The sequence below is a fragment of the Oryza brachyantha genome, chromosome 7 (genome assembly GCF_000231095.2).
Source record: "Oryza brachyantha chromosome 7, ObraRS2, whole genome shotgun sequence".
Lineage (NCBI taxonomy): Eukaryota > Viridiplantae > Streptophyta > Magnoliopsida > Poales > Poaceae > Oryza > Oryza brachyantha.
This window is the reverse complement of record NC_023169.2, coordinates 3199354-3251490: the sequence shown is the minus strand read 5'-3', so window position 1 is coordinate 3251490 and position 52137 is coordinate 3199354. Positions and strand designations below refer to the sequence as shown.

Genomic DNA, 52137 nt, shown 5'->3' with positions numbered 1-52137 from the left:
CTTTCAAATCATTTCTTTCTTCCCTCTGAATTTCTAATGGTCTTCATTCTTCAGAGGAACTGGAGAATCAGGAAGATCACCAGGCCGAGTGTAGGCGGCGGCACGTACCCCGATGGATGGAAACTTCTGAAGAGCTTCTGTGGATTAGATCGTTGTGTTGCAAGAAAGGGAGGGAAAAACAGGAGCTGCATTTGTGGTTGCAGGATGCTGGTGTAACTAGAGGAAGGTGGCCTATGCTGTTCTAAGAACTGGTATTTAAGACAATTTTAGGCATATAAACTTTAGCTTTTTTCAAAACAAAAGCTCTCCCTAGTGATTGGGTTTTTAAAGACAGCAATGCCAAGCTTCCCCCTCACAAAATTCAGGCATCAAAGGTTCTTGGCAAAGGGATATGGGCAAGAGCTCCTTTTCTTTCAGTAGTGACTTTGCACATGTTTGTAGTGTTGATTTTTTTTCCCTTTAAGTGTCCTATTTGTTGTATTGGTTAGAAAAGCACGTTGCAAGTTTTCTATAGAGGAACAGGTAAAGATAAGATGACCAATAATTTTTGGCTTTGTTTCTTATCTTTTGATGAGATGTGAAATCCATTGTAGTTTGTGCCCTAGCACCAAGGCAAAGTAGACCCACTTACTAAGGATTCTTTTGATTGGCCAATTAGCATGCTCCACCTGCACATAACATTATCACTTGATAGCAACTGGACAATTTTCTGCACGAGACATCAGAAAACTATAAAAAATTGGTATGTTTCAATTGCACATTATATTATTTCTGGTTAATTTCCTTAAAAGTTTTATTTTGAAGGCCTATCTCCTTTTCAATTTTCATATTCATCTTCTGTAATTTCCCTTTTCCTACACCAAGCACTACCCCCCAAAAGAATTTACTGCAGTAAAGCAGGAAGAAGCCTTGGTAGAAGCCAAGATGCCAAGCTAAAGAAGAAAAAAGAACATCCAAGCTGCCAAAGCAACCATGGATTCTCTCCAATGCATATGCTTTCTTTCCCTTCCTCTGCTATCTCTCTTCTTTTCTTGTAAGAGTGTTAGCTTTGAACAGCCAAAGGTGCACCCTGAATGTGGCCTAAAAGCAAAGCTGTGTGACAGTGTGAGGAAGACTGATAAGAAACTCTGTCCTCAGTTAAAAGATGAACCTTCTTCTTCTTCTTGGGGCTAATCTATTCTTTTCTTGACCAGTCTTCTTGTGTACTGGACTGAGGGAATAAGATGTGTGTACCAAGTGCTTTTCTCTGTAACAGATGCAGACTAAAGTGGGGACAAAAGTGTGTGCAGTTTGTACTGCAGTTTACAGCCAGCTTAGGGAAATTTTATTTTCACTCTTAGTACTATACTACTAAATTATTAGAGAGCTTATGCATATGTTGTACTTTGTTTACATTGGATCCAAGAAATAGATGGGATTTTCATAATTTTGCGATCTTTTTTTCATAAGAAATGTGTTTACCGTTCATGGGCAATGTTTGTGCGTATTGTTTCCATGCGCTGATGCGCATGTTTGATGACAAGAGTTGCCACTACCAATGACCTAATTACCCCAAAAATTGGCATTACTAAATTCATGAATGTTCAACTTTAAGTCCATCCTTGTTGGAGATAGATTTTGATCGCTCGGTTGGATATTTACTCTTTTCTTACATGTCACCTAAATAATTAAAATTTGAAAAAAAATAACAGGATGAATTAATATGAGATATATTACTTCACAAACATACAAATTCAAATTCGACTTCTACAGGTTGTAACAAAAAAATAAACTGAAAGTCTAAAACTAGTATGCACATATTTAAACTTAATTTTGTTAGTTTTGTTACAACTTGTAGTAATCAAATTTGAACATGTATGTTTATAGAGTGATATATCTCACATTAATCTATCTTATAAAAAAAATTAATATTTTTAATGACTATTTAGATGACTTGCACAAAAAGAGTGGATATCCGACCAAGTGATAAAACATTTTCCCATCATTGCGTGCTTGAAAGAGTGAGACCTACCCAAAGTTGATGAAACCTTACCAAAAATCTCTTTTTTTAAAAAAAAAAAAGAAGCAAGACTCAAAGTTATCGTTCTATTTTCAAACTTTATTCTTCTAATGGCGGGGTAATTATCTCAATGGTATGCTATGGTAGGTGAGATAGTACTCAATATTGTAACAAAAGACTGCCTTTTATCCTGTAAATTCGTTATTTTCTAGTTTCTCAGTTATATTTCAGTATGTTTGATCTACATCCCCCGTATATCAAAACCATATACACACATTGTTTAACCATTTTCGTAACCTTTCTTTTCTTTGGAAACAGAAACAAAAACTAAAATGAAATCCAAATCAGAAATAAAAAAAACGAAACTATTCAGATAGAAACATGCCATATCGATAAAAAACCGGCAATTCATATCGAAAATTCTGAACTATAAAATCGCATATGTAACGTAGCATGACTATCTAATATGATCACATTAGTTCATAGTTACACCATGCAAATTATGACGGCCTCCCTTTTAACCACTTATTCAAAACAGAGGTGTTTAGTGGGAATAACTTTTAATGTACCGGTAGTATATACTGCTAGTATTAATGATTAAAACAGTGCACATTGATTTACTATCCACTTAAACATATTTGGTATAAAATTCAAAGTGGTAAATTAATCTTTCTATGCATTGTGTATGGGGCAATTCAGTAAATTAATCTATTTATTTTATTGGCCACTTGGGCCGGAGGTGGGACAATATGCTATAAATGCATGAGTATGGTAGGATTGTGCTCATGACATGTCTGTCGCCATATATTGCTACTGTGGTTCGATTTCATAATTGGCTTGGAAATTACTAAGCTACCCCTTTAATATTGTGGAAAATTTTAACATACTATTATTGATATTAGCAATATATACTGTGAGTATATTATACCATAAAGTTCTCTTAGTGGGTGGTATTTTAACACACTCTTATTGCTTTTTTTGGTATAACAAACAAAAAAAAACACTAGTCACCGTTTCTTTTTTCACTATTTTAATTTCCTTTTTTTCCCCTGAGACCATCATTTTGCACTGCTACATTATCACGGTCTATATTTACATATTTGTCACTCCACGTAACATGTAGATCTGATTAAATATCAAATGTAACAGTGACCAACATTTTAAATATCCCAGACACGTATGTTTTTATTCTTGTTGCCGGTACAGAGACAGCAAGAGTATTAAAGCTTAGTTGACAAAACACCATTTATTGCTCCCAAAAAAAAAGAGAGAGAGAGAAAAACATCAGTTATTGCCAACACAGACCCTACCTGTCAGTTTAAAATATCACAAGAATCCCCTTCATTTTGCAGTACTCAAAGAGTGGCTTTACACTGCTACTCCGCTACTGTGCCGTCGCGTGAAGGCCAGAAAAAAAGGGTCCAGCCCGTGAGCGAACCTGTACTGTGCCTTTTGAACTGGACACCAACCATGGCAGGTGACAACTAATTTCAGTTATTTTGCTTTACATGGTTAGAAACTATAGGTTTTTAAAGAAAATATGTTACACGGCAAACATGCCACACCCACCCATGAATACACCATATAACACAATTTAAAGAGAATGCATTTGTAATTAATGCCTATTTCTCTAAATCTTTGTTGAGAGACTACTTATTTGTGTAATATATGTGAATGGTACGATTTGAACCCATAATATATCATATCTCCACGGTCACACCAATGCTTTCTCCAAATTGCAGTTCTTTTGGGTATTTATGTTTGCAATAGGAATTGTTCAACTTGGCAGCAGGTACAGCCTCGTCCTTAGGCCAAAAGCTTACAAGCATAAGCCAAAAATAAATAAATTTTAAAAACTTAATTTTGTAGTTGATTTTGAAATTTTTCATCGGAATTTATTTTACAACATTTGCTTTAATATTACTAAAAACACGTATAAGAAAATTTTACTTGAATTATTTTCTAATTACTAATAAATCATTTCAGTTATTATAATAAGAATAAGTGAAATGATGAGTCTGTTACCGATGGTACATTGGTAATAACTAAATTTACTCTTTTCTATATAGTGAATTCATTCTCAACTAATGGAAAATTGATATTAACTATATTTGAAACATTCTAGCATTTTGTGGGGCCGCTTGATCAAATCATGGCCAGATGCACAACACATCTCAAAACACTATTCCAGATACTATTGAAATTAATCGACTCAAATTTCCTTTGAAAAAACTATTGCAGCATGTACCACTCAAACATATGTATATATTCGTACAGCTGTGACACCCAAACCAATTTCTGAAATTTTGTTCCATTTTTTTCTAAAAGGATTTTGGGTTTACCAACTGGTCCCGATAGGAAACTCCTCCAGGCAAATATTTCGAAACAATTATCTGGATTAGGACATATAACGTTCAAATTTAGATATGAATTTCAACTCCGAATTTCTGCACTGCGAAATCAAAACCCTGATTCAAGCAAGGTAAATTGAAGGCAGAAGTGATGATCGACATATTTACAAATAAAAATAATTTACATAAATAAAACTCCTATATATGTGTTTTTAGCGATCTAAAAGTCAAAACTAAAAAATAAATTAAAAAACCCTTAAAATATACTCTAAATTTAAGGTTAAAAATTTAAATTTTGACTTATGAGCATAAGTATGAGCGAAAAGATAGAGATGAAAAAAAAAAATTGGTAACCGCTACAGTGTGTTCTTCCTGCAGCACTGCAGCAGTAGATGCTCGTGTAATAACTTCTCCATCCATGGATCGATCTACCTCTTCCTCTCCGATTAATTGCAACGCCATGGCCATGGCATGGCAGCCGCCAGCAACCACTTGCTGTCTGATCCCGCCATTAATCGCTCACTCGCCTCTCCACCTGCCCGTCTCCTTCTCCTCTCCCCTTTAAACCCCCCCGCGCGCGGCCGCGCCACCACCGCCTCTCGATCGCCGGAGCTGAGAGAGACATTGACGGAGACATTGAGAGAGAGAGAGAGAGGGGTACGTAGCTTGGCAATGGCTAAGTGGTGGCGCCTGGCCGCCGTCCTCCTGGTGCTGTGCCTCGCCGCTGTGGCGGCGGCCGCGGCGAGGAGCATGCCTGCTGACGTCGACTGCGACACCGTCGCAGCGAACCGCGGGGCGGCTGCGGCTGCTTCTGCCGGCGCCGCCGGCGTGGAGGATGCCAAGACCGCGTTCGGCGGGAGCGACGGCCACGGGGGGCTCTTCGGCGGGTACACCGGCCCGCTCGGCGGTGGCGCCGCCGGGTTCGGCCCTTTCGGCGGGTTCGGGGCCGGCGGCGGGCCCTTCGGCGGGTTCGGCGGCGGCGTTGGCCTCGGCGGCGGCGGTGGTGGCGGCGGCGGCTTCCCGTGAGGCGGTCGCCGTGTACGTGTACGTATGTTGACGCGATGACACGTAGGACGTGTGTGCATGCATGCGTATGCATACTAGCGAAATGAAGTGTGACTCCACGTGTACTAGCCTTGTGTTTAACTGTGCCACGTCAGACGTACGTACGTATATGTGTACGGCTAGATGTATCGCACGCGGAAATTTGTACGGCCATCGTTAATCAGGGATCGATCTGTGGCTCTTTCTGTAAGTGTGTGTGCTTATAATTAAATTAATTAAGCAGTGGGCATGGTTGATGTGTGTTCATGGAGTTGCTTTGTGTTTCTATGGCATATTTGGTGCAGAGGGAAAATCGGTTTTGAGGAAAATCGAAGAATTTGAATTTCTATATAAAAATGATTCCAAAACACTCTGAATTGATATATCATCATGGAATTAATTAGCATTCTTGTACAAGTTCATTTCATAGTGCTGCATGCATTTAATATTTTTTTCCCTCTCATAGATGCTAACCTTTTCCTTTCACTAAAAACAAAAGGAAAAGAGGGACAACATAATATTTCCTCAAATTATTTCTTGTTTGGAGGAGACTATTAATTACCACTGCCTTGGTCAGTTAACTGATCTCAGCTTAGAGCTTAACTCTGAGCATATATTCAGGTACTGAAGCTGTGGGCCAGAAAGTCTCCTGAGATCCATCAGGTAATTGCCTTCTCCTGCTGACTTGTACAGCTACAAGAAAACAAAAGGATATGTTTTCACTGTGTGCAGATACCATGAGCATGAATATTGAAGATGCATTGGTAATAAGAAAGTTTTGAGCTTTTGTCCTATTCTTTAAGAGGAGAGAGGTAACAAATGTAAATCAGTCGAAATGATCAGAACAGAAGTGTAGTGAATCCATGCCACAAAATCCGAACACTTTGATCTTGAGGATGCTAGATCCATCCACTTCAATCTCAAGGATTCTAGATCCGATATCAGGGAGGTGATAAGATGGCAAAACGGTAACAGGGATGGAGGGGCAGGAAGAGTAGTTCCCTTTTATATATATAAAAAAAGCATTTTTCTCATCTTTACCATAGTTTTTTATGTAAAATTTGGTATCTTCTAGTATCTAAGTTATTTTACATAAAAAACAGTGGTATCTCCTGGTACCTTCTCAATGATGGTAAAATTACTCGTAAAATAGTTACAAATGCCCCTCCCCTAACCATTGAATAGAGCAATCTTACCATCCTTAATAAAAACAATTTTATGTATCAAAATTTTGAGCTAAATTTTAATGCTTTAAGGTATAAAAGTAACTAAAGTTATCAAAATTTATACTAGAAAATATGATGCTTTCCGATACTTTTTTAAGGATGACAAAATTATTCATTTGAACACATGGACCATGGTAGTGTATGAATGAATGATGAAGTTGAGCTAATGATCAGAGGAGAGAAGAGAGAAACCTGAATTTCAAAGAACACGGCCGCGGACAAGCTCTCCAGAACGTCGCTGTTGATCTCGACAGCGTCATCGACGGGAGCTCCACCGCCATGGCCAGCCTGACCTCTGCTGCCGCTGCTGCTGCCACCGCCGGTGGCAGCACCAGAGGAAGAAGAAGAGGCCGTGTCAGTGGCGGTGAGGAAGCTACGGATGACGCGGCGGACGTTGGTGCTGGAGATGCTGCCGGTGAAGCGTGCGCACAGCAGCTTGCCGTAGCGGCCATGGTCGTCGTCGTGGGCGTAGACGACGCCCATCTCGCGCAGCGCCGCCGCGATGGTGCGCATGGCCGCACGGGGGCACTCCTGGAACTCCACACCGCCGAGGGCCCATCCGCTGCGTTCGTCTCCTCCGGCGACGGCGACGGCGGCAGGCTGCTCTCCGGCGGTGCTGCCTGTTGCTCCTGCTGCTCCCTGTCCAATACAAAATTGATGCTGGTGATACTGAAGGCGATGGTGAGCATGATTCGGTATGAATATTAAAAAAAAACATCGGAAATTTTACTGTTCTTGATATTAATGTAAATTTTGATATCTCGGCTATTTAAATATACTAAAGTTTTACACTAGAAAATATGATACCTAATTCATTCTCGTCGTTTGTCTTTTTCAGTAAAAATTCGAACAGTATATTTATAAACAAAAAATAATTTGTGAATAAAACTTTTATACAAGTATTCTTACCGAGCTAAAAGCAAAAGCTAAAAAATAAACTACAATAAAGAAAACCCAAAAATCAACTCTAAATTTAAGGTTAAAAATTTTAATTTTAATTTATAAGTATAAGCAAAAGCAAAAAGATGGGGTTGTTAAAAATGCTCCAAAAAAATTTCCTTTTGTTCACAAATATATGTCGTATGAGAAAAACAGATAAATTTCTTGATGATTGTTGTGCAAAATAAAATACTTTCGATCTCTAAACATTAATGAAGAATTAAAAAAAACTATTCTACAACAATTCTAGATTGGTCCAATTGATGACGTTAGTATGAATAACTCTTGTAGGGTGCAATAGTTATGAACCCATCCCCTATAGGGCTATAGGTTCGAATCTCACCTTCTTCAGCTTTCGTTGGAGGGAACGATTCTCCCTCCCGCACCGATAATTTTTTATTTTAATTTTTTTAAATAAATAATTTTATTACTGAACATAAAAAAAATATTTTCACCATATAAACTTTTTAGCCACGTCAGTATTGGTGGTGTGGTAAGACAACACTGACACACAAGCTAATTGGCGTAGCAAGCTTATCACGTCGCCAGACACTGGCTTGATAGCGTTGTCTTGCCATGTCATTATTGGTGGCGTGGCCAAAGGGTTCATATATTAAAAATATTTTTCTTCGAAGTTTAATAATAAAATTATTTATTAAAAAGGTTTAAAAAAATCCTCCCACACCGAAGCAGTTCATATCAATACTAATGCAAATTCTCAATGTCGTGAATATACTTTTATGTGTTCAAATAAGAACTTTTTGGAAAAAAAAAGTTTTAATGTCATACTCAAATGAAAACAATCTTTAAGAGTTATGTGTTGAAGCCCATGTCCAAATTGCCCATTATGCAAGATGAAAATTTTCTACAAAACTAGTTTAGTTTATATACATACCGTGGTGGTACTTTGTCCAGCTTCTTGACAGACATCAATTGTCCAGAGATAACGGGTTGGGGCATCAAACTGCTTACTAAGGATCAGATTGTAGGTGACCGTTGCCTACAAACACATCCATACATTCATGTTTTGAAGTATAAGTGAATTGCATCAATCGATCGATTAAGAACCTGTCATGAGTGACATTTCCGTTTTCAATGCACAAATTTGAGCTATGTATGATCATTTTCGCTTGGTTGGTACACTAAATACCTCGTTTTCGACTCCGTTTTCGAGTGATTCAACCAAGTGCCTCTTGTCAATGCCATGGCTGGTCACCTTCTCGACAGTCTCATCATCAATCTAGCACAAGATATATATATATACACACAATTAATTAAGAAAAAATATTTGTTCCAGTCCAACAAAAAGTATCTCGAGGTATCAGTACCTCGAGGTACCAAATCGTTTTCCATCATTGAATCTAGCTGAGTAGGATGTGCACTGTAGATGCAACGATCGGAAATGATTTGGTACCACGAGGTACCGGTACCTCTAGGTATTTTTTGTTACTTTTTATTGGACTGAATCAAATCTCTAAAAAAACATGCATATCTGTTCAAGCGTAATGGCTTGCCTTGGTGATCTGTGTTCGTGCGTTCAGAGGAGGCATTGCAAGGTAGCGAGGGATGATGGAGCGCTGGACCCAACGGTGCGTCCTGACCTCGTTCATGGTGAGGCGCTTGTCAGGTCTCACGATCAGCATGCTGGAGATGAGGTCCCTCGCGTCGTCAGGGACGTATGCTGGGATACTGAACTCTGCTCTCTGCAACATTACCGCCTAGTTATATGACATAATGAAACCATTTTTTGTTAATATTATTACAGTATACTAAGATATTGCCGGTCCATGTTTTTTATTTCTGATTTTTAATTCTGGATTCTACCCTAGAATAAAAGGTAAAAACAAACAGCTTGATTTTGGAAGCAGATTCTCGTAACCTATATATATATATATATATATATATATATGTTTTTCTACTAACATCCAAACTTTGATATGGAACAGTTGTTGTGGATTTTGAGTGACAATGTTCTAAAACTATTATGACGAGTTTTACACAAATTCTACATTTATGTTTATACCAAAAAACCAAAGCCACATAGGCTTCTTGAATCTTCTAAAAGTCGCATCTATACTCCAATCAAAAAAGACAACAGTGCTGATAGCGAATATGTTACCTCACCACCTATGTTATTTCTTTACCAACAGATCATGTCCTTTAGTATTAAAAGATTGTCCTTTTATAGGCATCTACATAATGTTAATACCTTATTTCATTTTTAGAATATAAGCTTGCCATACAAAGCCATCTACAACAATGAAGGTATTTAAAAATTTCCTCAATTAATTGACTTGTTCCAAACAATATTAGCATATGTACAATATAATTTTTTATTAGTAGCAAAACACAGACAGTTAGCCAATCAAAATAAAAAGAAATAGGGCCTTACTAGGGACTATGAACTATGGTAGTAGAACCGAAGAGTAAACTCTTACCTTGATAATTCTATTCAGCTCTGAGACGTCGGAGCTGTCAAAGGGCAAACGTCCACAGAAGAGGATGTAGAGAATGACCCCACAGCTCCAGACATCAACCGGGGGACCAACATATCTTCTACCCGCGAGTAGCTACAATACAATGAACAAAACAAACATCCCACATGATTTTCATTGCATTACCCAATTTACTGTATGATCGACGACATATAAGACCTTATTCGGAACACAGATGTTTATTATCAGTCACGTCTATTCGTTTTTGTTTATACTTATATAGCAAATTTTGAATTTTTAACCTTAAATTTAGAGTAGATTTTGGGGGTTTTTTTCATTCGTATGTTATTTCTTAGTCTTAGCTTTTAGATAGTTAAGAACATGTATGTAAATCTTGTTTATAAATTATTTTTTATTTACAAATACATTATTTGACTTTTTCACAGAATAAGCCAAACAATCACGCTATATGGTTCTTAAGAATATGAGTAAATTTTAGGAAGCCAAATGATTTATAATTAAAATTGCATAAAACTCTATGTACTAGTACCGATAGCACATAACCCTGGCTATTATAATTCAAAGTTTTACAAACCCTACTCCTATATATGTGAATATGTGTTCACTTAAATTTATAATATAGGTCCTTCTCCGGTGCATTCTAGTAGAATTTAATCGACACCGTTAATCTATTTTATCGGATGACTATAATTAAATTATATTACCAACCATATTAGGTGTAGTAGAAATTTAAAGGGGTAATATTAACATTTTATCGTGATCCTAAATAACCTAAGATATTTCAGTGGACGCGCCCACAGACGAATCGAACACCGCTGCGGGATGCTGAAGCGAACACCACCGTGGCCAATGATGTAGAATGATCTACGCTGCCAGGCATCGAATCTCCCGTACGTAATACATTTTTTATTGACAAAATATATCTAAGTTGCAAAATACTACTAATCAATTAATTAATTAAATACTAAATTATCCTTTTTAATGAATGACTCAGATTAATTCTACTGGTAGTATAATACTACGAGTAGAATGCACCGGAGAGGGACCTGTAATGTAGATTGTGCATGGAACTTTTAATTATTGATTTGTTGATTAAGGATGTTGGTTTAACTCTTCACCATTTGAGTAACATTGTTAGAGGTATCCTAAAATTAATCAACATTTAATAAGAGTGGAGTAGTTTTCTGGAACACTTGGACCATGAACCCAATGATTAGTGGGACAAGTCATACTACATGCGTTTTTATGCAACTTTAACCAGGAAATGTTTAGGTTTTCTGAAATCTGCTCGAACTGTTTTATGTGAAAAAAATGCAAATACGTGGAAACTGGCTGACCTCGGGAGCGGCGTACTCGCGGCTTCCGCATGGCTGGCTGAGCACCTTGCCGTGCCTGAAGAACTTGCTGAAACCAAAGTCGACGATCTTGACGTTCATCTCTGAATCCATCAGGATGTTCTCCAGCTTCAGGTCCCGGTGCACGACCATGTTGTGGTGGCAGTATTCGGCGCCTGATACGATCTGCCTCCACAGAATTATAATTCACCAGTTAATCAAATGCTTGCATGATTAAAGTGATCAGCATCTCATCATACTTCTTCAAAAAAATCAAGCTAAACGGCAAACCGTTGAATGACTGAACTGTTCTTGCTTTTCAGAATATTTTTCTCCCAAATGTCTGAAATTTAGAAACTAAATCTCACTGACTGCAGCAGCGCCGTTGCTTAAAATTACTATATCAATGTCGAAATCTCAGTCCAAAATGGCGACTGGCGAGAGATAACAACAACAAAAAAGTGCAGATTATGTCGAATTCTCTGAACAACTCTGCAGCAGAAGAAAAAAGAGGGGGAGGGAGTGACAGTGACAGAGCGATGGTGGAGGGGGACCTGGTGGAAGATCCTGCGGGCCTCGTCCTCGCGGAGGCGGCCGAGCTGGGTGACGTAGTCGTACAGCTGCCCCTGCGCCGCCAGCTCCATGACGACGTAGACGTGCTCGCCGTCGCCGCCGGAGATGGCCTCGTAGAACCGCACGATGTGCGGGTGGCTCAGCAGCCTCATCACCGCGATCTCTCTCTCCACTGCACGCCGCCGGCGACCAACCGAGGGGGAGGAACGGAATTCGATCAATCAAGATGAGACGGGGATGGTGAACCGGAGGGGGGGGGACTGATCGGAGCACGGCTATGCTTGCCTTTGCGGACGGGGATGCCGGCGGCGAGGCGGAGGATCTTGACGGCGACGCTCTGGCCGGTCCGCCGGTGCCGAGCCTCCCACACGTCGGCGAACGTCCCCCGCCCCCGCGCCCGCACCAGCTCGTACCGCTCGAGCAGCTCCCGGTGCTGCGGCTGCGTCGCCGCCGCCGCCCCCGCCGCGCCGCCGCCCTGCATCCTCCTCGTGGCGACTGGCGATCGCCGCCGCCTCACTGAAGTGTGCGTCTACTAACCACTCGAGCTAGCGTATTAGTACTAGTGGTAATTAGGTGAAGCTGCGGCTGCAGCTTAAGCGTGGTGATGGTATGGATTAGTAGGGTAATTAGGAGTACTAATTGTGGTAATTACAAAAGTTTAAAAATAAAAAAAATTGACCACCTCCATTGGAGTACCCGGATGAAGAACATATTCGAGACGGTGAAAACTAAGGCAGGTAAATTAAACTTTCCACGTATGAAAACGACAGAGGAGGGTTTGTCTTTTTCACGGAAAAAACCAAAACGATATATTTGTAAATAACAAACAAATATGAAAAAAAATTATATATGTGTTCTTAGCTATCTAGAAGCAAACATTAAAAAATAAACTACAATAAAGAATCTTAAAATTAACTCTGAATTTAAACGTGAAATTTAAATTTTAATCTATAAACTTAAGCAGAAACGAAAAGATGGAGCCACGAGTGTTAGGCCCTGTTTTTTTAGCTTAAGTTTATTATAATCTAGATTATTGAGTCAGATTATTATAAGCTAGATTGTTATAATCTGTAGTAGAATAAATTGTGAGTTGTTTTTTCCTAGATTATTAGAGCCTAGATTATTGGGTTTACAAATCTAAATCTAAAGAGGGAGTTGGTGGCATGGTGGATAATTTTTCACCCAATAAGATAGAAAAAACTCACCTAAATGAGTTTATCAGATTATAATAAGCTGGACTTCACATTATAATAAGCTACTTCAATAATTTTTTTTAACTTACTCCCAATAATCTAGATTATAATATAGCTTACTCTCAATAAACTAGATTTTAATAATTCTAAACAAAGAAACATGGCCTTAGTCTGTGAGCCATGAGCGGGAGTCTGTCAGTGAAAACAACACCCCTGCTCAGTGCTCGCTAGGCTGGAGGCAGGGGTTACGTATGGCCAATGGCAAAGATCTTTCAATGGTATGGAATCATAATTCTTTTTAAGAATTTCTTTTGAATGGTATGAAATTCATGAGAAACTTTACGATCACCTGGAGTACCAAATTTTTAGCGTAGGATTTTGGTAGTATATGATGGTATAAAGTTTTTATACTCAAAGTTATGGTATATTTAGCTACTCTTTAAAGGTTAGTAAAAAAAGGCTCAAAATTTAAACGGATTTGAGAAGAACTAAATCATAATTCCTATAAAATACATATGTTCTAATAGAACTCTAAATATACCGACAACGATGTGAAAATTTGTCTTTACACATGTGTCGATGTATATAACATGTCACATGCGTTGGCCTGAAATAACTCGGTAATTTGATGTAAGCCAGCCAATCTTAATTCTTAGTATTAATATTATGCACAGCAATTTGGCTGTGTTTCCTTGGTTTCTTGTGGGTGATGCTTGCTAGCAATCTAGCTAGCTTGATAGCTCCATTTTTCTTGTTTTTTCATGGCTGACGTCAGCCAGTTTGTCTAGCTTGATAGCTACATATAACTGCAAGTACATGAAACTTTCAGACTATTCAGATCACTTCTGCTTAGTTATTTTGGGAATAATTAACTTTCTGTCACCGTTAGAAATGGTGTTAACATATTTGTCACTGGACCCATATGTCATAGACACATGAGGACCCATATATCATAAACAGTGGGCGGCAAATATATTAGGTGTTATTTTTAAAAGTGGTAAAAAGTTAAATGCCCCGTTATTTTGCACCACATGTATATACTTTGAATCTGCATCACCACAGATATATTCACATAGATACATAGTATATAAGAACTATATATGCACCAGATGCAAAGCATATGTAGCTCGGATATCATCGATTGATGAAACCGATGTTTTAATTTTTGTTATACGATAAGCTTATTTTAAATACGACTCGTCAGCAAAAAAAAAATCTACATAGTTTAACCTTTTGCAACCAAAATTTGTTTATAAAGATCAAACGAGTGAGTGTCCTTATAAATCATTACTAGGATACTGTCAGCCAAAACAGCTTTTACTTCTCCCATTCCTAAAATAACGTATGTCTATCGGTCAGCCTCCCCGTTTTTTCGCTTCTGATTATAATTATATGTCAAAATTTAAATTATCAATCTTAAATTTTATTTTTTTAACGAAGTACAAACTATAGAGTAAAAAAGTATGTACGCCTTATGTTAAAAATGGATCAAAATGTACTTCTGAAAAGTACCATTAATACTAATACCTTCGCGGCCAAGACAGCATCTACGGTCACAATCCCATGGCTTTTAACCATTTCCAGAACGTACAGTCAGCATCTGAATAATTAGACAGCTGGTAAGCACCGTCTTTTGCAGCTTGCAAGGAATAGAATATGGGTTACCCCAACTTATCGCCGTCGTTTTGTATACGCACACTAAACGGGATTTTTTAAAAAAAAAAACTTTATGTAGAAAAGTTGATTTAAAAATTACACCAATTTATTTTTTAAGTTTTCTATAGCTAATAATTAGTTAATATATGCTAATTGTTGCTATGTTTTTCGCGCTTGTTAAATAACCCATTCAACAATGTGGCCTATGTATCCTTGCCACTGCAGCATCGTGGCAAAAACGCATCGTCACAAAAGAGCAAAATCCGAGTCACGAGGAGGGTTTTAGATGCTAATTATAGCGTCGCTCTAGTGGTAAAAGGGTTTGGTGTCTCTCTAAACTTGGACGGGTGCTAAGAGGCAACCCTGCAGGAGGGAACGAGAAACTGAGAACGACGTGAAGACAAGTGCTGCAACGTCAGTGTGATTGTCTGTCTGTTCATGGCTCCCTTCATTTTGCACACGGAAGAAAAAGCGAAACCGTGAAAAATAACTTATGAGTAAAACTGTTGTATATGTTTTTATAGCAATTAAAAAGTAAATGTCGTAAAATAAACTATGTTAAAACAAATAGTAAAATCAACTTTAAAATTAAGTTTTAAAATTTAAATTGTTTTGCGAAATGATGGGGACCGGCCAGTGAGATGAAAGCCCTATCGTCCAGAATTTTCGATACCGACAGAAACCATGTTTAATACCATAGCACAGTAACAAAAAGGCCACTAACCACAACAAATTTTAAAAGACAATTTAAATGTTACTGATACATCTGTTTCATATTTTAAGTCTTTTTAGCCTTGTCTAAATTCATCTATTGATAAATGTATATAATTTATATACGTGTCAAGATTCATTAGCATCTATATAAATCTAGACAATACTAGAAAGACTTACATTACGAAACGGAGGGAATTAGCATCTATATAAATCTAGACAATACTAGAAAAACTTACATTACGAAACGGAGGGAGTACAATTTATTCTGTTTTTCGCTGTTTACCATGGTTTAGGCTCCGTTTAGTTCCCAAAAATTTTCACCCAACAACATCACATCAAATGTTTGAACACCTAAATAAAGTATTAAACATAGATAAATTGAAAAACTAATTACACAGCTATGTGAGAAATCGTGAGACAAATCTTTTGAGCCTAATTAGTACATGATTAGCCATAAGTGCTACAGTAACCTACATGCGCTAATGACAGATTAATTAGACTCAAAAGATTCGTCTCACGGTTTCCATGCCGACCGTAAAATTCGTTTTATCATTTTTGTCCAAAAACTCCTTCCGACGTCCAATCAAACGTTTGATGTGACACGCGTAAAATTTTATTTCACCCGCTAAACACCCCCTTGCAATAACAGTGGCCCCCGGCCGTATGCAACCTTACTAATGTCCCCGACAATGATCAGTCATCTCTACCGCTGTCCTCTAATGTAAATCAGGTGAAAAAAAGGCTGGAGCAGATCATAAATCAGGGACGAATTCCAGATGCAAAACAACCGTCAACTGGCCTCAAAACAAGTTAGACAAATGAACAAAATGCCCCCATCTTCAGGAGCAATTGCCTTCATGGATTGCAATAGCCAACCACCACCATCAAGGGATCTTTAAGGCCATCAAATAATCAATCCCTCGACAATCAAAAGTAATTTATGTTTTCAGTTGAAGATCACAGATTCAGGCTCGAAATGCAAGTTATTCCTAATTGAGATTTAGCATTGGGCTAGGAGATGAAACCATGTGGGGGCAAACGTAGTAACAGCTACTACTCATATAGCAGAGTGGAGGGTAGCATACAGGCTATACATGAATAGCGTCCAAAAATACACGGAACTCCAACCCATAAACCCAGTCACTATCCGACACCAATCAAGCACGACATCAGGAACACTCGACCACCCGAGAATCAGGGCAGGACTCATGACTAACAGAACAAAAAACATATGGTCTTTTTTTTCGCCCAAAATAGGCGGTATTATGGGGGGGCAAGGTGAATGTGGACGACTGAAGTCCATCCTCACTTGCACTTGAAGCCATGGCACACGGACAGGATGATGATGAGAATGAGCGCGATGATGATCCCCAGGACGATCAGCTTGATCTTCATGTTTTGCAACCACATCTTTCGCCGCACCTTTGTACCCTGCTGTCTGAAGTCTTGTGCCTGCAACCCATGAATTTGGATTTAAGGTCAAAGGAAGGTAATGTGTTTCACCAAAATGCCAAGACAGAATAAAGTACATAATAGGTGCCACCATGTATTGCTTTTCTTTAACAATGTCATCTAATGTATCTATACTGTGTCTTATGTTGTTTAATACAGTTTTCAACAGCTCTTACTTCCTATCGTTCATAGGAGCTAAATACATCTCAGCATCAAATACATCTCCAACCACTACAAACATCTCATTATGAATCAAATTATTCAGCTTGAACAGGGTAGCAACAGATGGTACGGAGGAATACTAAACGTCAGTTGTAGCACAGTAATAATGTGCTGTACCATGTCAAAATTTTCTGTGAGTTCATGAGTTAAATATTTCATGATTTCCTGTGGCCTAGTTGGGGACACATCATAACAGCATATGGTGGGGAGGAATACTACATGTCAGTTGCAGCACAGTAATAATCAGCTATACCATATCAAAAGTAAGTCAGATCACCTATGAAACTGTAATGCAGTACTCCCTACATACGTGCACCAGTATTGATATGGAATAGTCCTCAGAGGCTCAAACAGAAAAAAGACATAGGCTAAAACAGACCATAACTCCATAAGATATGTTGTTCCTTAAGGCAGTCTTGTATCTTGGCATATATGTTCCAAAAATTATGAAAATTAATTCAAGATGATAGCATTTCAACTACCATGGAAGTCCAGTACTATTGTTGTTTCAACTAATGAAACCATCCCTATCCTACTAATAATGATGCTTCAACCAACAAAGTCGTCTAAATTCTAGTAATGGTGCTTTGGATGCATTGAGTAGAAGAGGCTAGATTTGTAGAACTTGCATATTATTCAGAACCTTGTTGATTATAATTTATGCACTGAATTAAAGAATATGCCATTACCATGCTCCATACTCTCATGTGGTGTCTATGCTAACATGTATCAGTAATTTCTCACAATCCATTGTATAAAGATTCCTGAGGTCTATAAGATGTATACAAATTCCTGAGGTCTATAAGATGGTTTACAGTTCTAATTTCTTTCTGTTATGCAACATTCACTTCAGAGATAAAGAAACTACAGTAGTGCATCATATAGGAAAGCATCAAGACCTGAGATCGCAGGTTTTCAGTCTTGTCGACAAGCAGTTCAATCTTCTCACCACGGTCAAGAACCTGAATTTCATAATTGCAATATAGAATTAGAGATAACCTTTGAAGAGCATCATGGTTTTTAACCAACAAATATCTGTAAACGTTTGGATGGTTTAAAGATGTACCTTCTCAATGTTTTCCATCATAACTCCTTTGACCTCCGAGACTTGTGCTTTGACCTTGGCAAGCTTGGTGATCTCCTCAGGGTGGTCTACACAATACTGCATGTGCTCCTTAAGTTTTGATCTTTAAATAGTAGAGACAAACAAATGTCAGTCAAAAGAAAGAAGGGGTGCACACACCAATCACATAGAAGCAAAATGAAAATACCCGAATTCTCGGTTGAGGCTGTTCGCTGCAGCAGTAGCTGCTTTCCCACCACCATATCTTTTGGTGAAATCTTCCTTGACTCTATCAAGGAAAGCAATGGGGATTTGTCGCCCAACTGATTCAACAGCAACAACACAGTATGCTGCAAAAACGATAGATAGACAATGATAATTAATCTTGATGCATGGTATGAGTTTGTGTTAGACAAAGAAAATATCAAAGTACAGAAAGATCAAAATAATAAATTCACTTGTTTAGAATGCTTCTGAAAATAGATAAGGCATGTTTGCAAGCCAATTTAGACCGTTTGAATTGAGGTAATATATTCTATTACCATAAAAGGGTGAGTGCTACCTTGTCTAACCCCACATCTTCTTGCTTTTTTGTTATGCTTTACAAGCTATCACTAATTACTCAATCATGCACGCTTTATCAGTACATCCTAATGCAAGATAACAATTATGATATTTCATTGACCATAATGTTAACCGCACATCAAATCCGTCTTGCACTATGACTCCATGGCTTGCCTTAATTCCTGATTTGTTAAAAAAAACGCAAACCGTTGAAACGGGAACTTGGATCCTACCCAGAGCTAGTGAATCAGCATTGATTCTAAAATTATAGATAGGCATCATTCCATTCAATTAAACAATGTATCAAATGAAAATATGAAATAGCCTTCTTTTTTTTATAACAACATGTTCACGTTACCACCCAACAGAAATAGGACCATCCTAGCTCAAAAAAGAAGAAAAACAAGTTATGCTAGACTACCCCAAGCCCCAGGATATTATGAAATATAATAAGCACTTGATTTGATATCAAGAATTGAAAATCCTCCTTCCTTACTGGAATGCATATTTATCATCGACATATACACATACGCAAAACCGAAAAACACTCCAATCCCTGAATCCTAAAATAGAGCACGGGTAGTGCCTCAAGTATCCGAAATGGTCAAAACACACGTCTCCAAAGGTAAACTCGACTGACTGTAATTTCGTGGTACTAGCATGCAATCACGCATGGAAATATCGGAGCCTCTTCTAAATATAGCCAATTCCAAAATCCCTAGCATTCCTCAACCAACTGAAAGCATGCATTAGGTAGCATCCGCTTGCTAGATAAGCAAGCCCACCCAAGTCAGCTCGGAGTCGGCGCGGATCCAACCACTCGGGAAGCAGATCGAGCAAACCCCGCGAGATCTACACGCCGCGAAACCCCCAAATCGAGCACGCAACGAAGCGGATCCATTCAGATCGGAAGCCGCGCGCGCGCCGACGAGGAGGGAGACCGATCATCGGATCGAGCCGAGGAGGCGGGTGGGTGGGATGAGAGGGAGGCACTCACTGAAGCCGTCCTCGACGAGGTAGTTGAAGGTGTGGCCGTCGCAGTTGTAGGTGAACTTGTTGTTGCTGGCGGGGAGCTTCTGGAGGCACTGCGCCGCGATGGTGGTGAAGTTGCCGGTGAACTCCGTGTACTCCGCCAGCACCACCGTGCCCCGCGCCACGAACGCGTAGATCAGCGACTGCTGCCCCATGGGTGCGCGCGGTGAGGCCCGTCCCCGCCTCCTCCTTCCTCCTCCTCCTCGCGGCTCGGTCCCCGCCTCCTCCCGTGCTCCCTCGCTGCTGGAGCCCGCACGCGACGCCGACGACGACGACGACGACGCCGGCGAGATGGGGAAAGGGGGCGGAGGGGGAAGGGGATGAGGATGGCGAGCGAGGTGGGCGTGGAAAAAGGGAGAAAGAAATCGAATTCGAGGTGGGTGGTGATTTTGCACTTGAGCCCTCGGATGGCGGTGTATTTATGTATAAGCCCTTCCGTTGACTGGTGTCTTTAGTGTTTGACACTTGACAGTGTATACAAATTATGAGATGGTATTGAAATGTTTAGGAGCGGTTTAAATTGCGAGAATTTTATGGAAATTTTTATAGGAAATAGTTTGATTTCTTGTTTTCTTTAGAAAATCCTTGAAACTAAGGAGTTCCAGAAATCCCTACATTTAGTTTACACTGGTCAAGATGATCAATCGCACTATGTTATATTCTACTGAGCGATTATAGATGGATGTCGGCACACTTTTAAATTCTAAACGAAGCACGTAAGAATTTATATATGAAAGTTTTTATCTGATTTTTCTAAAACATGATTTTCATTTCTTACTGGTTAATTTGGTCGTCATTTCTATAATCAAATAAACATCAAAAGAATCCTTCCATACTATTATCTTAATTATCTCAAATATTACCAAAGTCGTCTCATAATTATTTTTTTCTAATAGAATTTTTTCTTGTGCGCCAAGGAAATGTTTCTGAACTTAAACAAAATCATGGTTAAAGAATGATGCAAACAAGATGTAAAAAAATGGAAATCAATCTCTTAAAAATATCTTAGTTTTTCTGTCCTCTTTTAAGTGAAGTAAATGATGGGTGGAGGATGTAAGACTTTGTGATGGCTTGTAAATGATGAAATTACGTACTACAAAGTTTAAATTCTATTTTAAAAAATTAAGATGACGAACTTCTTTATAGAAACGTTTTATTGAAAAACACCGGTTAGTAGTTCAGAAAACATACGTGTAAAAATCCGAGAAAAAATCTGACATAATCTAACTTAACGAACGCGACCATACTAGACCATACTAGTATTGTGTATTTAATAGAAACTAAGCCGTCTCAGCGTTTTGGAGGAGGTTAGTTATAACAAACATGATGTTTTCTATATCATCACCCAGTTGTATGATATGTATATACATCGATCCAACTCCATCTGCACATCTACCACATTCACCAAGTTGCACACTCACACTTGGTTTTCTATGGGTTGTTTAGATAGGGCTAAACTTTTTACCCCATGTTACATCAAATGTTTGAACACTAATTTGAAGTATTAAACATATACTAATAAAAAACTAATTTTATAAATGAGTAGTAATCCGCGAGACGAATTTTTTAAGCCTAATTAATCTATAATTAGAGCATGTTTACTGTATCATCATATAGGCTAATCATGGATTAATTAGCCTCAATAGATCCGTCTCACAAATTAGTCCAAGATTATGGGGATGTTTTATTAATTAATAGTCTACGTTTAATATTTATAATAAGCGTCCAAACATTCGATAGGACAAAGGACTAAAACTAAGTCTCTTGTCCCAAACACTATCTTAATTAATCACTGGTATCATGGAACCAATGTAAACAATGTCAAGTAAACAACATTTTCCAAGGTGATTTATAAACATAATTAGGAGGGTCTACAGCTTGGGGAAGGTTGTCCCTGGACTTTCTTGTTGCACCAACTGATGCTCAATCTTTGCAGGGTAGTACCACTTTTTGTTTGCGATGGAACCATAGTTTTAGGGTGTTAGGTCCCATCTGAAGCCCAACAATGGGATTGCCGGATCACGAAGCAAGGGAGAAAACGAGTGGACGCCTCGTCGATTTAAATTGCAAGGAATCCACATGTACAATGGAACGCATTAACTAGTTTGTCTTTGATGTATCCGGGCTCCTTTCTTCGGATTTTCTCCGGATTTTTACTCGTCTTCTGCACGCGCGCTTCTCGGACTACTGCCTGATACATTTTTAACCACATGTTTTTATATAGAAATTTATCATTTTATATTTCCAAAATAGATTTTTAAAAAAATTCTAGAAGTTAATTTTATCATTTATACCATGAAATATATATCAGAAAAAACAGAAAATATTTCATCTTCATCCATAGAAAGAACACGCCGTCCTTGTTACATTTCTGAGGAAAAAAGCAAGACGGTCTATTTGTAAAAAAATTTATAAATAAAACTTTTATATACATGTTCTTAGCGATATAAAGGTAAAAGAAAAAAGGGTGCTTCTTGTTAAGAGGAAAAGGAGGCTATTATAAAAAGAAACAACGTAAATATATATTTTGGTTTTTCGAATGAAAAAACAAACGACGCATTTGTAAAAGAAAAAATAATTTACAAATAAAACTTGTATATATGTGTTCGTAGTATCTATAAAACAAGGCTAAAAAAAACTATGACAAAAAAGTTTCAAAAACAACTTTAAATTTAAAGTTATAAACATAAGCAGAACACACATGTATACCTTACCTTACCGGCATTTCTCTCGGTAACATAAGTCATCACAGACGACTCAGTTATCGGTTGATATGTCGGTAGATAGACCGCCTCCAAGTAAATTTGCTAGCTCTGATTCTCACGATTAGGGGACAGAAATGAGGCTTTAAATACGGGTGGTGGGGTATGTTTTTTTATCTAAGGCATTGTTAGGTTTGGAGAAATTTTAATCTCGAAGAAAATAAAGTAATACATACACATATCTATTCACAAGTTTTTTCTAAGAGATTTAAGTGGATTTAAAATTTCATATATTTTCTCTTTACAGCTTATAGAGAAGAAAATCCTTCCTTGATTTTCCTATACTTCACACGTACAAACCAAACTGCAGTCATAGGAATTAGTAATTCTTACAGCCCTGAATCTTTCTTTTTTTTCCCTCAAAACTGAATAAATCCTGAATGGGGCAAAATGGAATGGCGATAATCTTTTCGAGCATGTAAACATTACAATTTTCGTTAATCCTTCCTATATATGATTTTTTTCAATAAAACAGTTTTCAGATATATTTTAACTTGCAATAATTAGTTAATTTGTTTGTATCCTTGAATAGTTATCATAACTTATTCAATATTTAGATATTCAGCCACTCAAGGTTAATTGATACTTCTTTCTATCTTGCCTTGGCAGATGACTTAGTAATAGGCTCGCAGCATTTAGATATCTTTGTACAACGGTACTCACTCCATCCTAAAAAAAATCGATTTCCGGGTATGAAACTATGAATTCAACATCCAACTGTTTATACTCATTCTCAGAAACTAGCTTTTTTTTGGACGGGGGTGTATGATTTTCTTAATGAATTATTATTGTTTATATTAACTGCTACCTCCGTCCCTAAATGTTTGATGTCATTGATTTTTTATGCACGTTTGACTATTTATCTTATTTAAATAATTTACGTAATTATTAATTATTTTTATATCATTTCATTTATTATTAAGTATACGTTGATGCATATATATAGCTTTACATTTTTTTAAAAAAATGAATAAGACGAATGGTCAAACATATGTAAAAAAGCCAACGGCATTAAACATTTTGGGACGGAGGAAGTATTTGACAGAAAAAATCATTCATTCCAAAATGTAACGTCAAATGAGTTCATTTTCGTCCTAAATCAACCTCACCCTTTCACCTTTCACCTGTTTACAAATATATAGTGACCAGGGGCGGATTTAACATGAGAAGGTCGAACCCCCGCTACCCCTTGAAGCTATTGTAACCCTCACAAAAATCTTCTAAAAATTTATGGTAAAGATTAATAAAAGAAGTACTGAAACTTTATCTAACGTGACCGACCGACCGGCGCCTTGCGAACATGTCTGGAGAACGCGTTTCAGTGTTGTTTCCACCTGAGTATACACGGCAAGCAAGCGCGTGTGTACGTCTTCTCCTCCTCCGCGTCGAATACAAGTCGCAGCAGGCGATGATGGGTTGTTTTCGCTGCCCGCGTAAAATAAATGGAAGAGTAAAAATGCTTGTCGTTTCGTTTATGTTTAGGCTAAGTTAATATTTAAATTTTTAATCTTAAATTTAAAGTTTATTTTAGGATTTCTATTTTTATTATAGTTTATTTTTCAGTTTTTAGATCGTTAATAATATACATATAAAAATTTTATTTATAACTTTTATTTATAAATATATTGTTTGTTTTTTCTTGAAAAAGTTAAAATATGAGCCAGGAAAAATCCGGCCAGCCAGCGACCACAGTTCGTTTCGGGAGGTTTGAATGGATGTTTCCTCGGTTTTTGCGATAACATGTTTTTACACTGCTACATGGTGTGTTTTTACGCAGGAACTTTTATGTAGATTTTTCTTTAAAAATTAAATAAGTCAAAATTTCTAGTTTATAATAGCTAATACTAATTAATTAGGTGCTAATGACACACTCTGTTTTCGTCTAACATGAATATATTGCCTTAAAAATCCTTCCTTATAATTCACTAATTAGAGCGCCTTTTTCAATTTTAAAATATTTTAATTAAATGATCCATTATCGATAGTAGTAATAGTAATGCACTCTTAGCCTAAAAGCACCTGCCTTCGATAAGATAACAACACCTAATTATATATCATTTATTCATTTGTCATGGATTTTTGGTTGATTAGATTATATTTCTTTCAGATAGCTATTCAAGGATATAAGGGGTTGTTTGGTTGATATCGTAAGGTACACCCGAGAAAAAACGGTACATCCTGTCTGTAGTCTTTGGATAAATAACCCTTGCTTCATTTGGCATCCTGAAAATTAGTGTGTTTAGTTCACACTGGATGCCTGACAAGTAATAAAGCTTACAAAGAAAGGTTGACTAAACACTGCCTTAAGTTCGGGCATCTAGATTTGATGACCTGGTTAATGAAGAGCCTAGGGATTGAGTACCTAAGAGCATCCCCAACAGCTCATCCATCCCTTCCTCCATGCTAGAAATAGAGGATGAAGAGTAAAAGTTGAACTCCAACAGAACAGCTATCTCACCATCTAATTTTGGATGTCATCCATATTAGGAAAGAGAAACTCTATATTTAGATGTTCTCTCCAATCCTCCAAATAGATATAGAGCATGTCATATATAGATGATCTGCTGGAGTACAAAGGGATATAAAGAATTAAAGTGTTTTAGATAATCATCCAAAGGAAGATATAGATGACCAAATTTAGATGAGCCGTTAGTCATGCTCTAATGAAGGATAGACCATGCTACCTCAAGACATGTCAAGGCACAGATCAAAACAAGTGCTTGCTAAAGCTTAGGCAGCGTCGAGGTCAGGAGGACATCCACGAAAATCCAAAATCTACGTAGAAAACGAACGGGCATTAACTCATGATTAGATATGGAGACTACAGGAAGAGGGAAAGAGAAGAGGGTTTTTGCAACTGTTGGGTAACTACTTGTCAGCCAGTTGGATCTCGCGTACTTGTTCGTCGGTTGCTGGTGTAAGACAAGGTTTGGACGTAAGAGCAATAAACACTAGCTCCGTTTTATATTATAAGATTTATTGGTCTTATCCAATCAATCTAAAACATATATACAAACATATATATTTTGATATATAGATAAACTTAGATAAATCTAGAAAGTGTTATAATATGGATTAGAGGGAATAATAATAATAACATGATAGCCACGCTAGATTAAATCTTTGTATCAACCTTATCAGTTTTATTTACATTTTGCCGTCACTCTGGTAGAAGGAACCCTGGCGCGGGACATGCAACCTGCAGGAGGTACAGTCTCTCAGGCCACTTTTGACCGCACGGATAAGTTATCTTGTCTCTCGTTTTTCACGCACACGATTATCAAACTGCTAAACGATATATTTTTTTAAAAAAATTATAGAAAAATTGCTTTAAAAAATCATATTAGTCTATTTTATATTTTTTTAATAATTAATAATTAATTAATCATATACTAATCTATAACTACGTTTTCCGTGTCAGTTAAGTTAACTTCTCCCTCCTTATCGAACGCGGCCTCGGTCAAACAGAGACAACTGGGAAATATATTCATATGCATGAATGCATGCTTCCCGTGCACGGCCGCTTGATAGAGAGACCAACAGGGGCACCCGTGCTCCAGATTGGACGGCATGTCGGCTATATAGTTTAGCCAACGACAACAACGTACTCTTCAAGCTTTCGTCGTCTTCTTCTTTTATTTTTACCTTATCTTTTTTTTCATCGTAGTTTATTTTTTAGCCGTCACTTTTAGATTATCTAAAAACACATATATAAAATTTTTTAGAAAATAATTTCCTATTTACAAATATGATGTCTAAAAAAGTCAGACAATCACCCTCTTCATGTTCATCTTCTCATCTTTTTTAGCAGATTATTTTTTCTCATGTTTTATCTATATATTTTTTAAACTGCTAAATGATACATCATATATATATATACACACACATAAGTTTATCATCTAACCTTTGTATGATATATTTTTAATTTTATCATTTATAATATTTTATCCTCCATCAAAAGACCACAACCTTCATGCTACGAACTATGTACTTCTTTCGTTTTTTATTTAACGTCATTGATTTTTATCTATGTTTAATTATTCCTTTCATTTAAATTTTTTATATAAATATGTAAAATTATAAGTCATTACTCAAAGAGTCTTTAGTAATAAATTGAATCATAATAAATAATTAAGAATAATAATTTTCTTTAATAAAACGAATGATCAAATGTAGACCCAAAATTTAATGCCATCAAATGAAGTACTTTCATAAAATAGTAGTGTACAGTTTGAAGTATTCGTAAATCCATAATAGTGGTCAAAGTTTGATACAAACTCAATCAATATTGTTACTAGTATTAGTTAGTACTACTATATTATAAAGTGTAGAAAGAGTACACGGTGAGATTAAATTGAATTTTTGAGGATTTACTCTCTCCATCCTCGATTAAACTAACCAACATCATTTAAACAAAAGTGTTGGTAGCACTATTTTATTTTTGAAGTCTTCGAGATTAAAACTATAGGTTACCTAGAGTGGAGACATACTGTGTGAGCAATAGGTAGCAGGGTGCAATGCTGTAGATCCAAGCGTGCAATTCACCTGTCCCTTTTTCCCATTTTCCGTTTGTCTGTTTAGGCCATATTCAATGTCTTAACGAATCTTTGGACGTCTAAATAGAACATTAAATATATATGAACATTAAAACTAATTACATAGTTATGGATAAAATTGTAAGACAAATCTTTTGAGTCTAATTAGCACGTGATTAGCCATAAGTGCTAGAATAACCTATATGTGCTAATGATAGATTAATTAGGCTAAAAAAATACATATCACAGTTTCTTGGCGAAACCTATAATTCGTTTTTTTATTTGGGGTCTGAAAACCTCTTTCAATATCTGGTCAAACGTCTGAGTGACATTTATTACAAAAATTTTTTGGAATCTAAACCCACCCTAAAGTTTAAACCAGTCGAACCCATTAAACTAATGGGCCAACCCCACCCAAGGGTGCTTGTTTGGTTTTTTAAAAAGTCAAACGTATCTGTAAAAAAAGTAATTTATTTATAAATAATTTTTATATACACATTTTGATTAATTAAAAACTAAAGTTTAAAATAAAATATAATTAAAAAATTTAAAATCAACTTTAAGTTTAGAACTAAAAATTCAAATTTTGGGTCGCTATTTTTATACTATTTTCAAGTCCGAAAGCACCACCATTTTTATACTATTTTTTCTTCTCTCACTCTCACTAGTCACCAGAAGCTCCTCTCCCCGGGCGCTTCGCCGCCGCCGCCGCCGCGTCTCCCGATCCGGCCGGACGCCGCCCGCACGCGCGCGAGATCCCGCAAAACCCTAGGCCCCTGCCCCTCCCCGCCCCGGCTGCTGCTCTGCAGCGGCGGGCGCATGGACCCGGCCCTCTCGCTCGCCGCAGAGCTCTGGCGGCCGCATCACCACCCCCAGCTCGCTGCCGCCGCCCTCGAGGCGTCGTCGGTCGTCACCGGCCAGGGCAGCGGAATCCGCGTTGGCCCTGGCGGAGGGAGCGGACGCAGGAGGCCGCGGCGCGACGCGGCGGCTGAGGACGACTCGTCGAAGATCGTCTCCACCTCCGGCGGCGGCGGGCACGACTCGGTAAGGCCGCGCGGCGCTCGGCGCCGCATTGGGCGCGATCCGTGTAGGTTTGGTGTGTTTGGGGGGCTGGGTTAGCCGGGGGGAACCTGCGAAATCGTGGTTTTTGATGGCCCTTTCCCCGCTGCGATCTGCTCGTCCATGTGGATGCACATGCGCTGCGCTGCTGCTACTGTAGCACGGTAGTCGCGTCTCGTGGTGACACTTAGCTTCAGCAGTGCATACCTGATTAGCCCAAATCGGCAGACCTCCGAAAGGCAAGCCCATGCCCAAGAAGGATCAGCAACTGTGAAATGCTGAATTCTTGCATATGCTGCATCCAGGTCAATGCCTTGCTGTTGCAGAGTGGGAATTCAGATATGCAGGCACGCTAGTTCATTTGGGGCTCAGATGATGTGTAGTGTAGGGTTAGTCTAGGATGTTGCTAATTTTATGAAGCTGTAACATAACAGTTGGACTGCTGGAGTATGAATTTCTTGTTGGTGCTGGTCTGCTGGAGCTTTTGCATATTCCAAAGGTGCCAAATATTGACGGTACCATCAGACCTTGGGTAGTTCAAACATTGTTAGTTGTCGCACACGAGAATACGAGATTTGCCAGAGTGTTCAAGTGTTCCTTGGTTTAGTCACATATCATCAAAATGATTTCGGGATTATATGTGATATTGATGCTGTTTCTGTTCATTATGATAACGTGTAGTTGACCTTCAAATTAGTGATGCTTAACCTTGAATTATGTGCACCTCATAAATCCACCATTTTGTATTTATGGTTGAATTTCATTTGTATTTTAAAGATGTAGAGTAAAATTATAGGTGTTTCAGTGTAGATGATATATGTGGATACTTGTGTTTATAATTCATTGACTATCTACCTGGATGGTGAATCAACTGAAAGTCATTAACCTACTTTCCAGGTTGCTCAAGAAGCAAAACGTTTGAAGCCAATGAAATATAGTGATAATAATGATAATTTAAGTACAGAAGCTGGAACTGGTTCAGGAAACAGCAGTAAGGCCGCTGGTAAAAATGCTACACCACCGGAGCTACCAAAACAAGACTACATTCATGTGAGGGCAAGAAGAGGTCAAGCAACTGACAGTCATAGCCTTGCGGAGCGGGTAGGCTCTTATACAATACTTGTGCCCTGAATTTTCAGTATTCATTTTTCATTTTAACTATACAAACTGTAATCTTATCTCACAAGATTATAACAGAGTGACCACCAACTCGTCACATAAAATGTAATTTTCAGATATTGCTAAAGGTGGAATGTGCATAATAACTTGGTAATTGCATCAGCTTAACATTTGTTTATTGACAGGCACGGCGAGAGAAGATAAGCGAACGTATGAAAGTTCTCCAAGATCTTGTCCCTGGATGCAATAAGGTGCCCTTTCAATGCATTTATGTTTTTATGTTTTCATGTAGTTATAGGATGTTAAAAGTGGTTATAATGCCCTTTGTTCTCTTCAAAACTCTTTTTCCAAGTAAATGATTCTCTTTTATAATATTTATTTTCAATTTCTCAGGTTATTGGGAAAGCATCAGTCCTTGATGAAATAATAAATTACATCCAGTCTTTACAGCATCAAGTTGAGGTATGCATTTTCTCAATCGTGCCTTGCATAGAATTGTCTTCTAGTCATATGTTTATAAGCACCTAATTCAACTGTTTCTGCAGTTTTTGTCCATGAAGCTTGAAGCAGTTAATAGTCATATGAATAATGGAATTGTTGACTTTCCATCTAAAGATGTAAGTTTAATCTTAAACAACTGTTTATTGACCTTTAGAGATTCTTGATTATTATCTCAGCTTCAGATCTTAATATCTCCAATTGATCTGATGAACTTGTTATTTTATTCCTTCAATCTGTATTTGTTTCCTGAATTTTTATTTATGCTCTCTACACTGTGCTCAAGTCAGTGGACATGAAAAAACTTAAAATGTTATGGATTAAGTCTATTTTTCATCCTTAAACTCATTATTTAGGCCAATTTTTCATCCCTCAGCTCTAAATGCATCCATGCAGAGTTTCTAACTGAAAAGTAACAAATACCGTCCTTTGGAAACAAATGGCTTCAGTATTTTTTAGGTACTAATGTTTCAGTTAGAAACTTTGCATAGAAAATTACACAGGAATCTTGTTTTGCACAGAAATATAACTTTCAGCATACAAAATAATGCATAAAATTTTTAAACATATTGCTAAGTTACTGGATCTTTGCTAACAGTGATGAATAATATCTCTACATACAAATCATCTCTGACTCCTCTCTAGCTCACACAACGTATTGTTTATATAGCATCTCTTCCTCCTGATGGAGGTTTTATAATGTTATATAACGTTAGAAAGGAATAACTAGTGCCTATGATCGTGCAGTTTGGTTCTCAGACGTATAACACAGCTGCTGGTTTGACATTTGATCCACAAACACCGAGGGAATATGCACAGGGCTCGACATCAGAATGGCTTCATATGCAGATTGGCAATGCTTATGAAAGAGTGACATGAATAAAACAAGCAAAGCCATAAAACACAATTCCTTGTAGTGGCCAATAAAGAGCACCCGACTGATCAAGTCTGTGCTCCTAGTTTTTTTTTTCTTTGAACAAAATTTGTAGGTTTAATTTTTTTTCACATTGTCATGTCACCAAGTTATTTTTTGTTCCTAATTTGGTCCATGATGCCATAGATACACTCCTCATGATCTGTCGACACTCGACAGTCTATCTGCTTCGCTTGTAGCTCAGATTTGAAGGGGAAAAGAACATGATGAGATGAAAAAAAATTGTTGTCTGCAGTTCTGCATAGCTTGAGCCTTCAATTGCACGAGATGCTGCCATTTTCACGTTTCCTTGCGGGAACACCATGTCTTTGCAAGGACTGGCTTGTCAATTTTTCGGAATATGTCCTATATGCTTTTGGTTTTATTGTGTGAGTTGCGCATGAATATTCGATACCTAACTACCTAAGTTTTCTGTCAGGTTTCTTAAGAAAATAAAATTTCTCTGTCAGGTTCATCAGAAGGATCAAAAGAGTGACAGGATTGCAAAGTTGTTCTCTTTTCTCCATATTGGTTTCCTTTTTGACTAGAATGAAATGGGCATCAGTACATGTCATTTTCGCTGGTGCTGCACCAGTTTTCCCTGATGGGAATTCAGCGGAAGCGACAGCCATGATGGATCCAATGTCTGAATTTCCTAATGGAGCTAAACTTTTTAGTTCCATGTCGCATCGGATGTTTGGACACTAATTTAAAGTATTAAACATAAACTAATAAAAAAACTAATTTCACAAATGAGTGGTAATCCGCGAGACAAATTTTTTAAACCTAATTAATTCATAATTAGAGCATGTTTACTGTAGCATCATATAGGTTAATCATGGATTAATTAGGCTCAATAGATTCGTCTCGCGAATTAGTTTAAGATTATAAATGAGTTTTACTAATAGACTACGTTTAATATTTATTACGTTTAATATTTATAGTAAGCGTTCAAACATTCGATGGGACAAGAGACTAAAAATAAATCCCTTGTCCCAAACACCACCTTAGCAACGATGTTATGCTCATGATCAGTCCATCGGCCTCATGTTTTCATTTTTGCTTATAAGCTAAAATCTAAAATTTCAATCTTTATTTTGAAGTTAATTTTAGGTTTTTAATCGCAATTTACTTTGTCGTCTTCATTTAGATAATTAAGAACATATTTATAAATGTTTTATTTATAAATTATTTTTTATTTACAAATATGCATTTGTTTTTCTGAAAAAAACGATCAATGATCCTGTAAATCTCGATGTACCGAGCTGCAGGTCCAAGATCCCTAGAGGCCTAGACTGATGCTTTTAGCTGTGTTGCCACTTTGCAGCTCAGAAGCTGAGAGTTGCATATGTGATTCTGGGGCAGTTTTTCCGTTATCCCCGCCCTATGAACCAACATTCATTTTTTTTCTCTCTTTACCAAAGACGACCTAAGCATCTTATATCTAATAAATTATGTTAAGGACAACAATAATAAGTGTAGAAAAAACATGCCAACAAAGAAAAATACTATCAAATTTGACAAAGTCTTCTTCTCCATCACATCATCCCTTGCAACCATGGACAATCTATGTTGTTCCACGTCTCCACTGATTCCCTATAGAAAAAGATGACATACAAATGCCGTGTTCGGCTAGACTGATAAATTAACTTATCTTTCTCGTTTTTTTGCACGTACGTTTCCTGAACTGCGAAACGGTATATATTTTATAAAAATTTTCTATAGAAAAGTTATTTTAAAAGATCATATTAATCTATTTTTATTTTTTAATAATTAAAAATTAATTAATCATATACTAATCTATTACTATATTTTTCGCGCCGGGTAGGTTAACTTACACCCTCATGCCGAACGCGGCCAAAGAACTAAGCAAAATATGCTTGAAAAAGTTTAGTTAAATCCTATCACAAACATTAAATATTCATAACTATGTGAGTAATTAACTAAATTCATGATCATGTCATGTGTATGTTTGAATTGAAACCAATTTCTACCCTACCAATATTTATAACTACAATAATTATTTTGATATAGTACAATTTATACTACAAAAATTGACATTGTAGAATCTGTACTAGTACGATAAAAATTGGTATTAAATCAAACGTCTATATATGCTAACATGACAAAAATTAGTTTTAATCCAAACATCATGGTGTTATTATCTTCCAATTAAAACAGTTACTTGCAGTAAGTGAACCTCATTAATGCTTGTCTCAAATGGTTTGCATCAAACGACGATTAACCAATCCTTCCAACATACGAGTTAGCAACAAAAGTATGATTTAGGAGTATAATGGCATAGTACAAATACAATGATTTTTTTATACTAGAGTTAGGGGTGTACAGAAAGCTCGTGGCACATTAGCTCGCTCGACTCATGATAAACTCGGCTCGGCTCGGCTCGTTTTATTTTTCTAACAAGCTGAGCTAGCATTTTAAGTCGTTCGAGATAACGAGATAGCTCGTGAGCTATTCGCGAGCCTAACAAGTTAAACCAATGACATGCGATTCGCCATCGTTCATGGATTCCACTCGGGAATGTATGTGTTCAGTACTTCATAAGTTCACTATGTGATTTGTTGTTTCAAACTTTAATATTTAGATACAATTTCATATGATTTGCATGTTTGAACTGAAAATTTGCTTGTATAACCTATTAAAAATTGTTTAGGTTAACTTTTTATACATGGCTCGCAAGGCTAACGAGCCAGGTCGAACTTTATAATGAGCCGACCCGAACTGGATTTTTAGCTCATTATGATAACGAGTCAAACCGAGCTAGCTCGTTATCTTAACGAGCTAACTGAGCCGAGCCGAGCTGGCTCGTTATCTACCCCCAATTAGAGCGTTTTCGTATACATCTAGAACAATAAAAAGTTTCAATATATTAATATTACTATAAACATAAAATTGTTGTATGATTATGATTACTCGTCCGTATGCTATTTGCTCGCTCGAATAAGCCAGCCTCTGTATTTTTATTTATGCTGATGCTTATAACTCAAAAGAATATCAAAGTTAGAGTTGATTTTGGGTTATTTTTATCATAATTTATTATTAGCCTTTCTTTTAAATAGCTTCGAACACATATATAAAATTTTTACTCACAAATTATTTATTATTTCTTAATGCACTTAGAGAAAGATCAATAGAAGATATCTGCTAGCTCTAAAATTTTTATGTCTATATTTTCACACAAATATATACCACATTATTAATATATGTCTATCTCTCATATACATACATTGACTTGAGTCTAGCTGGTTGTAAATATGTAACCCACATTTCTTCTCTATTTTCTCTCTATCCACATAGGAATAATTATAACATGATAATTTTTAGAGTCAACTTATATAACTTGTTGTCGCTTTTATGCTTATCACTCTATTCGTCTCAAAAAGTATTTATAAATCTTGTCCTAAAATATTCATTTTTAACACTATTTATGGTACTATTTATCCCATCAGTCACTTCTTATTTAAGTATTTTTCTATATTATCCCCCAACAATCCTCCTACCCTTATCCATTACTCACTATTAAAGCTACGTTCGTCCATCTTGATTGGTAACATTGTTTTTTTCCGCACACATATTTCTCAAATTATTAAATGGTGTATTTTTTTAAAAAATAGAAAAATTACTTTAAAAATCATATCAATTTATTTTTAAAATTTTATAGTAATAATTAATTAATGACATGTTAATCCTCTGCTACGTTTTCTGGCGCGACACGACCTAAAGGATATTATTTTTTTTAGTATTAATCTATATTTTATATTAAATAAACCAAAAAATACTTATATTTTACTGTGGACAGATTAAAAGCAAACTGACCATGGGGTTAGAGTAGATACAGTAACAAATTATAAACTAGTTATAGATATATTTTAAGAAGATAAGAGGAGAGAGAAGAACAGTAAACTACAAATTTGTAACCACCTACAGCACGGACTCTAAGATATAATGTGTGTATAATATATGGGGCATAGTATTATATAGTTTGTAGATAGTTACTGTATAAATTAACTATGGATAAACTGGGGTGTTGTTTAGTTCCAAAAACATCACGTCGAATCTTTTAATACCTAAATAAAACATTAAATATACATAAACATTAAAACTAATTATATATTTATGGGAGAAATCGTGAGACGAATCTTTTGAGCCTAACTAGGATATGATTAGCCATAAGTGCTACAATAAACAACATGTACTAATGACGAATTACTTACACTTAAAAGTTTCGTCTCGTGGTTTAAAGGCGAAATCTGAAATTTATTTTATAATTAGACTGCGTTTAATACTTTAAATGTATGTTTAAAAACTTGACGTGATGTTTTTAAAAACTTGACGTGATGTTTTAAATTTATTTTATAATTAAGCCTGGAAGCAAATAGCTCTTTCGACAATTTACCGCGATTTGTCTTGGGGCTGGGGCTACCAGACCGGAGGGGACACGGCCGTTGCCGCCCCGAGTCCGGTCCGGACTCCCGGACGCCCTTGCTTTCCACGTTGACGCTTCTTCCCCACGACGAAAAATTTACCCTTCTGCCCCTCCTCCTCGCCTCGCCTCCCTCCCCTCCCCTTCTCCTCTCCACCCCGACGCCGAATCCCACTTTTACCCTCCCCCATGGCCGCCTCCGCCCCAAACCCTAGCCCTCCCCCCCACGCAGATCCCCGATCTGGTCCCCCCATGCCCGGCGCCGACGCGGTCGGCGGCGGGGACGCCCCCTCCTCCTCCCCACCCCCACCGCCCCAGCAGGAGGGGGAGGAGCGGGAGGAGGCCCCGGCGGAGGAGCCGCCCGCGGAGGCGCCGGCGCCGAGGAAGATGCGGCTGCCGCGGGCGTGCAACAGCAAGCCGAAGCCCGCCCCCCCGCCGCCGCCGGAGCGGCCGCGCCGGCGCGCCGCGGCGGCGGCGGCGGCGGCGGTGGGCGGCGGCGCGGAGGAGCCGCCGCAATGCCGCGTGGTGACGCCGCTCGTGTCGGAGCCCGAGGCGCCCGCCGAGCTGCCCCGGTGGCGGCTCCGCTGCATGTGGGAGCTCGCCTCCGTGCTCAACTTCCTCCACGTGCGTGCCATGCCCTCTTCTGTGGTCTCGCTCTAGCTGGTCCCGCACTCCCGCCACCGTGTCCGGCAGCTCGGCTGCTTAGGTTGAGCTTTTCGAAGCTAGGGTTAGGGTTTCATTCGACTGTTGCACTGTTTTCGTGGCTGCAGGTGTTCCGGCCTTTGCTGAACATCACGGGGGATTTCTCGGCGGAGGACCTCGAGGAGGCGCTCATCACTCCCAATAGTACTCTAGATGATGTGCATATGCCGCTCCTGAAGGTGAGTCCTCGAGCTGTTCAGCTCAGCTCAAATTTGCTGCTACCTCTATATGCTTGAATAATCTGTGCCGTTCTAGTGGCACTTGGTTCATTGGTTAAATACTGAAGACAGAATAAAATATGTGACCTTGTGCTTGCAACTTGGAAGAAGTAAAATCTGTTCATTTTTTGTTCGTACGCTTGCGTGCTTTGTGATATTGAGGTTTAGTGCTGCTGCCTGTTATAGCTATTATATCAGCTGCATAATTTTATTGGGTTTATGCTTACTCTGCTGTAACTTGAATAGACCTCATTGACATTTGTCGGTATATTTGTATTTCATCATGTTTCATAACATCTTTTTTGATGCCTGCTTACACAATAGCTATTCAGTTAGAGATATCAGCCGTTATGCATTTGTGTTAGTACATATTTTATGATCAAACAAAAATGTACTATGCGGAAATCTCCATGGAATCTCATGATTTTTGTTGCACATCCAGTCAATTCCTCCAGTAACCCGCATGGCTATGGGGCGTGGAACTTGGGTGACCGTCCTATGTAGGAAACTAAAGGATTGGTGGCATTGGGTATATAACTGATTTCCATGTTGCAAACACTTTGATAAATGATGGCTGTAGATTCCATTCAATTGGTGAGGCATTAACTGTCTGAACTGCAGGTTGCAGAAGGTGATATCCCAATAATTGCATCGCACGGGTTAGTTCAGCTCACAAGAAATCCTTGTTTAATCTCATGCTACAAATTTATATTATCTTCCCAACATTATTTTCCAATGATTTCATCTTTCACAGAGCTGAAATTGAAGCTTACAAGGTTCTAGAGCCGGCAACTCGATTAGTTATCTTGAAAGCGATATGCGATATACGTGTCGAGGTACACACTGTAGAACCTTATAACTATTGTTGATATTCTTCTGAAAAACTGTCTCATGCCTCATCATTTGTATCTTGTTATCCATTATACCACATTCTTTCATGGATCTGTCCTAATCATGACTGGCATTTTAAATTATGCTCCACCATTATCATTAGTTTGTTACATTGGAAAGCGTATCTCTGTAGAATGTTGAAAGCGCCAATATGATGACCAGTATTTCATCCACTTTTGCATAATTTATTGGAAGAAAAACTTTAATTCAAATAAACATTTGTAATCCTATACAAAGGAAATTCTTCATCAATTTATTAAGGGGGAGTAATCAATACCTTTTTGTCTATTCCTGCATATTAACTTGCCAAAAGTTAAAAATGCAGTGTTGCTAAACAAAGAATCTGTTGAAAAGGAAAGCTGCATTACTTTCCACTGGTGTACATTGCTGCATTCTGCACAAGGGTTAACTACTACTGTACTACTGATCTAAAATTTTAGATTTTTATTTAAAGACATGCTTCCTCTTTTATGTATAGGTGTAGGATATTGCCTCTTGTCCATTTCTCCTTGTGCAGCTGTAGAGGAGAGGGTTCTGCACTAGCCATGATGCTTCATAGTGGAAAAACAATATTGACTCCTTAAGGTTTAAGAAAAATACATGATTGACAGCAAACACATAATTTGCATGTTCTCTTGGGCAATCAAACATTTAAACAAAATGGAGAGGCATTAGAATGTGTTCAATAACCTTGAAATCGTAATATATGCACAAATATTAACATTTCATTTGGGAAAATAACATCAATATATCTTCATAAAAATACTTTCATGTAAATATTTTCATGAATATATGACTAGAAATGGTAATAATCAAACATGTGGGTTTGAGACTGTTAGTGTCCTAAACAAAAAGTAAAAAATAATGGGTGTGGTATCTGCACGAGACATGGGAATTGTTGCCGGTTTGGATATATCTGGAAACATTAGCAACTTTGGTTTTGAGCTGCATGAGTTTGACCAGATAACTGATTGTTAAGCACATATTTTGCAGCAAGAGGATATCCGGAACTTCATTGATAGTTCCCTAAAACATGGCTATGACCTTTCTACCTTCCGGAAAGAACGAATAGGGGGGGATCCCTATGGAATCTCCTACTGGTGGGTGTTTTTTCCCCTAGCTTCTATTTTGAATGGAAACTGTCCTGGAAATTGTATGTTCTGATTACAGTAAGGAGATGCTGATCAAGACTTTCAGAACAGGTATGAAGATGATCCAATTCTTGGGCATAGATTATATCGTGAAATTAGACGAGTGGAATTGGCGAAGAAAGAGCCAGGAAAGAGATCTAGAGGAAAAAGGGCTCTAACTCCTCCCGTTGTGTCCTATCAGTGGGAAACTGTCGCATCCAACTTTGACGAGTTTGATGATGTTGCAGTAAGTTTCGAGTTCCTCATATGTGTCGCACAGAGTGAGTTGTCAAGTAGTATTTGTCCTGAAGACTTGCCTTTGGATAAGGGTAAAACACTTTGTATCCTCAAGTATAAAATGGGCATCATTATTGGAAAAAAACGAGGCAAGGGTAAATGCATCAGTGTCTTATATAATATGAATATCTGATATGATTGAACCTGCGTGGGGCTCTTGTAACCTGGTTTAAAAAATCTAGGTGGTTAGTGCTCCGTTGCCTTGAACTGGTTACCTGCAAACAAGCCATAAGAGTTTAAGTTTAACCATATAATTCCAAATTTAAATTATGAAACCCTGTCGAATTTAATTTTTTAAAAATCTGGTAGGGAATTTACTGGTATTTGAATTAAAGAAATTGGAACTCCCATGTTTATTCAGGTAAAATCTGGTTGTCTGTGATAACTTAGTTAGGTTGATAACCTGCTTTTGAAACCTTGCTAGACATCTGCCATACTGTGCTACCATCTAGTGTCCAACGATCTGATCACGTGTTTTCAGAAGTATGTTGATGCTAGGTAGTGATGTAACCAGGTCCACTTAATAGTGTTCTCCATCCAATAAATTAGTACCTAAATAACGTGCAATATAGCTGTCTGAACTTGGGGCAGAACAGATATCATTTGGAACGATGCTGGTATTAACTATTCAACTAAAGCTACTTTGGACTGTTACCCATTGTTAATCTTTTGCTCATATTGTGCAAGTGTAGGGACATGTAATGATATTAGATACTTCTTTATCTTTTTCTTGTTTAGGAAAAACTCTTTTCAAGTCGGAACAGGTCAGAGGCCAACCTTGGCAAGAAGTTGAAGATTGAATATCTTCCAGATATTGAAAAGATACATAAAGTAAGTAGCGCGTTAACCCAGCCTGATGCATTTGTTTTGCCAGTGAAAGTTGTTTCAAGCTTGTTAATTACGCCTAATTTTCTTATTGCAGAAGAAGGAGAGGTTGCTAAAAAAGCAACAAAGAGAAGCCCTCCTCATTGATAGTTTCTTGGCTCCAGATGGATTTACCACTGGTCGGTCTCTTCGTGACAGAAAGCCCGTAACATACACTTTCGGTAAGCACCAAGAGTCCAAGACTGATCCTTGGTATAGTTACAAAGATATCCTAGGATGGAAATACAATTAGTGTGGTTCTTTGGATGCTACTTTGTTTTTTTTTTCTTTGTTTTGATTTTGTTAACAGCAACGCTTCGTGGCAAATGCCTCAGTTATTAAACTTAATTTATTTCTTTCACAAGTTAGATATCCAGGTGACCTATGTCACTTGCTCACTGTTTTGTTTCCTAGGCATTTCTATATGTCAATGAAGTCTTGTTTATTCTCAGCAACAGACTAGTGAAACAATGATAACATAACTCCTGGGAATGTAGATTGAATCAGCCAACATAGATTCAGTAAACCTATGAAATAAAAGCTATAGCTTACGTAAAGGTCGCTAATTGAAAGCCAGTACCATGTGATGGAACTAATCTAAGCTTCCACATCTTACATTTTTTCCACTATCTTTCATTCCACCGTTCATGTTTATGACAACTGGAGTATATTGTCTCAATTTCATTACATAAGTTAACTGACTCTACCTATCATGCAGATGAATATGATCGCTCAATAAGTGAGGCCATAAAAATAACAAAGTAGGTGGATTGCCTCTATTGCTCAGTAATTTTCACTGGGAATAATAATAATGAAATATTTAGAGACACCAACAGTTTAGCATACTTATGTGCCCCATAATGTGCAGGAAAGGAGAAAACTCAGGTGAGCCTGCTGCTCCGGCCAACAAAAGGATCCTTACACCAAGACCAGAGGCATCGAGCAATGGCAAGGTCAATGGTCTCTCACCGACTAACAATGAATATGATGGAAATTCTTCAAAGTCGGATGACTACAGAGATAGTGATGGTGAAGAAGAAAGTGAGGCACTTGATCGGAGGTACATCTTTCATAGCATTTGGTATTTAGCACTTGCCTCATTGGAATATATGGGTTTATGACCTTCCATGGTTTGTGTTGTAGCAACCGCCGGAGGAGAAGATCTCAGAGATACACGCGGGACTTTGTTGAGGCTGTCTCAGATATTGACCCAAACTTTGACAGTGATGATGAAATTATGGGAGAGGCAGTCTATGATGAGGAATATCTGAGAACTCGCAAACAGCAGAAGACATCAAGTGCTTCTGAAGAGGATGAGGAGTTCAGGTTAGAAGAAGATGCTGAAGAAGATGATGATGATGAGGAAGATGAGTATTCTTTGAGTACCAGTGAGGACTTAGAGGAGCCGCAACGGCACAAGAAACTGCAAACTCGTGGCCGGCGAGGGGCCAAGCTTAGATCTGTTGATGAAATCCAAACAGGTCTTAGGCGCAGCAAACGTTCTTCTCGTCAACGAATTAATTATCAACAGTATGATTATTCGGACTCAGACACAGAGGCAGGAAAGGAAGGAAAATCCGATGCATCAGATCCTGATGCGGGTTTTGATGCAGAAAACGATATGGAACTCTCGACATCGAGTCAAGAGCAAGGGGAAGATGACGATGATGGCCCTGACGAACAAAAGGACAATAGCAATGACAATAAAATGGACGAGGATCATGTAGTGTTGGCAAATAAAGAAGAGCAGGAGGAACAGCCGCAGCCACCTCCCCCGCCACCCCTGCAGCCTGTGGAAAAAATGGAATCTCCTGGTAGAGAGATTGGAACTGTAGGGAGAACATTTCTAGATCTAAATGAGCTTGCACCTGGCGGTGGCTTTGACGACGGTCCAAGCCTGAGTATGAAAGACGAGGATATTGATAACAGTTAGGACATAAGTTTTGTAATACAATCGAGTGTTAGTAGGTGCTACTTGGAGCAAGGTGTAATTGCGTGAAGTTATGGGCCATTGCCACAGATCAATGGTCTGCTAATGAGATGACTCAGCAATATCTGGACAGTTTTAGATGATTGCTGGTACATCAATTTACAGTGAGAAAACAGGCGAGGTTCCACCGAGGTTGCGGCGGAAGAGCTTCTTCGAATGTAACAGAGTGCTGTTTGATACTTGGAGGCCATCCAAAGGGAGTTTTGCATTCTACTGTGTACACTACACGAAGGGCGCGCATCAGTCACTGTTGTATTATGTCCAGACTGATTGATGCTGTGTTGCTGCCAGATACAAACTTGTAGCCTCCATTTATTTATCCCTAGGCACGATACTGTTGTTCAGATATTCTTGCAACATTCATATGGTGGAAACTTGTAATACACTAAAGTGCTCCTCTTCTCGGCATTTCTTCGGTTATATCCCACTTGTAGAATGTAGTTCTTTTTTAAGTCTAAGCAAGGCCTGTAGTTTCTGTATCTATGTGTCAACCTGATTAGTTTGGTATATCTGTGTGCAGTTGATGACCTGATACTACTATGCCAGTTGGATTCTCCAGCAAGGGTTCCTTTTGTTCTGGAAATTGCCTTTGCAGAAGAGTGGTTTTACCAAGGACTTGCAGAGATCCCCTTTTTCTTCACGCCACATTTGGAGCTTCCATCTAGGCCTCTTTTGGAACTAGGCAGTTTTTGCTTTTCTTATTCGTACATGAACTAAATGTTTTCCTGTAGTATTCCTGTGAAATTACCTTGTTTCAAAAGGATCTGTAATTTCCCTCTAATATTGATTCCTCTCTATTTCGCAATGTAAAATTTTTCGCAATGTAAAATTTTTTAGTATTGTGTAGATTTATATGAATGCTAATGAATTTACATGTATAAATTATATATCTTCATCAATGAATGAATTTAGGTAAGACTAGAAAATCTTATAATATGAAACCGACGGAGCACATAAACACACAGATTATCAAGGATTTTATACAAATATTTCTCATTGCTCAATTTCATCAGGAAACAATCCCACTTAGTACAAAGGATGTGAGAAAACAGTCAGCAAGCAAAATACTCCCATATCAAGGAGAAAAAGAGTATTATCAACTGCAATTAATTAGCAGCTGATGATACAATTAGTTAATTACAAAGTAGTAAATTAATAAAGAAGTGCACAAATATGCGGAGAATAATTAATTGCTCGTGAGAATTTGGTCACAATGGCACGTAGAAGACCTCCTTGCCGAGTATGAGGATAACGACGGCCGGAGTGCAGGCGCCGATGGCGATGACGAGGTACGCCGGCCACCGGTCGTTGGGCAGGAGGGTGAGGTAGACGGAGGTCATGAGGGAGACGATCATGGCGAGGCAGGCGACGACGGTGAGCCTGTGGCCCCACGTGAGCTGGTCGAGCTTGAACTTGACGGGGTCCCTCCACGCCCAGATGAAGCAGAAGACGACGACGATGGAGCTGCACATGGCGACGGTGTTGGAGACGACGAAGATCTTGAACGCCGCGCGGTCGGCGTGGATGGCGAGGCCGGTGGTCTGGTTGTAGCCGCCGGGCATGGTGAAGGTGGCGGCGAAGGTGACGGTGGCGATGAGGGTGGCCACGAGGGTGTAGGTCCCGACGCTGAGCTCGAAGTAGTCGTCGTTGCCGGAGCCCGGCCGGCGGCTGCGCAGCGACTGGTACGTCGCCACCGGCGGCAGCTGCTGGTTCTTGCACCGGAGCGCCTCGTACTTCTTGAGCTTCTCCCAGAGGTAGACCACGTAGGCGTCCATCTCGCCGGCGGCGACGCGCTCCTCGACGACGCTGCGCGCGGAGTGGCCGTCGCCGTTGAGGAGGCAGGGGTCGACGCGGGCGTCCTTGAGCAGCATCAGCGCCGACTTGACGCGCGACATCTTCGCGGCGAGGTGCAGCGGCGTGTCGCCGGCGTTGTCCCTCTTGTTGACCACCTCCTCCGGGCGGACGCGCTTCAGGAGGCACCGGAGCGCGTCCACCTTGCCGCTCAGCACCGCGACGTGGAAGGCGTTCCGGCCGTCCCTGTCCAGCATCTCCGCCGCGTCGGGGCTGTGCCGCAGCAGCTCCGTCGCCGCCACCGTCGACCCGTAGTACGCCGCGACGTGCAGCGCCGACTGCTGCCGGCCGTTCCGCCGGTGCGCCAGCTCCGCCCTTTGCTTCAGCAGCATCCTCACCATCATCTTGTCGTTCTTCTGCGCCGCGAAGTGCAGCGCCGTGTTGCCGGCGTCGTCCGTCAGGTCGATCAGATCCGCCTCCTTCTTCCTCAGCAATATATCCACCACCCCTACACACACGCAAATTCTCTCAAACCATGACACGAAATGAATCCAAATTTTCTTCCAAACATGCAAAAATTTGTCTCTTTTTTTTTTTCTTACGGGTGTGGCCGCCGAGGACGGCCTGGTGGAGGAAGGTGCCACTGACGCTGTCGGCGCTGACGAACTTCTCGGGGACCCATGGCTTCTCGAGGATCTTGTCGACGACGTCGGCGAGGCCCTCGCGGGCGGCGATGTGCAGCGGCGTCTGCATCTCGTTGTTGGGCATGTGGCTGCAGTTGGGCTCCGCCTCCAGCAGCCGGAGCGCCACCGTGCTCCGCCGCTGCCTCACCGCCTCGTGCAGCGGCGTGTTCCTCCCCTTGTTCACCATCACCAGGGGGCCCTCCTGCGTTCGTTCATTCGTGCATCTCTGTCGTCATGCATGGATCTACAATTCTAGATATTTAGTGCCTTACGTTCAATAACGCAAAGGTGTTTGATTTTTTCTTAAAATATTTGATCATTTATCTTATTTAAAAAATTTAGGAGGATATCATTTATTTTGTTTGTGACTTATTTTATTATCAAAAGAACTTTAAGCACAACTTATTATTTTTTATGTTTATACTAAATTTTTGAATAAGACGAATGGTAAAACATTGGAAAAAAGTCAAACAACTTATATTACGGAAACGGAGGTAGTATTATTTAAATTTTTTTCAGTCGCATCAAATCAAGTAGTTGTAGAAAACTTTTCACTTTTTATGCGTATATTTTATGTAATCCGATGAAATAAGAAGATTTACATGTTGAGAAAATACTTTAAAGGTATCAGATTTTTTTTATGTAAAATCTTAGTGCCTTGTGATAATTACTTATAGAGAAAATCTAACGAATATCATTGACAATCACTTAATTCTAAAAAAAATACCATGACGAGTATGAGTTTTACAAAATGCTATCGTATAAACGAATTTGTCTAAAAATTGCTATCACCATTAGAGTTTTGTCAATATTTCTTTGCTAAGTGCTATAATATAAATAATGTTATGGACAAATTGAACCCTAATGGTGATGACATTTTTCAAACGAAGTCGTTTGTATAATAGTATTTCGTAAAACTCGCACAACCAACGATATTTTTCAGACTTAGATGTTTGTTAATGCCATTTTTTAGATTTTTATCTTAGTTATATATAGTGATACCGAGTTATTACCATATGAACTTAGATACTATTTTACGGATAGAAATAAATCCCTTAAGTAAGGGTATTGCTCAATTTACAGGATTTCCAGTCAGATAAATAGAGAAATGGTGAATGACTATATACTACTATCCCTATGGAATTTTCTAAAAGTTCTAACTGGATACAAAATTCCTTGTGTTCCTAGCCTATAACTTGTAGGAAGAAATGTTCTTTATTTTATTTTTTTTTGTAAATTTTCATGTACTTCCTTGTTGAATAGTACTTAGAAATCAATTCCTAGAAACTTTAATTCTCCGTTTTCTCCATAAATCGAACGAGCACTAAATAGTGGTATATTCTCGATCAGTTACCGTAACATCGTTCTTTGATGTAACTATATTAGTACCAATCACTAATCAACATCAGGTAAACAAGAATTAATTAGTTCAAAGGTATATATTCAATGAGTGATTTTAGGGTGTTTACGAATGGAAAAGAATTAAGATTCCATACTTTTACTTCCTCTATGTAATTACTTTCACTACATTAATACTCAAGTAAAATAATTTTCATACCCCTACCAATTTACCTTTTTAGTGATGAAAATATATGCAATACTTATGCATGTCTTTATTTACTCCAATTTCTTTCATTGTAACCATTTTTATCAAAATGATCGCTTATTTCCCGATGAACGGAGTAATGTAAACTACCATATATAATCTAATATATGCCCGATACATTAATTATTCCTCCATATTTTAATGGATGTTGTTGATTTTTTCGTATATATTTGATCGTTCGTCTCATTCAATACGTATATAATTATCATTTATATATATATATATATATATGGATTGATTGGATTTGTTATTAAACTATATTTTAATTATAACTAACATTTTCGTGTATATAAACACATTTTTTTGCGTAGGATGGATGGTCAAATTTATGCTAAAATGTTAACGATGTCATCTATTATAATGCGTCGGGAATATTATTTAATAGGTACTAAATTTTACATTAACACCTGTAGGATATCTAATTTCGGTATTTCCTTATATAAGCATATTTTATGTACTTCGATGAATATGGGAAGATTTACAGCTGGTTACAGCTGGTTCTTGGGAGAATACTTCAAGTTATCAGTTTTTTTATGTAAAATCTTAGTACTTTGACATAGATAGTTATATATAGAGATACCGAGTTTTTACATTAACTTGAGATACTATTTTACGGATAGAAAAAATTCCTTAAGTAAGGGTTTTGCTCAATTACAGGATTTTCAGTCCGATAAATAGAAAAATGGTGACGGACTATATACTTCTATCCCTATGGAATTTTATTTTCTAAAAGGTCTAACTAGATGCAAAATTCCTTATGTCTTCCTAGCCTATAACTTGTAGGAAGAAAATTTTCATATACTTCGTTGTTGAATGGTACTTAGAAATTAATTCCTAGAAACATTAATTATCCGTTTTCTCCGTAAATCGAACGAGCACAATATATATAGTGGTACATTCTCAGTTACCGTAATATCGTTCTTTGATGTAACTATATTGTTACCAATCACTAATCAACATCAGTGAACCAAGAATTAATTAGTTTAAAGGTAAATATACATTCAATGAACGATTTCACGGTGTTTAGGTGTGGAAAAGTATTAAGATGCCATACTTTGTACTTACTCTGTCCCAAATAAGTAACTACTTTCACTAATAGACAAATTAACACTCAAGTAAAGTAACTTTCATAGTCATACCCCTATCAATTTACGTTTTTAGTGATGAAAATATATGCAATAATTATGTATGTCTCTATTTACTCCAATTTCTTTCTTTATAACCATTTTTATCAAAATGATCGTTTATTTTGGGATGAACGGAGTAATTTAAAACTAATGTATATAACTTTATATTTGCCCGATACATTAAATATTCCTTCGCATGTTAATTGATGTCGTTGTTGACTTTTCATATATATTTGACCGTTCATCTCATTAAACTTACGTAATTACCACATATATATATATTGATTGATTGATTGGATTTGTTATTAATCATATTTTAATTATAACTATATTTTGGTGTATATAAAGATAATTTTTGTATAAGATGGATGGTCAAATTTACATTTAAAAATTAACGATGTCATCTATTATAACACGTTGAGAGTATCTAATAGGTATTTAATTTTACATTAACACCTATAGGATCTCTGATTTCGGTATTTCCTTATATAAGCATGATGTCTGATTTTTCTGCACGTGGCGGCAAGGGGAGGAAAATTCAAGACGGACGGACCTCCGGCGGGCATGGTGGTTTAGCAATGGCATCGATGAGCAGCTCGGCGACGGCCATCTGCCCTGCCCTGGCCGCCACGTGCAGCGGCGTGTCGCCGTCGACGTTCGTGGCGGCGGCGAGCTCGCCGTCGCTCGCGGCGAGGGCCGCCCGCGCGAAGGCGGCGTGGCCGAAGCCCGCGGCGATGTGGAGCGCCGTGTTCCCCTGCGGCGTCCTGGAGCCGAGGATCTTGGGGTCCTTCTTCATCAGCTCCTCCAGCATCTTCCTGCTCCCCTGCACCGCCGCCTTGTGCAGCCTTGGATCCATCTCTCTCTCTAGACTACACTCAACACTACCTCCTTTCTCTCTCTTGGTGTGTCTTCTCTGTGAACGATGATGGAGATGGAGGTTGATGGATGGATGCATGCGACAATGGCGATCATGCATGAGTATTAGTACTAGTAATGTATTAGTACTAGTTGATTCTGTGATTCTTTTCCTGGGCTGTGCCCTAGCTATACCCTGTGCTGCAAGGTAGCTGGTGCTTTGCTTGCTAAACCAATTGTGCTAAATGCTTCATGAGAATAGCCTTTCTGTCTCCAGCTGCTGCCATGGCTGCTTTACTGGCCATTGTTTAGTCTGCAATGGATTGATGCCAGTACACCCTACTTTTACTTTGGATCTATGAGAAATTCTGGCTGTACTTACTATTGAAGTCTACTTTTTTTTTAAGTGGAGATTAAGTATCTTTATGCTCCAGCAAAGAGTACCGGTTGGTACAGGTACCAGTACACGTCTAGCCATTCATTCTTGTATGGGTAGGATGGGGAGAGAAGAAATTAACTCGGTCCTTCCACAACATGCGTCCTCAAGTTATCGTCACCACGCGATCCTTTCGCAGACCGGCTCTGTCTCCGCCGTCGTCCAACACTGACCAACCCTAACCCCTTGTTTCCGTCTCTGCATCTACCTAAGCCTCTGCCGCTCAACCCTTACCCCCGTCCCATCCTCCGCGTCATCCTTCGTCGCTCCTCACCCACCGCCACCTCCGGCGACGCCTCTCCCGCCGCAAGCACCCCACCGCTGGCTCATCCTCGTCCGCGTCGTCCGCCGAAGGGCCTTCTCCACCGCCGGCTCATCCTCCATCTACGCTGGCGCAGAAACACGGTGGTGGCGGCGACGAAAGGCAAGGCAACCAATTTTAGGATTCGAGTGAGCATACAGCCCCGATCCATCCCTCCTGATCCATCTAGCATACGCAAAGTTACAATTATACCCTTACAACCAAGTAGACCGGCTGGTACCGCGCCATGGATATTTTTGGTACCGTGCCATACCAAACAATACGCGTCGTTCGATCAGGCCAGATCCAGCGACCAATATTCGGTACCGCCTTGATACCGCACGGTACCGTTGGATGGTAAAAAAAACTCATTGTGGGGAGGAACACATGATACCATCACATGGAAGCTGACAACCTCAGGGAAGTACACAGTGAAATCATGGTACATGGCACGATTTGATGGAATAATACAATCGCAAGATGCATCCCTGATTTGCCAAACTTGGGCACCATCCAAATGCAAGTTTCTGGCATGGCTGCTTCTGCAAAACAGGCTATGGACTTCAGACCACCTACAACTGTGAAGCTTGCCAAATAACTAACTTTGTCAATTGTGCTTCAGCAATTTGGAAATGGTGAATAACCTATTCAAGGACTGAGTAACAGGAGTGATTTGGTCAAACATGATTCTAAAACTAAATTACACCAGAGTGTGGAAAATATTAGATGAGAGAAATCTATGATCTGTTGTATATTGCACTAACCCTCACGGGTCTATTTATAGCGTACATATGAGATAGAAATTTGGAGTACAAGATAAATATTCTATTATATATCTCTAGGATTTTATCTTTATCTTTAGAATTTATATTAGACTCTGTTATCTCTAACCGTATGCATCTATATCTCTAACACAGAGTACAACAGAACTATAAAGAAAACAATGGGATCATGACATGGTGGACAATGATATCGTTGGAAAGGATAAAGAAACAAAGCAATGACCTCAAATACTTACTCAAGAAATGTAAAACTGCTCTTACTTATACTGGTGACATGGGAAAGAAGGACATTCCACTCAAAAGAGATTAGAATTTAGACATGAACAGTTAACTTCCAAAATCATGGAAGAGATCGAAGCCTGGAAGATGTATGGTGCAAAGATGCCAGGGAGAATAGGCCCATGAAAACTTGTATCTCACTCATAGCACTGTCAGGTGCGCTGTGGGCGTTTAGTCCGGGAACCTGTAAACATGTCCTATAAACTCTTCTTGATATACCACCAACACAGGATGTCTCTGTTTAGAAAAAAATCTTGTCAAAAAAAATGAAGGTACAAGATGAAACAAGAACCTCCTTTTGAGATGATTCTTGGCCAGCCACCATTAACCTTGGTGAGAAACATATATTGTTTCATCACCTACTCCCTCGGTGCCCCCTTCAACTTAACTTCTTCATCCTTTTGCTCTGGGGGAATTTGGAGCTATCAAAACTAAGTAATCTTCAAGGGAATGAGATCCTCCGCAGTAGCATGTGCTACTGCAGAAGTGAACGGTCCTGTCAATTTGGACTGGTTTTTAATCGTTAGATCAGAATAGGACGAACAGATCTGATGGATACAGTGTTGCTACAGTATTACTACAGTACCAAAACCCTGTAGCTACAGTACATATGACACTGTTTCTGAAATATTTTTACTATTACACTCACATGATCAGTGTTTCTCTGCTATAATGCAGAGGATCCAGACCCATCTTCAAGAACATGTTTCCAACTGTCACGCCCAGAAATTCCTCACACGAATTTCTGAACTTAATTGTGTATTAAAATCCCTGTCCAGGACCAGCCAGGGTACACAAAAAGACAATGTTGATTACATAACCATCGTTCTTAGAAACAACTGAAAATAACACTTATTCTAGCGAAAATGCAGCGGAAAGAAAAATCTAGACTAGCTCCAGCGGGTACGGCTCCAGTCCACAGGCAAAGCTTCGATGGTAGATCAGCTCACTCCTGAGAGACACCTCCATCGGACTCAACTTCTAGCTCTGAAGGGGGAAAAAGTTGGGCAAGGCTGAGTACAAACCACCGTACTCAACAAGTGACACGGAAAAGAGGGTAATAAATGATGCATAAGGATTATTAAGGGCAGGCTAGGGTTAGTTGCAATAAAGCAGCAGTTAAACAAATAACAGAGATTAAAAAGAATAAAGGTAATTGAATACGGTAAAGGACAAGTAAATAGCAATTGTAAAATACCACAACACTGTCCAACGTTACACCACGTTGCAACAGGCCCAACCACTACTCAACGTTACACCATGTTGTAGTAGTTCCGAGTGAAAACCAGTTTACTCAAGTTATTAAAGGTTCACTAATCACAGTGAAGCTGGGAGCTCGCCCGTAACCGTGGGCACGGCTATTCGAATATGTTATACTCTGATCAGAGGTGCACTACTGTACCCACAAGACACGACTCCATTACACTTGAACGTGCGCCGACATACCACCATGGTATACCGGAAAGGAGACCGTGATAGGACCCGTCACATAACCCTCCCTATTTAATCGCACCACACTTCAGGTTTCACCCCCACCTTTACACCAAGTCGGGCAGTCCCCTCTTATGCCTTGGTAGATCCGGAAGCAGCAGAGGCTTTCGTTACACCACGATTGCCCGTCCATACTCCATCACGCCTACCCTTGCTTCGGTACGTCAAATAGTTCGTAGTCATGCTCCAAATCCCACCTTACCCATTTCGGCATGTGGTTAGCACTTAATTACTTCCAGGGTTTCCCGTGAACCGGTCCTTAATTGCCATGGGTGCGACTCTCAAAACCATGCACCCACAGCCCACCATTATCAATATTTTAGTTGACATTAACCCGAACCGGGTGATGAATCAATATTACAGCTATTCAGAACTAAGCATGATTAAATGTGATCCCATGAGCTACTTGTTCTAAGCACGGCTAAGCATTAACCTAGGCCTAACTCTAATCAAGTTACCCCTGGTCCATCATGAATAAAGTTGGATAATCAACGGCATAATAATAAGGTTTACCCGAAAAATAACATACAGTAAATACTTTAATTAAAACAATGCATATTTGAATAAAGAAAGCAGAGAATTTGCAATAATGGGTTCAATATGATCAAAGATGAGTGCCACTTGTCTTGCTCTGGCCCGTGGGGAACTTTGGCGACGATCTCGAAGTAAACCGGCTCTTTGGCGGGGTCCGAATCTAAGCGACAAAGCACAAAAATAAATAAAACAGGCACAAACCTACTGAAACAGCAAAAAAATATTTTTAATGGATTCTTGATAATTTTATGAATTTAATGAAATTTGAATGGACCTAAACGGAGACTAGATGAATTACTTATGAATTTTAGAAATTTAACCGTGTTTTTAAACTAAACAGAAAAACCTTATTGATTTATTGCGCAATTAATGGGGCTGCTGACGTCAGCAAGGAGAGAGGAAGCGCTGACGGCTGACAGGTGGGGACCACCTGTCGGTGAGGGAGAGGGGAAAGGAGGGACTGACACGCGGGCCCAGGAAGGAGAGAGAGGAAGGGCGCGGCGGCGGCTGACGGGTGGGGCCCGTCGGTCGGCGAGGGAGAAACAGGGAGGGGAGCGGGGAGAGCGGCTCGGCCGACGGCGGCAGCGGCGACGCACGGCGACGGCACGCGGCACGGCGGCGACGCCGCGCGGCGCACGACCGAGGCGGCGGTGCACGCGGCGCAGCCAGGCAAAGCGGCGGCGAGGGACCGGCGCGGCGACGACGACCGGGCGACGAGCGCGGACGGGCGCGGGGTGCGGTGGCTTGACGACGGCGTCACGAAGGCGATGACGACAGCAGCGGGCGGCGGCGACGACGAGCTCCGCACACATCCGGCGACGGCGTGCGGCTCGGTGGCGGTCGGCCGGGAAGGAAAAGAGAGAGGGGAGGAGGAAAGAGACGCTCACCGGCGACGGCGATCGTGCGGGTGAGTCGGCGAGATCGAGGCGGAGGTGTTTACGCAGGTAGGCGCGGTCGATCGGCGATGGCGGCGGAGATCGATCGGCGGCGGTGAGGAGGTCGGGCGCGACGG

General features: G+C 39.2%; 6 protein-coding genes across 7 annotated transcripts; 3 read left to right on the top strand and 3 right to left on the bottom strand.

Moving 5' to 3' along the window:
- The first annotated feature begins 5022 nt into the window (after positions 1-5022).
- On the top strand, positions 5023-5736 carry LOC121054906 (glycine-rich RNA-binding protein 1-like). The gene is made up of 2 exons (XM_040525855.1): positions 5023-5318; positions 5700-5736. The coding sequence occupies exons 1-2, from the start codon at positions 5023-5025 to the stop codon at positions 5734-5736; spliced, it is 333 nt and encodes a 110-aa protein (XP_040381789.1).
- A 15-nt stretch (positions 5737-5751) lies between these two features.
- On the bottom strand, positions 5752-12435 carry LOC102715129 (serine/threonine protein kinase OSK4-like). Its single transcript, XM_040525716.1, has 9 exons — positions 12208-12435; positions 11904-12094; positions 11353-11535; positions 9998-10129; positions 9074-9262; positions 8710-8799; positions 8455-8559; positions 6813-7259; positions 5752-6087 (listed from the first exon to the last, which is right to left on the bottom strand). The coding sequence occupies exons 1-9, from the start codon at positions 12401-12403 to the stop codon at positions 5968-5970; spliced, it is 1653 nt and encodes a 550-aa protein (XP_040381650.1). The 5' UTR covers positions 12404-12435; the 3' UTR covers positions 5752-5967.
- Positions 12436-16512: 4077 nt separating this feature from the next.
- Positions 16513-20210, bottom strand: LOC102707133 (vesicle-associated membrane protein 721). Its single transcript, XM_006657467.2, has 5 exons — positions 19784-20210; positions 18431-18572; positions 18226-18346; positions 18059-18121; positions 16513-16937 (listed from the first exon to the last, which is right to left on the bottom strand). The coding sequence occupies exons 1-5, from the start codon at positions 19971-19973 to the stop codon at positions 16791-16793; spliced, it is 663 nt and encodes a 220-aa protein (XP_006657530.1). The 5' UTR covers positions 19974-20210; the 3' UTR covers positions 16513-16790.
- A 7548-nt stretch (positions 20211-27758) lies between these two features.
- On the top strand, positions 27759-31384 carry LOC102714846 (transcription factor BHLH094-like). 2 transcript variants are annotated; one of them, XM_040526132.1, is made up of 6 exons: positions 27759-28159; positions 29072-29275; positions 29479-29544; positions 29687-29755; positions 29839-29910; positions 31175-31384. In XM_040526132.1, the coding sequence occupies exons 1-6, from the start codon at positions 27935-27937 to the stop codon at positions 31250-31252; spliced, it is 714 nt and encodes a 237-aa protein (XP_040382066.1). In that variant the 5' UTR covers positions 27759-27934; the 3' UTR covers positions 31253-31384. The 2 variants fall into 2 exon arrangements, with proteins under 2 accessions (XP_040382066.1, XP_006658364.2); XM_006658301.3 differs by lacking the exon at positions 31175-31384 and adding an exon at positions 30539-30947 and having other exon boundaries at positions 27775-28159.
- A 3960-nt stretch (positions 31385-35344) lies between these two features.
- Positions 35345-41698, top strand: LOC102714572 (DDT domain-containing protein DDR4-like). Its single transcript, XM_006658300.3, has 12 exons — positions 35345-35772; positions 35919-36029; positions 36511-36597; positions 36690-36727; positions 36823-36904; positions 37953-38059; positions 38162-38336; positions 39125-39217; positions 39309-39432; positions 39969-40011; positions 40119-40310; positions 40394-41698. Exons 1-12 carry the CDS (start codon positions 35401-35403, stop codon positions 41181-41183), a joined length of 2214 nt encoding a protein of 737 aa, XP_006658363.2. The 5' UTR covers positions 35345-35400; the 3' UTR covers positions 41184-41698.
- A 592-nt stretch (positions 41699-42290) lies between these two features.
- LOC102706858 (ankyrin repeat-containing protein At5g02620-like) lies at positions 42291-47504 on the bottom strand. Its single transcript, XM_040526430.1, has 3 exons — positions 47001-47504; positions 43634-43916; positions 42291-43539 (listed from the first exon to the last, which is right to left on the bottom strand). Exons 1-3 carry the CDS (start codon positions 47421-47423, stop codon positions 42449-42451), a joined length of 1797 nt encoding a protein of 598 aa, XP_040382364.1. The 5' UTR covers positions 47424-47504; the 3' UTR covers positions 42291-42448.
- Positions 47505-52137: the final 4633 nt, after the last annotated feature.

Coding starts and splice junctions, on each gene's coding strand:
- LOC121054906 (XM_040525855.1), top strand. CDS start 5,023: ATGGCTAAGTGGTGGCGCCTGGCCGCCGTCCTCCTGGTGCTGTGCCTC. Junction 5,319..5,699: donor GGCGGCGGGCCCTTCGGCGG/GTTCGGCGGCGG, acceptor TATTTGGTGCAG/AGGGAAAATCGGTTTTGAGG.
- LOC102715129 (XM_040525716.1), bottom strand. CDS start 12,403: ATGCAGGGCGGCGGCGCGGCGGGGGCGGCGGCGGCGACGCAGCCGCAG. Junction 8,560..8,709: donor AAAACGGAGTCGAAAACGAG/GTATTTAGTGTA, acceptor ATGTGTTTGTAG/GCAACGGTCACCTACAATCT. Junction 6,088..6,812: donor CCGTGTTCTTTGAAATTCAG/GTTTCTCTCTTC, acceptor GTTTTCTTGTAG/CTGTACAAGTCAGCAGGAGA.
- LOC102707133 (XM_006657467.2), bottom strand. CDS start 19,973: ATGGGGCAGCAGTCGCTGATCTACGCGTTCGTGGCGCGGGGCACGGTG. Junction 18,573..19,783: donor CCTCGTCGAGGACGGCTTCA/GTGAGTGCCTCC, acceptor TCGTTTTTGCAG/CATACTGTGTTGTTGCTGTT. Junction 18,347..18,430: donor AGCCTCAACCGAGAATTCGG/GTATTTTCATTT, acceptor TACTATTTAAAG/ATCAAAACTTAAGGAGCACA.
- LOC102714846 (XM_006658301.3), top strand. CDS start 27,935: ATGGACCCGGCCCTCTCGCTCGCCGCAGAGCTCTGGCGGCCGCATCAC. Junction 29,276..29,478: donor GTCATAGCCTTGCGGAGCGG/GTAGGCTCTTAT, acceptor GTTTATTGACAG/GCACGGCGAGAGAAGATAAG. Junction 29,911..30,538: donor TTGACTTTCCATCTAAAGAT/GTAAGTTTAATC, acceptor ATGATCGTGCAG/TTTGGTTCTCAGACGTATAA.
- LOC102714572 (XM_006658300.3), top strand. CDS start 35,401: ATGCCCGGCGCCGACGCGGTCGGCGGCGGGGACGCCCCCTCCTCCTCC. Junction 39,218..39,308: donor ATATTGAAAAGATACATAAA/GTAAGTAGCGCG, acceptor TTCTTATTGCAG/AAGAAGGAGAGGTTGCTAAA. Junction 40,012..40,118: donor GAGGCCATAAAAATAACAAA/GTAGGTGGATTG, acceptor CATAATGTGCAG/GAAAGGAGAAAACTCAGGTG.
- LOC102706858 (XM_040526430.1), bottom strand. CDS start 47,423: ATGCATGATCGCCATTGTCGCATGCATCCATCCATCAACCTCCATCTC. Junction 43,917..47,000: donor AACCACCATGCCCGCCGGAG/GTCCGTCCGTCT, acceptor GAACGAACGCAG/GAGGGCCCCCTGGTGATGGT. Junction 43,540..43,633: donor CGTCCTCGGCGGCCACACCC/GTAAGAAAAAAA, acceptor GCGTGTGTGTAG/GGGTGGTGGATATATTGCTG.